Source organism: Magnolia sinica, chromosome 12 (genome assembly GCF_029962835.1).
Source record: "Magnolia sinica isolate HGM2019 chromosome 12, MsV1, whole genome shotgun sequence".
NCBI lineage: Eukaryota > Viridiplantae > Streptophyta > Magnoliopsida > Magnoliales > Magnoliaceae > Magnolia > Magnolia sinica.
This window is the reverse complement of record NC_080584.1, coordinates 53994427-54061382: the sequence shown is the minus strand read 5'-3', so window position 1 is coordinate 54061382 and position 66956 is coordinate 53994427. Positions and strand designations below refer to the sequence as shown.

General features: G+C 40.2%; 3 long non-coding RNA genes across 4 annotated transcripts in view; all 3 read left to right on the top strand.

Moving 5' to 3' along the window:
- Window positions 1-2251, top strand: part of LOC131221388 (uncharacterized) — a 2371-nt gene extending 120 nt beyond the window's left edge. Inside the window, exons 1-3 of one of the 2 annotated variants that reach the window (XR_009159230.1) lie at window positions 1-622; window positions 779-1006; window positions 1099-2251. The exon at window positions 1-622 is cut by the window's left edge and continues 120 nt beyond it. This is a non-coding gene — a long non-coding RNA (uncharacterized LOC131221388). The remainder of the gene's footprint in view (window positions 623-778; window positions 1007-1098) is intronic. The other variant, XR_009159231.1, reaches the window with a different exon arrangement.
- A 3965-nt stretch (window positions 2252-6216) lies between these two features.
- LOC131221389 (uncharacterized) lies at window positions 6217-21698 on the top strand. The gene is made up of 3 exons (XR_009159232.1): window positions 6217-6493; window positions 6724-6925; window positions 21473-21698. It is a non-coding gene; the product is annotated as an uncharacterized LOC131221389 (long non-coding RNA).
- A 6957-nt stretch (window positions 21699-28655) lies between these two features.
- On the top strand, window positions 28656-30200 carry LOC131221390 (uncharacterized). The gene is made up of 3 exons (XR_009159233.1): window positions 28656-28721; window positions 29725-29777; window positions 30049-30200. It is a non-coding gene; the product is annotated as an uncharacterized LOC131221390 (long non-coding RNA).
- Window positions 30201-66956: the final 36756 nt, after the last annotated feature.

The following is a 66956-nucleotide window of genomic DNA, read 5'->3' as shown; positions in this document are numbered from 1 at the left end:
AAGTGGACTATTTGGGAAATAATAGGATGGTTTGGAGGTTGTTTATTACCATTTTCAGTTCACATGGCTTTGTTAATTTTGTTTCATTTCAATCAGTTAAATCGGTTGTGATGGTTAGACAATGATATATTTACTGTAACCATTGGGTGCTTGTTGATATTCTTTAAATCTTCCTAGGATTGCATAAACTCAGTGAATTTGGTTGTCTGAGAGATTGACTATTTACTACCCACTTTCAGTTTGCCATCTTATTGTATATCAACTGTATTTGCAGAATTCTGTCTGCCATCCCTGTAATTGATATACCTCTGAGCACATATTCCAATGGTTTTGTTTTCCATCTTTTTTTCCTGAATGAGATCGACATTCAAGCATGCATAAGTTTTCAGTACAAGAAATAGATATATTCTTTAGTATTATTTGTTGTGTGACTTAGAAGAGTAGAAACCCATCTCAATTCGTGACTATATAGTCTATAAACTTTAATTTTTTGCAGGCTATATAGTCTAAGATGGATCGCAAGAGCTGGCCATGGAAGAAGAAATCATCTGAGAAAACAGTGGCTGCAACAGATTCTGCTGCTGCTTCTTTGGCTATCTCAGCTGGAAATCAAGGGGATCAGGTGCTGTATTTAAAATTATGATCCTGGGTTTTTATTAAACAGCGATTACATTTCAATTATTTGGTCGATCAAATTGATAACTTAGTAATAGGTTGCATCTGTCCTGACCTGCTAGTTTGATTGAAATTCTGAATCTTCTGCTCCTTTGTAATCAAGGCGATCTTATGAAGTGGCTGGCCTATCCACATGGCATGACACCTTTCCCTTTCTCAATAGTAGCATTACTGGGTCCCAGATCTGAATGGTTGGGATTGAACTGTCAGGACAGGTATCTCAAAAGGGAAAGATAGGAATAACATTGATTTCCCAATGGATGGTCTCCTTCTCTGCATCTAAGGTGAATGATGATGCAGCTCAAAGAGCTATTGACTTCATGTTGGGATGGTGAGTCATGGAAACCCTCACATTTATGATACTAGTAGAAAAATGCAACATTATGAGATGAACTAGTTTTCTTGTATGGTTGGTATATTCAGGTTTTTGCATCCCTTAAACGTATGGTGAATATCCAAATAGCATGAGATCTAACGTAGGAAATCGGCTCCCAAAATTCACCAAAAAGCAATCTAAGATGGTGAAAGCATTGTTCGATTTCATTGGAGTGAATTGCTATACAACGAATTACTCACATTATATTCTTCAATCAAATAACGTTCCTGCCAGCTACAATACGGACAGTCATTGTAATCTCACACGTAAATTCCAATAAACACCATTTCATCTCAGTTTCTCTCTCTCTCTCTCTTCTTTTTTTTTTTTTTCCTTTTTTTTAAAAGGCACTTATTCATTTCATTTTTATTTTTGCACGTTCTTAAATATATATTTTATGTAAAGGCCTTCTTGGATCAAGGGCAATTGATTATTCTGACTGATGAACAAATTCTATCTGATGAATGCAGGGCTTGGCTACAATTTCTACCATCCTTGATTTTTCCTTGTTTGACACTTCATGCTTTTGGACCGTCTAATTACCTAATTTGTTAATTGGGTAAAGGGTTGTTGCTCAAATGTCTCAACAACACACTTCATGAATTGGGTGGTATTAAAATTACCAAATTCATGAATTACATGTTGATGCAAAACTTCTTGCAGGCTTCATTTTTTCTTCTTTCTTTACAGTGAGCTTTGAATATTGGTCTTTCATATTCATATGCACTGGGCTTCAATCAATGCAGGGGTATTTCTCAATGGCTAAACAACAGAGTAGGACCCAAGGAAAAAGTGTTCTTTATTCATGTATCAACTGTAGCACTGTTCGAGGAAATTTATTCATGTAAGTGTAGCTCAAGTCCAATACCCTAAGGTATTTCAAATGACGAAATAATTTGTGTGGCACACCGGAGATTTTTGGTAGTAGCAACGTCTACAACTTGTGGGCCTTATACAAGGTGGGCCAAATGGAAACCACTTCATGAGCATCATGACTGTCAGTTAAAAAAGAATGACAAATATTGTTTTTGTTAAATTGGACTCATCTCCTAAGGTGATCTGGTGAAATTGATGAATAGAGCTTCTGCTGTATGCTGGGGCACAGGAAAGTGGCATCAAATGCGAATTACCTGTAATTAGAGGTTAGTGAATCTACTCTTAACCCACACTCTATGAGGAAGTGGATCCAAACAGGCCCTAAATCACCAAAGAAGAATCTATTTTATGCATCCTTGCATCTTAAAAAAAAAAAAGAAAAAAAAAAGGAAGAACAAGAAGAACAAGAAGAAGTGGTTTGTGGTCATAACCATTCTGGTTTGGAACCCAATTGTTTGAATTGAAAATTAGTGTACACTGTTCAAAATGCTGGTCATGTATAATAAAAATTCTCTTCCTAAATATGTTTACCAGTAGGGCTGTACATCGAGCTGAGTCGAGTCGAGGTGGGCCAAGCTCGGCTTGACTCATCCATGCTATACTCGAGTTCGAGCTCGAGCTCGCCCTTGAGCTCAACATTGAAGCTTGGCTTGTTTGCCAAAGCTTTCGAGTCGAGTTCCAGTTCGAGTCGAGCTAGTGGTTTGAGTCGAGTCGAGTTTATCTTGAGTCGAGTCGAGTTTACCTCGGTAGGGTAAGGGAAAGAAAAAGAGGGAATGGGGACGGGTAGGGTCGGGTAGGGTTTTTAGTAAAAACTTTTAAGTTTTAACTTCTTTTAACTTATATGTATATATATATATTATATTTAATATTAATATAATATATATAATATATATTATTAAAATATATTACTCGAGCCGAGTCGAGCTCGAGCTCGAACTTCGAGTCAAGTCGAGTTCGAGTTGAGTTGAGTTGAAATACACCATGGTCAAACTTGGCTTGAACTCAACTCGAGCTTTAGAAAATAAGCTTGACTCGCCTTGAGTCGGCCTTTCAAGCCGAGTCAATCTGAGCTGAGTCGAGCAGAGTCGAGCGAGCTTGACTCGTGTACAGCCCTACTTATCAGTTGTGTATTTCTATTTTAATTTTCAGACCAGGAGACTACTTTGAGTCTGCTGATTGGGAAAATGAAAAGGTTTTAATTAACATTGCACCTAGTTTTCTGAGTAAGATTAATTCATTGAAGAGTTTGTATTGAGTACATAGCAAGTATCTCTATCTAATGCTTGTGAACCATCTAAAATTAGGCCCACGTTATCGACAGTGTTATTGAGAACTTTATTGATCAAGGTAATCATAGCAATAGGATTTGAATATTTGCTTTCTAGATACTTGGTGATACTACATGGAAATCTTTAAGTTAATTAATATTATTAAATTTAGTTTTTTCAAATATTTTTTGTTCAGTTGCAACATTATTCTTTATCATCAGAGAAAAGAAACTCTCCAGTTAGGCGAGTGTGACGCAACTTCTTGCTATATGTTTTAACGGGCCCAATGAGTTGTAAAATCCAAAATGCCCACACTCCCTCGATGCTGTTTCTAATGTCAAGATTTAGGGCTATAACTTCTATTATATGACTATTCATGTGCTTTTTTGTTTTTTTTTTTTTTTTAGTTTTTTGTTTTTTGGGTATGAACACTATGGTGTTTTACTTTTAAAATCCTTATACCTTCCTGGTAATGTTATTCTATTTGACATTGTTAGGGTGCGGTTTTGAATTTTATGTCTTGCTTCTACAGTTGCTGTTGTTGTTCTATTTATCATGCTTTCTTATGGTGCTTTGAGTACAGAGTTTGGAAGAGCAGATACCTAACTTTCGGGGGCACTTAATCACATAGATAAATGTAGATATGTCAAACATGCTAATTTAAGTTCTATTTCAGTGCCCTGCTAGTTTATGTAGCTTCTTCAGAATACATCAATCATATTGAATCATTTAGAGCAAACTACACTCTGTAATTTAGAAAAACTGACTTTGCACAACTTGCCCTGGTATTTTAGTGACTAGGCCTGGTTATTTTGGTGACTTGGCCACATTGCAGCTATCTCTCTCTCTCTCTCTCTCTCTCTCTCTCTCTCTCTCTCTGCCTAGTGCATTCTTATGGGACCTTTGCGAAACATTACACATTTATATCTCTCTCATCTTCCATTTGAGGTATTTTGTGTCAGAATCAGTAAGAGTTTAAGTTGAGTTTACTTTCTAGAAATGATGCTTATCTCCCATGGCTACTTTGTAGGGCTCAGCACCATCCAGTAAGCTGGGAACGGCATCTTCTATACTGCATTCCAGTAAGCTGTTAAACTTTTTGTTAAATAGGAAAAGTTGAAATCCAGAATGTAAACCTTAATAGGCTGCTGCTACTCATTAACTGCACACATGGCAAGGTCATTAACTGCACACATGGCAAGGATATAATTCAAATAGTCACTCTAATCTGTTTAAATCATTTCTGGATTTGTTTCCTATTTTTTTAATGGATTTAGCAAGATGCATGCCAAGTCCTACCCACATAATCAAATACCATATTTGATTTCTATATTCAATGAATTCCCTGCTTTGAATTACTTGCATACTTGTGCATAATTGATCATTCCCTGCTTTGAACAAGTATGATCGATTGTTCCCTGCTTTGAATATGGATAATCGATTGTTCCCTTCTTTGAATATGTACATTTACTCCAATGGATGCATCATTACATATTTAGAGAAAACAACCTCATGCATGGTTCCCTTTTTTTTCATAGTTCATTCTGGAAGCCCCTGTTGCTGTTAGCAAACACAATGGAAGGAGAAATGCACCAAGTTTCATCATTCAAAGGGAAGGAGAAATGGTAATATGAATTTCATTAGTTTGTATAAAAATGTTGTTTTTCTTTTTCTCCATGAATTTCAATTCCTCCTAAATCTAAGGTCCTAGACTAATGTCCCTAGGAATTTCTGGAAAAAAAATAAAATCCCTAGAAACATGGAGAAGATTAGTAGAAGCAAATTCATTGCTTGAAATGCAACTGAAATCCTTGAGTAAATTTGCACACGAGAACTTGGAGACATACAAACTTGTCATTGGGAACTGCAGTAAGCACAGATATGAAAAGGTTAGCTTATGTCATGGGTCCATCTGTCATGGTTAGCTCCATCCTGCCTTAATCAACAGATGCAATCATTATTACGATGGATAGGCTGAGTAGCTTTGTTCTGTTTCGAGATTCCTTGTTTTTACTTACAATTTACATGAATTTTTTCTTAATTTACTTCAATCTTAACTTTGAATCTATTTTTCATATTGTTCTACTTGATGTTTGATCTGTAACATCTGTACAGTAGCTGGAGCAAGCTGCAGACCCACGCTAGGAAGTAGTTATAAAATCATTACTTGTTGCAAGAGATGCTATGCTCAATATCAAATTTCATATGCAACAGAAGGGCCAGGCAGCAGGCTTTTTTCATTTTTGTTCTGGTGTTATTCATAAAATGTGCCTTGTTCCCTTTGATTAGCCAATACAACAAATAGATTTGCTAGCATTTTTTCCCTCTCCACAATGCTATAATTTAAAGTGCTAGCCTTTACCGTAGCTTTTGTAAATTTGATTTTGCAATGAAACATCTTCAAGCACATTATTTTCTTATGCTTTTCTTTGGATTAATCTCTATTTTGATGGAATATAATAAACTTTTGTTAATTTATTTCCCTTGGACCCTAAATTTCGTGTTTATCAGGGTTTAAAATTGTTCCTAAAATTCCATCCTAGAATCTAACCGTTGGCAACATTAAGAACGGTTTAAAACCGTTTCTAAAATTTCGTTGTGACCGTTGGCACTAGAACGGTTTTAAACCGTTCCTAAAATTGTCTCTAAATTTTGAAACGGTACCCAAAACGGCTCTGAACAGTTCCTTTTTTTGCATGCCTCATTTAGGAACGGTTTTAAACCGTTCCTAAATGACGATTTTAGTGTAGTGACAGCAATAATGATATTGTTGTTGTTGCTATAATCTTGGGTACTGGAACAAATGCTGCATATGTAGAGCGTGCACATACAATTCCTAAGTGGCATGGTCTTCTACTTAGATCAGGAGAGATGGTGAGCTTTCTTATTGTGGCTATTATTTTCTTTTTTTTGGATTGTTTATTATTCTTGTTTTGAGGAATACAAGAGAGAACTCAATAATAATAATAATAATGCCCATAAGCCTGAAAATACAGGAAAAAAAAGCCAGGAATTCCAGAGATAAATGCATCACGGCATGTAAGATGAATGTGAACCGCAAGCTATTTTGTTTCCTTGTTTCATAAATTTGTGCCCTGACTAATGTAATCACTTTATAAGTGTAATAAAAATAGATGTTTTGACAGCACCTTTCTTCTCATATGTTCTATCAGGTGAGTTCACTCTCCGTGCTTTTCTCAATGGACGCTTAGATCTTTCTCAAGCTGAAAATGTTGGAAAACTCATTTCAGCTAAATCTGTCGTTGCTACTGCAAATGCTGCATTGGCAGGGATCCAGGTATCTGCTTGATCTTGTAACCTAGTTCTGGTGTGCTCTATTTTGGTTGGAAGAAGTTGAGCTTCGTACTCTGTTCTCACTCATGAAATTTGTTTTTGGGAGTCTTTTTACTAGCCAACTAACCAATATCTTCTCCCTGACAACCATTTTTGTTGTGCTTTTGATCTTTTGCTTATGTAATTCTTAGCAGAGAGTCTGATGAGCAGGCTTTGGATCATATTCTGTGATAGGGTGGGTTTCCTGCTTTAGTCAAATCATTGAGAACACAGTGCATCGAGTTGCTTGCAGAAATTGAAGCTTGTTTGGATTTTGATGATGAAATGTCGCCCCTAGATATAAATTTTTTGATGGATAACATAAATGCTGTGGCAAGATGTGCAGAAGGCATTGGACACTACCAGCTATGATAAGCTTCTACAATCTAGATTGCAGGTAGCTACCACAAAAGATGTCTATCATGCCCATACCTTTATTTTTCCCTCATACAACTCAACACACAATTATGAAAATCACAGATGCCTTCTTTTAAAGTTACAGTGTCGTGTCTTAATAGTTTCACGTTGATAATACTATCTTTTGTAAATATTGGTATCTGTCTTTGCTTAAACTTGAGAATTTTAGTTAAGAGGTCAACCATGAGTGGATAGAAGAATCCCCAAAATCTTTAGGAAATGGAAGACCTCGTTGTCAACCATGAGGTATTGTCCTACATACTCTTTTGGGTTATCAGTTTTGAAAAATGGAGCATACGGTAGAAACTCCTAGGCCAAAGATTATTATTCTTGGGGTTTCCTTCCTACTTACTGTTGGTTTATGTAAAAAGATAAGTTTCGAGCCAGATTCCAACAGGACCACAATAATTGAAGGATGTCTGCTTTGCTGCACGCTTAAAGCATGATTACTTGCAACATCCTATATCCTTGTAATGCTTTTATCAACGAGTTTTGGCTCTTGAACAACATCGCCACATAATTGCATAAAATAGGTTGTTGAATGTATTTCTTTGCCAAAGATGAGTCTGTTACCACACCAATATAGTCTTTTCCTTAATAACACCCATATTCTACTAAAAATTCATCATCTCAGGAGCTAAAAATATAGCATATAAGAGTATTGATTTGTAGAGTCAATTTTTTTTTTTCCAATTTTCATTTGTATGAAGAACCATATGTGTTGTTGTACATATTAGTCATGTTGGCATGGGTAGACATCCTCTATATACTCATAGATTAAAACTAACCTATGTGGCACATGTGGGTTTTTTAAGATGCAGGTGGCATATCTCAGGAAATTGGGCATAGGTAATTCACATCTACCTTATCTATACTAACTAGTTTTTCGGACTGTCTTGCCCTTTGTTTTATTTGAATTAATGTTATTATCTATGGACTCGGATTTGGTAGTTCAGTATTAGTGGCAGGTGATGTGTGTGTTTTATTTATATTGTCTATTTATTTTGCCAGCTTGTTTCTGTAAGACCCGTATCCTAGTTTGTACTGTTCCGTAGGCTTCCTTAGTTCTCCTGGTCGAATTCCGGCAACCCTCGACCCGTATCTGACATTTGCGCGCAATCCTAAGCCGAATCCTGCATACTGAAGTCAGCTTGACCCGAAACTTATACCCTAGCAACCGTGTCGTCGCCGCAACTCGCGCACCGATCTGATACCCAGGCCAGGAGATGTGGGCCCTTGTTCATTCCTAAGAAACGCCGCACGTGCGAATTCCGAGAGAATCTCTACAACATGTCCCATCAATCAATCAATCAATCAATCAAGTCAAGTACACACCATACCCCAAGTACAAGCAACCCATCCCTTTCCCTTTCCTAAAGTCAACTCTCTCTCCACCCATCCCTTTTAAACCCAAATTTCAACCAAGCCCATACCCTAACCATCCTTTCCTTACAACAACCACTCTATCCATATTCCTCTCTCTCTCTCTCTCTCATTTCTATCTTTACTCTCCAATTCCAAGAGCAACACTCAACTTCCAAGCTCCTCTCTCCCAAATCCAAGTGTGGCCCACTTTCCCACTCTCTCATCTCCCATCTCAACCATTCATTCATCATCTACCTCCATCAAAATTAAAGGCAAGGAGTATAGGAGTCCAAGGAGCTAAGGAGAAGGCCGATAGGTGGGTGATCCACCATTGATTTTTTTAATTTAATGGCTCACTTGTGATGGGACCCACTTTAATGTATGTGTTGTAATCTAGAGGGGCCCATAGTGGCGGGGCCCCTCCATCTCGTCTCTCTATCTCTCTCTCTCTCTCTCTCTTTCTTTGTCTCTCTCTCTCTCTCTCTCTTTCTCCTTTTCCTTTGGTGATGATGATGATGAGAGTGGCCCGCTTATGACGTATATATCTATACCATCTGTTTTGGGACTTATGGACCCCACCAGGATGAATGGATTAGATCCACATCATCCATCTGAGGACCATGTATACGTGGGGCCACCTCTCTCTCTCTATATATATATGTAGTTGGTGGGTCACGAGTACATGGACCCCACCTTGATGAAGGTATTGCATCCATACCTTGGACGTCCAGCAGTCTCTACTGCTGGGTTGTGTAAGGGAAAACACTTTAGCAGCTATAATAAAAAAAGAAGAGGAAGAAAGGAGTTAATATTTAAATTTTATATATATATATATATATATATATATATATATATATATATATCATAGTACGTTGAGGTGGGCCACACGTGTGGACCCACCATGATAGATGCGTTAAATCCCACCGTCCAGAACGTCCAGAGGGTCTAGACGGTGGGCATCTTGAATGTTATATGTATATATGATATTATATATATCTTAATATATTATATTATATTATAAAAAAACTAACATCACAGTGGATATATATATATATATATATATATATATATATATATATATATATATATATATATATATATATATTATATATACATAAGAGAGAGAGAGGTGAGTGAAGTGGGGTGGCCCATGTACATGGGACCCCTGTGATGTATGGGTCTTACCCACGCCGTCCATCCAAACTACGTGGGGCCCACCAGTGATGTTGGTCTAGCCGTCCATTTCTGGACAGTGCTGGATGGGCCGCACCAGTTGTGTGGGTCCCATCCACACCGTCTAGAAATCTGGACGGGTGGAGCCCACCATGATATATGTTTGTATCCACACCGTCCATTCATCATCTGGACGGGTGGAGTCCACCCTGATGTATATTTGTGTCCCATGCCGTTCATTCATCTGGCGAGCTCGTCTTTGGCTCAATACAAAAATGAAGCAGATTCACTCCTCTGGTGGGCCATGTACGTGGACCCCACCCCTGATGTTTGTATTACTTCCAAACCGTCCATCTATTTGGGCCACCTCATCTCACGGCTTGAGACTAAAAATAAGACAGATCTCATATCAAGTGGACCACATTGCAGAAAACAGTGGAATGAAAGCCTACCATTGAAACCCCTTTGGGTACAAAGGTTTTAAATCAATATAATATTTGTTTTTCCTTCCCTGTTCAGGTCCTTGTGACATTATGAACAAACTGGAAGGAAAATAAACACCATGGTGGGCCCATTGGAATTTAACTGTGGAAGTCATTATCACCACTGCCATTTGTGGTATGGTCCAAATGATCCTTTGGACATGATTCATTTTTTTATGCTCTACAATGGCATCTAACAATGGACGTATGGTGTATAGGAATCGGCCATTTGACTCGGCCTATTTGACTCGGCCATTTGACTCGGCCTATTCAACTCGGCCTATTCGACTCGTTTATTCAACTCGGCCTATTCGACTCGGCCCATTTGATCGGCCCATATGAATCGGCCCATTTGATTTGCCCCCTTTGATTTGGCCCACTCGATCGACCCATTTGAATCGGCCCGCTCGATCGGCCCATTTGAATTGGCCCCTTTGCTTCGGCCCATTTGAATTAGCCCATTTGATGCATGATTGACCCATTGGAGCAGCCCACATGATGCGGTCCATTTGATGTATATGAGGCTCAATGAGACGTATGTGAGGCCTTTGTGTGGGCCGACTGTGATGTATATGAGGCCCATTGTGATGTGAGATTCCACCACGATGTATGTAATGATGTTTTGGCGGCCATGCCTTGGGAGCAATGATGATTTGACATCCACATAGTAAGAGCAATGATGGTTAAATGTCCGCATGGTAACTCTCCCTAGGGCATATTGATAGGCCCATACTTGTAGTGTGTAGGCCATCTAAGCCCCTCTTCGTTATGAATGGGATCCATCACCACATAACATGCTTAGTATAGTTCCATGATCCATGCTCATACGCATCATATGTATGCTTGATATGAGGAGTGACTGATCATAGCATATGCCTTCGAGTAGATTGTTTATAGGCTCCCTGATAGGCAGAGTTGCCTTTCATGAGCGTACGGTACGCGCAGGATTGTTGCACTTCGCATTTGTATGACAAGATTTCTATACGCCCTAGCGACATCAGGGCTATGACCTCCACAGGCACATCGTGGATGGTAGGATTGGACACCAAAAATATTATTACTAAGCATCGGGGCGCATAAGTGTCCCTGGGTGAAAATCCCTAAACCCGATAGTACCAGAGGATGACTCCAACGTCGAGACCGAGGGGATATATGAGTACATGAGGGCCAAATACTAGGAGGCCGCGTCTCCCACTTTGTCATGGTCGGTTGGAAAGGGGTGTGGCCTTACTCGCCCGAGGGTCGGGGGCATTACTAGGGTGAGTTTGACTAGCTCATGAATGGGTCCATTATCAACATGCCGGATAGATATTGACAGACTATTAGCCAGGCGGATAGTGAGGTTTCTTACGCTCACTTGGACTGCGCGCCTAGGAAAGGGGCAGTGCCATTTGGAGTGTACTAAACCCTGGTGATTATCCAGAGAAAGAACTGTACTGATACTTAATGCTCTAGTGATGAGTTGCATTGATATGTGGATTTGGATGAGGAATGGCATGCTTGAGTTGCATCTCGCATCGCATGGCCTTGGCATGGCCGATAACATTCATATCTTGCACCACATAGCCTTGGTACGACTGATTGCATTCGTGTATTCATCAGCATGATTCCGCATTATTCTGACATTGCATTCTGAGCACGCTTATATTGCACACACACTTAGACCGCCCTCTAAGCTTTCTATAAGCTTATGCATGATTGATGCATGCAAGTGACACCAAGACACAGCCGTAGCATAGTAACAGCAGGAGCGTACAGTCGAGCTTCAGGAGTTTCTATTATCATTATCTTGTATTTCCCTTCATACGCATTGTACTTTAAAGTTTTTTATCATAGTGAATTTTGTGATGGTATTCTTGTGGTTATTGTTCGTGGATTATGTTTATGGTTATGCTCATTATGAATCAAATTGATGTTAAAATCCTCCTTGTAGGATCCCAGGATCGAAACCTAGTGTATGGGTTCCAAGAGCCAAGAATGGGGTACTACGGAGGCTACCGGCGCCGGGTTCGGCAATCAGAAATTTTGTGAGCTCGGTTTCTGAGTTTGGGGCATGATAGAAGTTGGTATCAAAGCATAACTTGAGAATAACTGAGAATAACATTACATGTTTGATATAAGTTCAGGACGATTAAGTTCCGAGTGTGTAACCTTCCGATTTAGTTCCCTAACGTGTATGCCTTCGAAAATTTGCAAGGTTGATTGGTGTCCTTGTTCTTTCCTATAGGACATGCCACCCATGAGAGTGACCCCAGCGAATCCCGTTTCACCACCTAAGGCTCCCACTTTACCACTTACAACTTCCATTCCACCTCCAAAGATCTCTGCTCCCCAGCCTGAGGATGTTGTTCCTCCACCTGAGACCATTGCGGATCTGACTGTACCTGTGAGTGCCTTCCAGTTATAGCAGATGTTGCAGGCTATGACGGCCGCGCTTCAGGAATAGGGGAGACGCCCAGTTATTTCGCCAGCACAGGCAGAGCAGGAGTGCACGAGTGCCCTACTTCGAGAGTTCCGACAGCTCGATCCTCCACGTTTCCAGTGCGAGCCAGATCCTACAGCAGCTGAGAGATGGCACTCTGATGTGGAGAAGATTTTTGACACTATGGCATGTACGACCCAACAATGAGTTCGGTTAGTCGTATTTCTTCTCCAGGGTGAGGCCGAGCACTGGTGGACCTCTGTTACCTGTGCTGCAGGGCCCGACTTCGCCTGGATATGGGATGATTTTGTAGATCGATTCGGCGGTATTACTTCCCTGCCCACCTTCGTCAGCAGCAAGCATTAGAGTTGGAGACCTTGGTGCAGGGAGATATGTTCATGGCCAGTATGCAGTCCGTTTTGTGGCGTTATCAAAGTTTGTGCCGTATTTGGTTAATGACAAGGGGCGAAAGGCCCACTGTTTCGAGAACGACTTACGTTACAATCTTCGAAGCCGTGTTATTGGGCATGAGCTCTCGACTTTTCAGGCGGTAGTGCGGAGGGCTCAGATTTATGAGACTGAGTGGGCCGACACACAGAGCAATCGAGATTAGAGGAGAGGTCGGAAGAGGTATGCCCCCTCTAATAGCTCCCATCAGCATCGATGACCGTAGAGGTACAGGAGCCACCCATCTGTTAAAGCACTAGCAACCCTCCAACGCCACCCCAACAGCTGTATACAGGGACTTGTTTTGGATGTGGTGGGACAGGGCATCGTGTGTATGAGTGCCCCCACCCTTATCTACAGCAGCCGAGAGGGCCACAACAGCCTCTAGCACAGTAGCAACCACAACAGCAGTGACCCCATCAGCAGCGACCGCAGCCATCTTAGCCACCGAGGCCCCAACAACAGTAGATACAGTAGTACAGGCTACCATAGAGGCAGTAGCAACACCAGGGACCTCAGAGAGGACAGACACCTCCCTAGCCAGCTTAGGTTAGGTACTACGTGGCTCAGCAGGACCCGCAGTCCTTCGGAGGAGTCATCGAGGGTATACTCTCAGTCTCTGCATGCATCACCCGATTATTATTTGATTCTGGTGCTTCACACTCATTCATGTCTGAGGATTTTTGCCGATCGACTGGATTTCCGACAGAGTCTAATCACGAGGGGTTGATCGTATCGACGCCCTTGGAGAAGACTACAGTATTAGGCCGCTTCTGTTCATCTTGCCCCGTGTTGGGAGAGATTTTCTTGCCCGCCGACTTGTACGTGTTGCCGATGTCAGATTTTGACGTTATCTTAGGCATAGATTGGCTTGCTAAGTACCATGTCATCTTGGACTGATCTACGAGGACAGTCATGTTCTGCATACCAAGCTTGCCGCAATTTTAGTTCGTTGCCGAGCCTAGAGGAGAGCCGTTGTCTTGTTTGATGTCCTACGCCGTTGAAGAGCCTGTTGCTGCATGTATTGATCAGTTGCCGATTATCTGTGGTTTCCCCGACGTGTTTCAGGAGATTCCGGGGTTGCCGCCTCGTCGGTATATTGATTTTTAGATCGATCTTGTGCCCGATACCACGCTTATCTCGAAGGCCTCATACCGTATGACATTGATGGAGTTGAGGGAGCTGCAGCGACAGTTAGACGAGTTGCGTGAGTTGGGATTCATACGTCCGAGCAGTTCTCCGTGGGGAGCGCTGGTACTCTTCATCAGGAAGAAATTTGGCTCGCTGAGGCTCTACGTGGATTACCGCAAGCTCAACCAGGTCACGATTAAGAACAAGCACCCGCTCCCAAGGATAGATAATTTGTTTAATCAGCTGTAGGGTGCACAGTTCTTTTCGAAGATTGATCTGCATTTCGGTTATCATTAAATTGGGGTTCGAGAGGAGGACATCCCGAAAATGGCTTTCAGGGTGCATTATAGTCATTTTGAGTTTCAGTTCATGTCTTTCGGACTAACCAATGCACCCGCGGTCTTCATGCAGTTGATGAACGAGGTCTTCCGTCCATATCTCGATCAGTTTGTTGTAGTCTTCATCGATGACATTCTGATATATTCAAGGACTCGTGAAGAGCATATGTAACATCTGGAGATCGCTTTGTAAACCCTCCGTGCCCACCAGCTGTATATGAAACTGGAGAAGTGCGAGTTTTGGTAGAAGAAGATTAAGTTCCTCGATCACGTGGTGACGAGGGAGGGTGTCGTAGTGGAGCCCTCGAAGGTTAAGGCAGTGCGTTAGTAGGGCCAGCCCACGACTGCGTCCGAGATCCGCAGTTTCCTTAGTTTAGCAGGATACTATCAGCGTTTTATTGAGGGCTTCTCCTGTATTACAGCCCTGTTGACCAGGTTGACTCAGAAGGGCGCAGATTTTATTTGGACTGACATATGTGAAAAGGCATTTGTGGAGCTGAAGGACCATTTGACGTCCGCTCCTATCCTCACTCTTCCCTCAGGGAGTGATGGATTTGTTGTATTTACCGATGCCTCACATATTGGTTTGGGTGCCGTCTTGATGCAGCACGGCAGACCTGTAGCCTTCGCGTCTCATCAGCTAAACGTCCATGATTTGAACTACCCCACGCACGATTTGGAGCTGGTAGTAGTTGTCTTTCTATTGAAGGTGTGGAGGCACTATCTTTATGGGGTTAGATTCGAGCTTTTCTCCGATCACAAGAGCTTGAAATATCTATTCTCTCAGCCTGAGCTGAACATGAGGCAGAGACGTTGGATAGATCTCCTGAAGGACTATGATTTCGATCTCTAGTACCACCCAGGTAAGGCAAAAGTGGTGGCGGATGCCCTCAGCCGTCAGCTACAAGGCCTGTTGGCACACATGATGATTCAGGAGTGGAGGATGCTCGAGGATCTAACAAAGTATGACTTCAAGTTTGGTCTGCAGTCTTTTATCGTTATGCTATTGAGCCTGTCGATTCAACCCTCTCTTGTCGCAAGGGTGATCGAGGCTCAGCAGACAGACGAGTCGTTACAGGATCACCGAGCAGAGGCAGCATCTGAGAGTCAGACAGATTGACAGATTGGGTTTGATGCTGGACTTCGCTTCAGAGGACGATTGTGTGTCCCGGATATTCCTGAGTTGCACAGAGATCTTATGATAGAGGCACATTGATCGAGATTTTCTATCCACTGTGGCTCGACAAAGATGTATCGTGATATGAGGAGACTGTATTTTTAAGCGGGGATGAAGCGCTAGCTCGCCAATTTTGTGGCCGAGTGTGACACATGCCATCGTGTCAAGGCCTATCATCAGAGACCCCTTGGTCCATTACAGCCGTTGAGCGCCCCGATGTGGAAGTGGGAGCACATATTGACAGATTTCATTATGGGCTTACCGAGGACTCAACGCGGTCATAATGCCATCTGAGTTGTCATGGATCGCTTGACGAAGTCTGCATATTTTCTTGCGATTTGTGAGACTTGGCATTCGGACCAGCTCGCGGGCTATTTGTTGATGAGATCGTGAGACTGCACGGTGTTCCTGCCTTGATCGTTTCAGACTGAGACCCGAAGTTCATTTCTCAGTTTTGGGGGAGCTTTCAGAGAGCGATGAGCACCGATTTGTGACTCAACACCGCGTATCATCTGCATACCGATGGCCAGACCGAGGGGGTTAACCAGATCCTTAAGGATATGCTTCGGGCCTGCGCGATTAATTTCGGGGGTAGCTGGAATGAGCATCTGCAATTGGCTGAGTTCGCATATAACAACAGCTATCAGGTGACCATTGGCATGTCTCCTTTCGAGGCATTATATGGTAGACCGTGCAAATTTTTGAGTTGTTGGACCGAAGTCGGAGAGCAGCGTCTCCTAGGTCCCGAGCTTGTGTAGCGGACGTCAGAGGCTATCGATATCATCAAGCAGAGGATGCGTACAACTCAGAGCCAACAGAAGAGTTTTTTTATTACCGGCATTGTCCCTTGGAGTTCACTGTTGGGGATAGAGTGCATCTCAAGGTCTCTCTCATGAAGGACGTAGTTCAATTTGGAGTGAAGGGCAAGCTTGCCCCGAGATTTATAGGACCTTTCGAGATCACTTGGTACATTGGCGCCATGGCCTATTAGCTTACCTTGCCATCTCAGTTTTCTAGCGTCCACAACGTTTTTCATGTCTCTATGCTGAGGAAGTGTGGGTCAGACATCGTTCCAGTTATTGATTGGCAGCCTCTCGAGGTTATTAAGGACGCCTCTTACATTGAGCAACCAGTTCGTATCCTTGATCGGAAGGAGCAGGTCCTCTGGACCAAGGTTATTCCCTTGGTGAAGGTTCAATGGGGTCACCATTCTATTGATGAGGCATCTTAGGAGCGTAAGGCTGAGATTCGAGAGCGCTATCCCCATCTCTTTGATAATTGATTATATGTTGTATCTTGTTTACTGTCTCCCATTTTATATGATGATGCTATGTTTTCTCTTCCTTTATGAGTTATGTCTAGTTGCAATGATTGTATAAGTTTTGAGGATAAAATTTTTATTTAGAGGGGAGAGCTGTAGACCCGTATCCTAGTATGTACCATTCCATAGGCTTCTGCGGTCCTCCCGGTCGAATTCCGGCAACCCTCGACCTGTGTCCGACGTTTGCACATGATCCTAAGCTAAGTCCTGCATACGGAAGTCGGCTCGACCTAAAACTTGTACCCTAGCAACCACACCATGGCCACGGTTCTAATGCCACGACTTGTGCACCGATCCGATACCCGAGCCAGGAGACGTGGGTCCGCGTTCATTTCAAAGAAACGCCGCGCGTGCGAATTCTGAGAGAATCTTTACAATGTGTCCTATCAATCAATCAATCAATCAACTCAAGTACACACCATACCTTAAGTATAAGCAACCCATTCCTTTTACTTTCCCAAAGTCAACTCTCTCTCTCCACCCATCCCTTTTTCACCCAAATTTCAACCAAGCCCATACCCTAACCATCATTTCCTTACAACAACCACTCCATCCATCATTCCTCTCTCTCTCATTTTTATCTTTAATCTCCAATTCCAAGAGCAACACTCAACGTCCAAGCACCTCTCTCCCAAATCCAAGTGTGGCCCACTTTCCCACTCTCTCATCTCCCATCTCAACCATTTATTCATCATCTACCTCCATCAAAATTGAAGGCAAGGAGCATATGAGTCTAATGAGCTAAGGAGAAAGTCGATAGGTGGGTGATCCACCATTGATTTTTTTTTATTTAATGGCCCACTTGTGATGGGACCCACTTTGATGTATGTGTTGTAATCTAGAGGGGCACATAGTGGTAGGGCCCCTCCATCCCGTCTCTCTCTCTCTCTCTCTCTCTCTCTCTCTCTCTCTCTTTCCCTTGGTGATGATGATGATGAGAGTGGCCCGCTTATGACGTATATATTATATCCATACTGTCTGTTTTGGGACGTATGGACCCCACCGTGATGAATGGATTAGATCCACACCGTCCATCTGAGGACCATGTATACGTGGGGCCACCTCTCTCTCTCTCTCTCTATATATATATATATATGTAGTTGGTGGGTCACGAGTACGTGGACCCCACCTTGATGAAGGTATTGCATCCATACCTTGGACGTCCAGTAGTCTTTGCTGTTGGGTTGTGTAAGGGAAAACACTCTAGTAGCTATAGTAAAAGAAAAAAAAGGAAAGGAGTTAATATTTAAATTATATATATATATATATATATATATATATCATAACACGTTGAGGTGGGCCACACGTGTGGACTCACCATGATAGATGCGTTAAATCCCACCATCCAGAACGTTTAGAGGGTCTGTACGGTGGGCATCTTGAATGTTATATGTATATATGATATTATATACATCTTAATATATATATATATATATATATATATATATATATATATATATATATATAAAAAAGGAAAAAAGGAAAAGGTTAGGAACATGCACGATTAGCTCCCGTGAGGTCGAGCTGTGTGGGCCCCACCGTGATGCGTTTCGAACATCTACCCCATCAGTCAGATGCCCCATTCCATCGTGGGCCTAGGTCTCAAAAATCAAGTCAACCCGTGACTTGTGTGGGCCACACCACATACAGAAGTGGGGAGGGGCTGTGCACCATTAAAACATTCATAATCATTTTTTGGGCCCCCCAAGATGTGGTTTGCAAATCCAGTCCATCAATTATGTGTGTCCCACTTGGATGAGGGTCCATGCAAAGTTTCAACAGCATTAAAAACTCAGGTGGACCCCACCAAGTGCTTGTATATGTTTTAACGGTGTCTTCACAAGATTTTAGATGGTATGGCCCACCTGAGTTCCGTATACGGTTGATTTTTGGGATATCCCATAATTTAGAGGGGAACCATCAAATGCACGGGGTTGATGGTTGACACGCATCACGGTGGGGCCCACACAGCTCGACCTCACGGTAGCTTATCGTGAGGTCGAGCGCATAATACCTTTTCCCATATATATATATATTGTATATTATATATATATATATATATATATATATATATATATATTTTTATATATACATAAGAGAGAGAGGTGAGTGAAGTGGGGTGGCCCATGTACGTTGGACCCCTGTGATGTATGGGTCTTACCCACGCCGTCCATCCAAACTACGTGGGGCCCACCAGTGATGTTGGTCCAGCCGTCCATTTCTGGACGGTGCTGGATGGGCCGCACCAGATGTGTGGGTCCCATCCACATGGTCTAGCAACCTGCACGAGTGGAGTCCACCGTGATACATGTTTGTATCCACGCCATCCATTCATCATTTGGACGGGTGGAGTCCACCGTAATATATGTTTGTATCCACGCTGTCCATTCATTTGGCGAGCTCGTCTTTGGCTTAAGACAAAAATGAAGCAGATTCACTCCTCTGGTGGGCCACGTACGTGGACCCCACCCCTGATGTTTGTATTACATCCAAACCGTCCATCTATTTGGGCCACCTCGTCTCACGACTTGAGTCTAAAAATAAGACAGATCTCATATCAAGTGGACCACACTGCAGAAAACAGTGGAATGAAAGCCCACTATTGAAACCCCTTTGGGTACAAAGGTTTTAAATAAAAATCATATTTGTTTTTCCTTCCATGTTCAGGTCTTTGTGACATTATGAACATACTGGATGGAAAATAAACACCATGGTGGGCCCATTGGAATTTAACTATGGAAGTCATGGTCACCACTGCCATTAGTGGTGTGGTCCAAATGATCCTTTGGACATGATTCATTTTTTTATGCTCTACAATGGTATCTAACAATGGACGTATGGTGTATGGGAATCGGCCATTTGACTCGGCCATTGAACTCGGCCCATTTGATCGGCCCATTTGATCGACCCATTTGAATTGGACCCTTTGCTTTGGCCCATCTGAATCGGCCCATTTGATGCATGATTGACCCATCGGAGCGGCCCACATGATGCAGTCCATTTGATGTATATGAGGCCCAAGGAGACGTATGTGAGGCCTTTGTGTGGGCCGACTGTGATGTATATGAGGCCCATTGCGATTTGAGATTCCATCATGATGTATGTAATGATGTTTTGGCGGTCATGCCTTGGGAGCAATAATGGTTTGCCGTCCACATTGTAAGAGCAATGTTGGTTAAATGTCCGCATTATAACTCTCCCTAGGGCCCATTGATAGGCCCATACTTGTAGTGTGTAGGCCATCTAAGCCCCTCTTCATTATGAACATGATCCATCACCACATAACATGCTTAGTATAGTTCCATGATTCATGATCATACACATCATATGTATGCTTGATATGAGGAGTGACTGATCATAGCATATGCCTTCGGGTAGATTGTTTATGGGCTCCTTGCTAGGCGGAGTTGCCCTTTATGAGCGCGCGGTACGCGCAGGATTATTGCATGATGGTAGTGTGATTCATGTACTTCGCATTTGTATGACATAATTTCTATATGCTCTAGCAACATCAGGGCTATGACCACCACAGGCACATCGTGGATGGCAGGATTGGACACTAGAAATATTGTTACTAAGCATCAGGGAGGCATGAATATCCCTGGGTGAAAATCCCTAAACCCGATGGTACTAGAGGATGACTCCAATGTCGAGACCGAGTGGATATATGAGTGCACGAGAGTCGAATACCAGGAGGCCGCGTATCTCACTGTGTCATGGATGGTTGGAAAGGAGTGTGGCCTTACTCGCCCGAGAGTATGGGGCATTAATAGGCTTAGTTTGACCAGCCATGAATGGTTCCGCCATTGACGTGCCGAATAGATATTGGTAGACTATTGGTCTGGCGGATAGTGAGGTTTCTTACATTCATTTGGACTGTGCGCCTAGGAATGGGGCAGTGCCATTTGGAGTGTACTAAACCTCGGTGATTATCTAGAGTGAGAACTGTATTGATACTTGATGCTCTAGTGATAAGCTGCATTGATATGTGGATTTGGATGAGGAATAGCATGCTTGAGTTGCGTCTCGCATCGCATGGCCTTGGTATGCCGATAGCATTCTTATCTTACACCACATAGCCTTGGTACTGCTGATTGCATTCATGTACTCATCAGCATGATTCCGCATTATTCTGACATTGCATTCTGAGCACGCTCATATTACGCACACACCTACACCGCCCTCTAAGCTTTCTATAAGCTTATGCATGATTGATGCGTGCAGGTGATGTCAGGACATAGCCATAGCAAAGTAGCAGCAGGAGCGTACAGTCGAACTTCAGGAGTTTCCATTATCATTATATTGTATTTCCCTTCATACGCATTGTACTTTAAAGTTTTTGATCATAGTAGATTTTGTGATGGCGTTCTTGTAGTTATTGTTTGTGGGTTATGCTTATGGTTATGCTCATTACGAATCAAATTGATGTTAAAAATCCTCCTTGTAGGATCCCAGTATCGAAACCTGGTGTATGGGAGCCGAGAATGGGGTACTACGGAGGCTGTCGGTGCCGGGTTCGGCAATCGGAAATTTTGTGAGCCTGGTTTCCGAGTTTGGGGCGTAACAGTTTCAGTACATGACTTTTTTTTATCAAAAATATTCATGCAAATTACAACTTGTTTTATTTGAATTAATGCTACTTTGTTACTTCTTTTTTTTCCTCATGTCGAGGATTTTAATCAATTGTGCCTAAATTTATGCCTACAAGCACTTCAGCCTTTTGATGCCACTCGTGCTAGGAGTAGACCACATAGAGGATTTGTTTATTTATTTATTTATTCAAGACCATTTTCAATTTATTGTTGTAAACATTATATTTTTTTATTGTGAAGTAATATAAATTTTGTTTAATATTTAGTTTAAATAGTATTGCAACATTTTTTATGTTTCAATTATTAAAAAATACAAGTTTCAATTGAATTATAGAATAAAAAAAATTATTGGCTTGCGCTGGGGCCTCTTAAATCTATACAAAGACTTTTACCGGCGCTTATATAGGCTTTTCTCGGTGCTTTTTCATGATTAAAAGTGTCCAAAAATCATGATTTTACCGGCGCTTGGGTAGACTTTTGCTAGCGCTTTTTTCACTTTTAGCGACGCTTCTTTCAGAAATTCCAACGGCCATCAAAAGCATCAGTGAAGTCAGACCAGGCACCGAAGAAAAGTCCATAATTACCGGTGCTCAAACAAGCGTTGATAAAAGTGGCTTAGCGCCGGCAGAGGTTTTGCTGACATACCCCTTTACTGGTGCTTGTCTAACGTCGGTAAAGGTAATGCCAGCGGTTTTTAGGGCCTTTACCGACAGTTTTGACCTCTGGTAAAAGTCTGTTTTCTTGTAGTGAAGCTATTGTGAGAATGGTAGGATCCGATGGATAATTATAGACGGATAGTTTGATGCATTCGCAAATGCCCAAATTCCTCCATGTCACTTCGTATTGAGATGAGATACACGCGAACTAAACATCTCATATATTCTGGCAGTGGTCTTGGCTAGGATCGAGGATTCTTTAGGGCATTGGTAGGTTCAGGGAAGGATTCAGACTGAATCAGAAAAGTCTCGCCCAAACAGATGGGAAACAACCCATCATGCTAACTTCGTCATCATTTGTTGCAAGATAGAATGCTGGTCCCATATAATAGTGATCTCCAATAGGTGATTTAAAAACTATTTTTTTGGAATATTTTTCAGAAAGGGCATCCATTACTATAACGAGATCATCCTAATGAAATGACGGAGAACAAGATGATGAGGCAGCCATTGCTTGAGCATGAGAATGAAGAGAAAATCAGAAAATTCGGATGAAAAAAGAAACCGTTGGATGAAAGAATATCAAAATGTGCTTATATCAGCCGAGGTGGTGGAGCATTTATTAGGGCATCATTATGATTTTGTTGGAAATGAAGCAGGAACACACGTGTCGTGGCGAGGTTTAGCTCTTATATTGAAAAATGGTGATTATGGTTAGTGTATTAGGGTGAATCAGCCAAAGACAGTTATCGAGATGCTGACACATGTAGTTAAGTATTATCGCATTAATGAGGGGTCATATTTCGCTTTCACCTTTTTCCAAAGGCAAGGTAACATGGGGGGAAATGTTCATCCCTATTGTCGCCAATTCTTGCGGGAACCAATTAGAACGAGTTAAGTGTAATCTGAATGGATTCACATGGTGTATTTGAAGATCTGTGGAGATATACAAAGAATATCGTATGATAGTACAACTGGAGTACATCAAGTGATGCCACGACATTGCTTAAGCAGCCAATGAAAGAGCAATCATGTATAAGTGATTATAGGATAGATGGCAGGGGTAGGAGTAAAGAAAGTCATATAGTGTGGAACGGTTATATCAACCGTCAAAACATAGGAATGATCTAGATGACCAAGGTAAGGCTACAAATAGCAGAGGAGTTCATCAATAACTTTTTGTCTCATACCAACCCAATCAAACCCAAGTATTATCTTTTAAATTATCCTCTCAATTACCCATCATTTTACATTCCTTATTGTAATCGCTTTACTTTTGCTCCCAAATCAATTACATTTTATAGTGTAATCTTTTACTTTCGTATATTGTTTACATTCCATAATGTAATTCGTAGCGTCAATCAAGTAGTTGGTAACTTTAGCTATAATTTAGGTATGCACTCACACTATGTGAAAACTGAAAAAAAAGGATGGATTTAGAGACGGTTCTGGACCATCTCTAAAATTACTTGGTTTAAAGACGCTTTAGAGACGGTCGTAAACCGTCTCTAAAATATTAGACGGCCTCTGACCGTCCTTAATAGTCTTAAAATTTTGAACGTCCACAAATCATTTAAGACAGTCGTTGACCGTCTTATATGGGTCATCTGAGACGGTCATTGGTCGTCCGCATTAGAGACGGTCCTTGACCGTCTTATATGCGGTCATTTGAGACGGTCATTGGCCGTCTTTTACTTGTAATCTGAGACTGTCAAAGACCGTCTCTATTAGAGACTGTCCTTAGCCGTCTTATAGCCCTAGCAAAGACCGTCTCTATTAGAGACTGTCAAAGGCCGTCTCTATTAGAGACAGTCCAAAACCGTCTCTATTAGAGACGGTCCTAAACCATCTTATAGCCCTGTCAAAGGCCGTCTCTAATGCTCAGGTCAAAATTTAAGAAGCTCAAAAAAATTATGAATTTCAAAAAAAAAAAAAATTCGTTGAGAAGCTTAGAAAAATAATTAACAATGTTTAAGAAAAATTTAAATTTTGAAAAAAAAACTGTAATTTTATAAAAATCTAGATTTTGAAAAAAAAATTAAAAACTTTGAATAATGTTGATAATTTTGAAGAAAAAAATTCGATAAAAAAATGGTATTTTGAAAAAGAAAATTTAAAAAATTAAACAAAATTGTGAAAAATTTGATAAATTGTAAAAAAAAAATAAAATTATATTTTAAAAAAGAAAACTAGATTTTGTATTTTGACAAGAAAAATTAAAAAGTTATATAACAAAAGTGAGATTTAAAAAACGATATTTTGAAAAAAAATTTAAAAAAATTAAATAAAATTGTGAAAAATTGACAAATTGTAAAAAAATATATATTTCAAAAAAGAAAACTATATTTTGTATTTTTACAAGAAAAATTAAAAAGTTATATAACAAAAGTGAGATTTAAAAAATGATATTTTGAAAAAGAAAATTTTAAAAATTAAACAAATTTGTGAAAAAATTGACAAATTGTAAAAAATATATATTTTAAAAAAGAAAACTAGATTTTGTATTTTTACAAGAAAAATTAAAAAGTTATATAACAAAAGTGAGATTTAAAAAATGATATTTTGAAAAAGAAAATTTTAAAAATTAAACAAAATTGTGAAAAAATTGCCAAATTATAAAAAAATATATATTTTAAAAAAGAAAACTAAATTTTGTAAAAAAAATGTTAAATTTATATATAATAAAAATGATATTTAGTTAAAAGAGTAAAAAAAAATATACATTTTGAAAAAAAAAATGTTAAATTTATTTTTGAAAAATAAAATTACTAAATTATTAGGCACATCCACTAATTGAACCTTTAATCGTTTTTGGACAATCTAATCAGTTCAAATTGAAGAGTAAATAACTTCAGATGTTTAAATCAAATTTCACTGAAATTGTTGATCAATCTTGTATGCCCAATCTCTTTCTCATATGTTGCCTGATTGATGTGAGTAACTAGTCAAATTGAGAGTATTGATAGAAAATAGAGTGAATGGACTAGACATGTAAAATGGGCCAAATATTCTGGTTAAAATTGTGACCCAACTTACTGACCTCGTGAGAACCTAAGAATTGATGTTAGTAAGTTTTGTGGGTCCCATCATGATGTGTGTCGAAGATCAACACTGTGGATTTGATGTGTCCCCTTTACGTTATGAGATATCTCAAAAATCATCGGTAAACGAAACTCAAGTGGGCCATACCATTTAAAACTATGTGAAGACATCCTAAAAAATATAAAAACACTTGGTGGGGCCCACATGAGTTTTGGATGCGGTTGAAACTTGGTCTGACCCCTCATCCAAGTGGGACACACATAATGAGTGGGTTGGATATGTGAATCACATTTAGGCAGGCCCAATATATGATTATGAATGTTTTAAGGAAACCTTTCTCCACTACATTTAAGTGAGTTACTCGTTACCTTTACCAGAATAAACTCTGTGGGGTTCATCGTTATTTATTTATTTTATCCACTCCTTTCATCCATGTTAACAGATAATTTGAGGTCTAAAGAACAAAAAGGAAGCATATCCAAAGCTCAAGTGGACCACACCACAGGAAATAGTGTGATTGAACCTCTACCATTTAAAATTTCTTGGAGGCCATAGAAGTTTTGGATCAAGCTGATGTTTGTGTTTTCTATTCATTTATATATTTTTGATATTATGAACAACCTTTAACTGTTTTTGGACAATCTGATTAGTCCGGACATGAAGAGTAAATAACTTCAGATGTTTAAATCAAAATTCACTCAAATTGTTGATCAATCTTGTTTGCCCAATATCTTTCTCATATGTAGTATGATCGAGGTGAGTAACTAGTCAAATTGAGGGTAATGATCAGTAAAATAGAGTGAATGGACGGTGTCAATATACATAAAATATATCAAGGTGGGCCCTACACGGTTAGAGTAACACCCATGAAGGAGTTACCTAAATAGTGAAATGGTACTATAAGGTCACCTCATGGGAACTTCCCATGAGGTCAATCTGTGTACGGCCCACATATAAAAGCATTTGGTGGGGGCCCACATGAGTTTTGGATGTGTATGAAACTTGGTTTGACTCCTCATCCAAGTGGGACACACATAATGAATGGGCTGGATCCATGAACCACATTTAGGTGGGCCCAATAAATAATTATGAATGTTTTAATGGGAGGGTAACCCTCTCAACTATAGCATGTGGTGTGGCCCACCCAAGTCATGTATTGACTTTATTTTTAAGCTCGTGGCCCACTATGGAATGATGTATCTGACTGACGGGGTAGATCCAAAGTTCAAGTGGACCCACCATATAAAAGAGTGGGATAGTGATATGCACTATTAAAACCTTCTTAGGGCCCGCCGTGATGTTTATTTAAGATCCAACCTGTTTATAAGTTAATACAGACATGGATGCAGTTGAAAATTGGTCCGACCCCTCATCCAAGTGGGACACATAATGAGTAGGTTGGATATGTGAATCACATTTAGGCAGGCCTAATATATGATTATGAATGTTCTAAGGAAACCCCTCCATTAAATTATGTGGTGTGGCCCACATTTAGGCTGATGTTTGTGTTTTCCCTTCATTCATATTTTTTTGATATTATGAACATGTTGGATGACAAATAAACATTACTATGGGCCCAAGGAAGGTATCAACGGTGGAAATCATTATTCGACACTGTTTTATGTGGCATGGTCCACTTGGGTTTTGGATTTACCAAAAATTTGGGATCAACCCACACCGTTCATCCATTTTTCGAGATCATTTTATAGAATTATCCAAAAAATGAATCATACCCAAAGATTAAATGGACCACACCACAAATAAGGGGAATGAATTGGCTCCTCCCCTACACCATTCAATGGCTTGTGGTTGGTGCTGTGTGGGCCCAACCATGATGTATTTTTTAATCCATGCCGTCCATCTATTTTTAAAGATCATCTTATGGCATGAGACCAAAAATGAGGCATATCCCAATTTGAAATGGATCACATTACAAGAAATAGTGTTGAATGACCATCATCCATTTAAAACATTCTGTGGGCCATAAAGTTTTGAATTGAGATGATTTTTGTTTTTCCCCTTCATCTAAGCATGTATGACCTAATAAACAGATTGGATGCCACATAAAGAGTACAGTGGGCCTTACATAGGATTTTAATGATGGATATCCAATCACTATTGTTTTCATGTGGTGTGGTCCACCTGATATTTATATACCTCTCAAGTTTGGGCCCCACCATGATGTATGTTTTATATCCATACCTTCCATCCATTTGGAGAGATGTTTTAGGGCAATATCCAAAGATAAATCCAAAGCTCCAGTGGACCCTAGCACAGAAAACAGTGGGGATAGTAACACCCACCATTAAAAACTGTTCAAGGACCATGAAAGTTTTAGATCAAGCTGATATTTGTATTTTATCTTATTTCATGTTTTTTTTTAAAAACTTTTGAACAGGTTATATTTCAAATAAAAATTATGGTGGGCCTTAGGATAGTTTCAATGGTGGGAATCACTCTCCCCACTATTTTCTGTGGTGAGGTCCACGGTACCGAATTAGACTTATTAATCCTGAAATATCATGATATTTCATGATATTTGGCTGCCCAACTGTTTCCCCTTAGTGTGGACCACCTAAGATTTATATCGAGCTCATTTTCAGGGATCAACTTGAAAATGACGCTGAGAAATGGATGGACGGCGGGGATAGAACATATACATCATGGTGGGGCCCATAGAGCCAACCGGATCCAAATCTCAATGGGATGTTTTTTATTGTACAGTGACAATGTGCGAGTTTTGTAGTTGAGGTAAAATAGTGGTGACTCATTCATAACAATAATGGCAGTGAGATGGTGTTATCCAGACTATCTAAATAATGGGTCTAATTGTAAATGGCTAATATTTGTACTTTTTTCATATATAAGACTATCATAATCATCTAGTAAATGGTCCCTTATATGTATGGTTGTTAACATAGTTTATGTTATAAATGATGGAAAACTCACAATTGTCGGATTTGAAAGTAACGTTTCATTTCAGAAGAGGATTTCCATATCCATCTTTCATGCAGTGGACGCCTCATCTTCATTCAAACAAAAGCCACTGGAGTTCCTCTTTCAGCATTCATTTACACTGCCAAGAATTTGCGATCGGGAGATTTTCAGGTACCTCGTTTCAAATTCCTCCTCTTTTTCTGTCTATGATTTATCATAATAGAAGAAAATCTCTGCGTTTTGGTGTAAATTTCCCGGAGATCAGTGACTTTTAGGGTTTCATATACGCCATTTGATTTTTCCACGGTTTTGCATTTTCTTTCTTCCAATTTTTTTGGTTATCTCGAGTTCTTTTTTCGTTTGAAGGTCTCAAGGCCTCAAGGCCATCAATGTCGACCAGCTCCTCACCGATCAGCCCCATGTTTCCGCCCTCGTCCGTGAATCCCTCAACAGCGGTGTGTTTGAGGGGACAAAATGAGGGGATAAAATGAGGGGACAAAGTGGATTTATCACAAACATCACAATGTGCCCCACCTATCTTCTGTGGTGTGTTTTCTGATGCAGGACTCTGTCACAGGCCTGCCTTCAGAAGTGGGTGGGCCCACTATAATGTCCAATTTTACTTTTAGAAGCATGCACATCTTTTGGTAGCATCTGGTTCAAAGGAACCAATCAACACAACCAATCGAAGAGGTAAGGTGCTAAAAGATACAATCTAGAATGCCTTTAAAGAGTATTAGAAATTTAGAAGGGCAAATAGTTAACCTCTGGAGTGTTATTTATAAAACCAAAAAATGTTGTGTTTATGTGTTTATGGATACCCAATGGGCTGCCAATGGGCACTGTGATTATGGATACCCAAAGTACCTGACCCATATTCAGACCTAAGGGAATCAGATTGGGGTCCAGTTGCATTTGGATACGAATCTAAACCCAAAATGATTTTTTTAAAAACAAAAAATTGAAAAGAGGATGTGAATATTATTAGGGTCAGAGGCCAGAAAATTAGATCACCTAAATGCCATTCTAAATTAGAAACTGATCCACTACAGCCTGTTGTATGCTTGCTTAGAGAATGCAGACCATCTTTCCCTAAGTGTCTCTTGTGAAGGGCATACAAGCCATATAAACAAACGGGCCCACCATGAAGATCTCTACACTGAGACAGAACATTGGCATCCATGGATTTCAATGGTGCAGTCTGCCTGATGAGTGGATGAGCCTGGTTTTTACACCAGGTGATCTTTCATTGTGGGCCCTGCCTTTTACATGGATGGCATGTTCTGTGTAAGTGGGAATGGTGAGACTGCAAGCTAAGTTAACATACATTTGCTGTAGGCGATCAATTCTGTTCTTAACTTTCCCTACTTTCCTTACATTTTGTTCTGGATAGAAAGAAATATTACTCAAAATCAAGAAATCAAGGTTTTTACCTTGGGCTTTGGATTCAGTTATCATGCAAAGCCTTCATTAAATATAATCTGCTGAAACTTTGGCCTGTCACCCTACAAAATCGAATCCAAAAATAATAATGGTAGTGTTAAGGACGATAGAGTTATAGCATAAGAAAATAACTTTGGAGTTGACTGGTATAGTTTAAAATTCATACTGAAAGTTTTTATTTCCTTACATTTTCTTCCCTTCATTTCTCTAATTTACGATCTATGTTTCTAGCTGTTTTGTGTTATTTGAAAAGGAAATACAAAAGCAGGAAGGACACTGAAGTAGCATATGCAGAAGGACAAAGAAGTTTATATTTTCTTCATTCTTCTTTTCACTTCTCTGATATTCCATTGTATTAAAGAAGTCTTGTACTAATATTTGATTCACAACTTAGAAAATTAAACAATATTTTTATGAATTCAAATTCCTCATGTTTGAAGTAACCTTGGATTCAAGCATGGCTTAAACTGAAATTCCTTCAATGCAAAAGAAAAGAAGAAGAAGAAGAAGAAACTTTCTCTACATTCTTCATTTCATTTTTCTGATATTCAGTTGTAGAAAATTGAAATTCCTGCAGATTTGTAGACTTGATGCAAGGATTAGGCAGAACCTTGCTGCCATGCAGTAGTTGGAACATGAGCTTGGGGCCATGTTTTCCTTTGATTATAGGCAAGTTTTTATCAACTCAATCTGGTCAAACTTTAGAACTGAAAGGCTAAATCTTGCCTTGAGTCTTACTATCCAACATTAAAATTGTTGCATTAATTGTATGTCTTTGAATCAAATGGGTTTGGGCTGAATCATTTCATGCGTTCAAAATGCAGCATCTTCCCTCCTCAGTTACTTATATCCTTTTTTAAAAAAAAAAAAGCTTTAAATGAAGGTTCATGCATTCAAAAATGCAACATCTTTCCTTGCTTAGGTAACTCATCTCCTTTTGTTTTTTCTTTAAATGAAGGTTGGGGAGAACGGCTATGGATCTATTCCTTCATATTCTTCAAAGCCATATGGAGGGTTTGTATTTCATATCTTAGAGTTTTGCCTCTGCTTTAGGGTGGTTATTTGAGTATTTTAATTTTTATCTGAGCCTGCTCTTTGTATATTTTCATTTGTATAGACTTCCTTCAACCCTGGAGATTGTCATCGTGGCCCATGCAGTGGGTAAAGTGATGGGTAAAGGTGGAGCAAACATAGGAAATATTCGTAAGGTGTGTTTTGTACCTGGTTATTATTGTTTTATATCAGGTAACAGGCTTGTGTTTTTAACAGTCCCATTCAGTGAACTGTCCTAAAAAAAGTTAATTCAGTGCAAACATTATACCATTCATAAAAGGTGCAAAAATGATAGTTCAAAAGCATAAAAGGTCCCATTCAGTGAACTGTCCCAAAAAATTCTTAAAAAAAAAAAAAAAAGTTTCATGGAAAACCTTTGTTATTGTAATATTATGACAAGTAACGAAAAACGACGGAACATTCATACAACTTTTAAAAGATTAATCTACCCTATTTTTGTATGTTCTCTTGAGAAGACTTTTCTGCATTTTTCTCTCTTCCGATTTTGGTGATGCATGTCTCTTTCTGTGGGGTAAATTATGGTGCCTCTGCATTAGAAATTTTTGCTACAGCCTGTTTGCTCTTTTTCTTTTCCTGTGAGAATCTAGTTATGATTTGCCGGTATCTGAACAGTTAATTGGCATGTTTTTGCTTCACTGGAACTAGTACTTCGTCTTTATTAAATATTAATTCTTTCATTTTTTTTAGTTCTATTTATAGGTAGATGCATTAAAATGATAGTGAGATAAGAACAGGTATTACCTACTGTCTTACTATGGATTTGGGGTTAAAAAAGCATGAAAATGGGAACCTGCTTAATGCGGTTTCCATTTTTTGTGTCACCTCAAGGATAAAGTGGATGGGTTTCACTAATGATGCTGATCCAATACCGATTTGGAGGTTCATCCAAACGTGCCCTTCAAGTGGATGGGCATTCTCCATCTGCTGCCTTGCCTCCCTTTTTATTTTCTTTGTTGGTAGTAGTAGCAACTTGCCTATTGATATTCCATCTCTTTGAGGGTCCTACAAGGGGTATAGACAAGATTGACAAAATTCTACATGCCCATTATTTAATTTGCATCCTTCTTCCAGTACTAAAACAAATCAATCAGCAACAGAGAATTGAGCAGGAAATAGAGGCAAAGCTACAGGGTAGGTGCATGATGTTCCTACCTTTTATTATTATTAATTATTATTTTTAATAAATTGCCTTTAAACCATGTCTCTCCTCTGATGGATTTTTGTTGTAGGAGGGGAAAAACCATCTTCTAATCAGCCTTGTCAGGTGGAATGTGGCTATGATGAGAAACTGTACTGGTAAGTTAAATATGCCCATAAAGGTTTTCCTTCAATAACAAAGAGTTCCATTGGCTTTTAGGTGTTACACTGATGTATTGTGTATATTTGAGCAGTAACAACTGCAAAGTTTCCATCGTGGATTTCCATAGAAGCTGCTTAAATTGTTCCTTTGACCTTTGCCTAAGTTGTTGTCATGAGATACATGGAGGAAGCCTACCTAGAGGCATTGGAGCAGTTACATTCAACTACATAAATAACAGGAAAGCTTATGTTCATGGTGGCAAACCTGTTTTGGGAACAACGCTCTCTCCATTAAGAAATGGTAATTCTTTGTTACCTTCTTCAGTTGCATTGCCTGAATGGAAAGCTAATGATGGCAATGGCAGCGTTCCTTATCCTCCCAAGGAGCTCGGAGGTTGTGGTGCTTACAATCTCGATTGGATACAACAGCTGGAAATAAGTGCAGAAGAAATAGCTTGTAGTTATGACTTTCCTAAAATGTTAGATGCTTCTTCCTACCATCCCTTTTGTGTCAGCATGCATGATCAAGAAATGGGATTTGATGGGAAGTTGCGAGAAGCCGCTGCTAGAGAGGAGTCTTATGATAGCTATTTATATTGTCCTAGTGCAAAGGATCTTCAGGGTGAAGATCTTAAACATTTTCAGCAGCATTGGATTAAGGGCCAGCTGTTGTAGTACACGATGTGCTTCATGATAAATCTGATTTAAGCTGGGATCCTTTGGTATTTTTTTCTTCCTTTGCTTAAAAGGAACAATACCAATCATGGGAATGATATGAAGTCAGTTAAAGCTATTGACTACTTGGATTGGTGTGAGGTACGTTTTCTTGATATTTCTTGCATTAATTCTCCAAAAAAAAAAGTTTTATCATAAGTAATATTAAATTGAGTTGAATGCAATCCTAGAACTCCATCATCAAGATTAGTTTCATTCCATGAAGCTGTAGCAGTTCATGTGGTAGTCTTAGAGCTTTTGTTTACTATTGTTTATTTTTAATGTTATATTTTATGGAATCTCATGCGGGGTGCTTTTGCATTTGTTAGTTCTTGAAGTCTGTGTGGTTATTTGTGGTAATTTAGATTTGAATCGGTTTGGATTCTATTGCAGATTATTTTTCTCTTATACTTTCATATGGGCGTGCCTCTTTTTAAAATTTATTTATTATTTGGTGAAAATCAATGAGGATTTAGTACGGTTTGGCTGGATTTTTTTTTTTTATATAAATTTTTTTACACCCATGTGAATCTGTTTGGATTCTGTTGCAATTAATTTTCTATTTACAGAAGGTTATCTCACATGGGTATCTCTGTTTTTGAAGTTTCTTTGATTTTTTTGGTGAAAATCAATTTGATTTTAGTAGATGTGTAGTTGTTTTTTTTTTCTTTTTGGAAAATTAGTGAAATTTGGGATGTTTTGAAGCAATTTTATGCACAATTTTCAATTTTGATGTTCATCAAATTTGGATTAGTTTAAAAAAGGAGTATTATGTGGGTTTTTTCTATTATATGTAACAGAATCTCATTTGAGTGCTTTTGCATTTATCAGTTCTTCAAGTCTGTGTAATCATTTGATGTGAATCCATTTGGATTCTACCGTAATAATTTTTCTATTGTCAAGAAGGAAATCTCATATGGGTATCTCTCCTTTTGAACTTTCTTTGATTTGGTGAAAATCAATGTGACTTTAGGATGATGTGTGGGTTATTTTCAATTGTTTTGGGATGAAAAACCAATGAAATTTGGGATGTTCTTAAGCAGTTTGATGCATATTGGTTGAAAAATGAAGTGTTATGCAGATTTATTATAATTTTTTGTGGTTTAGATGATGGAATCTCGTGTGGGTGCTTTTGCATTTATCAATTCTTAAAATTTGTGGGATTACTTGATGTGAATCAATGGGAGTTTTTGATGATTAGTAGTTGCTTTTGGGTGTTCTTGGACTGAAACCAATGGAATTTGGGGCACTTTCAAGTTATTTGATGCTAGTTGATTGATTTTAGTGTTATTTGGACTCAACATAATTAATGGCGAGTTGTACACATCATTTATGTTACATGTAAGCGAAGCTCATGTGGGTACTTTTGCATTTGGTAGTTTTTGAAGTTCATGTGATCATGTTCTATTGATTGATGGGAATTTAGGATGATGGGTACTTGTTTCCGGGGTTTTTTTTTTTCGGGACCAAAATAAAGGGAACTTGGGATGTTCTCAAGCAATTTGATGCATATATATTGACCTAAATGTTCTTCATACTTGGATTATCTGAAAAATGGAGTGGTCATGTAGATACTTTTCTGTTTATTATTTTTTAAAGTTTCTGTTTATTTGATGAAAATCAATGGGAGTTCAGGATGCTGGGTACTTGTTTTCAGGTGTTTTGATTGGAACTAAGGTAATTAGGGACTTTTTCTAGTTAACTGATGCACGGTGATTGATTTTAATGTTTTTCAGATTTTAATGATCATATTTATATGCATGTGGTGTCCTCAGGTCTTACAAGAATTAATTTATATGCATGTGGTGTCCGCAGGTCTTACGTGAACTAATACGCGCCCCAACTAGATTATGTGGAGCAAGAAAGAAGTTAGTTTTCTTCCGTTTACCATTGTTGTTTGATTGTTAATCCATGCAACGATTATTTTTTTATGCCATAAGTCTTGGCACTTGCTATTTTTCTTAGAATTTAAAAGTTTAAAAACCTAGCTATGTAAACTATTACACTTCGTTTCATAAGCATAAATATGAATCACCTTCTTTCTTCTTTTTGGTAGGTGGCATCAAATCTAGATGTCGTAACATATGTCTATGATTTCGTCCATTTGGTAAGCACTATTTCTAGTGAAAAAGAAGTAAGCAATGAATGTCTAGGTGCAGATGTTGATGAAAAAGAAGTAAGCAATGAAGCAGCCCGTTCAATCTGATCAATCTACTTCCTGGGGAGGTTGGAAATCAAATGATGTGTACAACAATTCAGGTATGGTTTGCACTAATTCAAGAGACTGTACATTAGGCATTCAATATATAAGACTGGAGTGAGACTGATTATGCATTTAAATGTGTTGCAGGATGTTGTTTAAATTACTTGTCCTAACAGGTGCACAAGTTGGGATGGATTGGACTCCTATCTTGAGAAAACGTCATTATTTTAGGTAGTTATTATTGTAATGGAAAGTTAAAAAATTAACAGAGAGAGATAATGAATTCATGGAAAGAAATGTTCTTTATCATTAGGGCTGCTTTCACCGGGTTTGATGTAGAAATGGTCGCCAACTTCACAGAAAGACAAATAGCATCAATGGCCACAGATTGCAACCTGGATTTAAACAAGGTTCGAGGTGCCGTCAACAATACTAATAGAATCCTCCAGGTCAGATTGTTGATTGGACCTGATTTTATTTAAATGATCTTGATAATCCATTTTATTTAAATGAGCAGACCCGGATGTGCGTCGGAGCTATCCGGATGTTGAGCGGGGGTCCCTGGAAGGTGGGAACCGCTGTTATGACCATGATAAAGCTGTTTATTTCCTATGGACAACATTGGAGTGGCCTGACCGTTTCGACAGGCCGTGTTTATATATTTACTCGAAATTGATGGAGCAGACCCGGATGTGCGTCGGAGCTATCCGGATGTTGAGCGGGGGTCCCTGGAAGGTGGGAACCGCTGCTATGATCATGATGAAGCTGTCCATTTCCTATAGACAGTATTGGAAGGGCCTGGCCAATTGGAGCAGGCTGTGCTTATATCTGTATTTGCAGGGACCACACCCTTAACCTATAACCTAAACCTATTCTCAAATCCCAAAACCTATAATTACAACCTAAACCTATAACCTAAACCTATAAACTATAACCTAAACCTATAACCTAAACTCAATTCCCTAAACTTTAACCTACAACCTAACCTAAACCTATACTTATTCCCTAAACCTATACTTATAACCTAAACCTATTCTCAAATCCCAAAACCTATAACCTATAACCTATAACCTAAACTCAATTCCCTAAACTTTAACCTATAACCTAACCTAAACCTATACTTATAACCTAAACCTATTTTCAAATCCCAAAACTTATAACTATAACCCAAACCTTAACCAAAAACCTACAACATAACCTAAACCTAAACATATAACCCTAACCTAAACCTAAACCTATAACTTTAACCTTAACATATAACCTTAACCTAAACGTAAACCTAAACCTAAAGCTATATCCTAAACCTATTCTCAAATCCCTAAACCTAAACCTAAAACCTAAACCTATTCTCAAATCCCTAAACCTAAACCTAAACTTTAATGTATTCTCAAATCCTTAAACCTAAACCTACACCTAATTCTAATCTAAACTCCCTAACCTAAACCTAAACCTAAACTTTAAAACCCAAACCTAAACCCGATCCCGAACCCGAACCCGATTTCCTAAACCTAAACCTTAATGTATTCTCAAATCCTTAAACCTAAACCTACACCTAATCCTAATCTCAACTCCCTAACCTAAACCTAAACCTAAACTTGAAAACCAAAACCTAAACCCGATCCCGAACCCGAACCCGATTTCCTAAACCTAAACCTTAACCTATTCTCAATTCCCTAAACCTAAAGCTTATAACCTAAACCGAAACCTATACCTATACCTTAACCTAAACCTAAATCTAAACCTATAACCTATAACCTAAACCTAAACCTAAAACTTAAATGTATTCTCGAATCCCTAAACCTAAACCTACACTTAATCCTAATCTCAACTCCCTAACCTAAACCTGAACCTAAACTTGAAAACCCAAACCTAAACCCGATCCCGAACCCTAACCCAATTTCCTAAACCTAAACCTATACCTATTCTCAATTCCCAAACCTATATCTTATAACTTAAACCTAAACGTAAACCTAAACCTTAACCTAAACCTAAACCTAAACCAATAACCTATAACCTAAACCCAAACCTAAAACCTAAATGTATTCTCAAATCCCTAAACCTAAACCTACACCTAATCCTAATCTCAACGCCCTAACCTAAACCTAAACCTAAACTTGAAAACCCAAACCTAAACTCGAACCCGACCCCGAACCCGAACTCGATTTCCTAAACCTAAACTTTAATGTATTCTCAAATCCCTAAACCTAAACCTACACCTAATCCTAATCTCAACTCTCTAACCTAAACCTAAACCTAAACTTGAAAACCAAAACCTAAACCCGATCCTGAACCCAAACCCGATTTCCTAAACCTAAATCTTAACCTATTCTCAATTCCCTAAACCTATAGCTTATAACCTAAACCGAAACCTATACCTTAACCTAAACCTAAACCTAAACCTATAACCTATAACCTAAACCTAAACCTAAAATCTACATGTACTCTCGAACCCTAAACCTAAACCTACACCTAATCCTAATCTCAAATCCCTAACCTAAACCTAAACTTGAAAACCCAAACCTAAACCCGATCCCGAACCCAAACCCGATTTCCTAAACCTAAACCTATACCTATTCTCAATTCCTTAAAGCTATATCTTATAACCTGAACCTAAACCTAAACCTAAACCAATAACCTATAACCTAAACCTAAAACCTAAATGTATTCTCAAATCCCTAAACCTAAACCTACACCTAATCCTAATCTCAACTCCCTAACCTAAACCTAAACCGAAACTTGAAAACCTAAACCTAAACCCGATCCCGGACCCGATTTCCTAAACCTAAACCTTAATGTATTCTCAAATCCCTAAACCTAAACCTACACCTAATCCTAATCTCAACTCCCTAACCTAAACCTAAAACCGATCCCGAACCCGAACCCGATTTCCTAAACCTAAACATTAACCTATTCTCAATTCCCTAAACCTATATCTTATAACCTAAACATAAACCTAAACCTTAACCTAAACCTATAACCTATAACCTTAACCTAAACCTAAACCTAAACCTGTAACCTAAACCTAAACCTAAAACCTAAATGTATTCTCAAATCCTTAAACCTAAACCTACACCTAATCCTAATCTCAACTCCCTAACCTAAACCTAAACTTAAACTTGAAAACCCAAACCTAAACCCGATCCCGAACCCGAACCCGATTTCCTAAACCTAAACATTAATCTATTCTCAATTCCCTAAACTTGTATCTTATAACCTAAACCTAAACCAAAACCTATAGCCTATAACCTTAACCTAACCTAAACCTAAACCTGTAACCTATAACCTAAACCTAAACCTAAAACCTTAATGTATTCTCAAAACCTTAAACCTAAACTTACACCTAATTCTAATCTCAACTCCCTAACCTAAACCGAAACTTAAACTTGAAAACCCAAACCTAAACCCGATCCTGAACCGAACCCAATTTCCTAAACCTAAACCTTAACCTATTCTCAATTCCCTAAACATATATCTTATAACCTAAACCTAAGCCTAAACCTAAACCTAAACCTAAACCTAAACCTGTAACCTATAACCTAAACCTAAAACCTAAAACCTAAATGTATTCTCAAATCCCTAACCCTAAACCTACACTTAATCCTAATCTCAACTCCTTAACCTAAACCTAAACCTAAACTTGAAACCCAAAACCTAAACCCGATCCCGAACCCAAACCCGATTTCCTAAACCTAAACCTTAACCTATTCTCAATTCCCTAAACCTATAGCTTATAACCTAAACCTAAACCTAAACCTAAACCTATAACATATAACCTAAACCTAAACCTAAAACCTAATGTATTCTCAAATCCTTAAACCTAAACCAACACTTAATCCTAATCTCAACTCCTTAACCTAAACCTAAACTTAAACTTGAAAACCCAAACCTAAACCTGATCCCGAACCCGAACCCAATTTCCTAAACCTAAACCTTAACCTATTCTCAATTCCCTAAACCTATATCTTATAGCCTAAACCTAAACCTTAACCTTAACCTAAACTTAAACCTAAACCTAAACCTGTAACCTATAACCTAAACCTAAACCTACACCTAATCCTAATCTCACTCCTCCCTAACCTATACCTAAACCTAAACTTGAAAACCAAAACCTAAACCCGATCCCGAACCTGAACCCGATTTCCTAAACCTAAACCTTAACCTATTCTCAATTCCCTAAACCTATAGCTTATAACCTAATCATAAACCTAAATGTAGACCTAAACCTAAACCTATAACATATAACCTAAACCTAAACCTAAACCTATAACATATAACCTAAACTTAAACCTAAAACCTAATGTATTCTCAAATCCCTAAACCTAAACGTACACCTAATCCCAATCTCAACTCCCTAACCTAAACTTAAACCTAAACTTGAAAACCAAAACCTAAACCCGATCCCGAACCCGAACCCGATTTCCTAAACCTAAACCTTAACCTATTTTCAATTGCTTAAACCTATAGCTTATAACCTAACCCTAAGCCTAAACCTAAACCTTAACCTAAACCTAAACCTAAACCTGTAACCTATAACTTAAACCTAAACTTAAAACCTAAATGTATTCTCAAATCCCTAAACCTAAACCTACACCTAATCCTAATCTCAACTCCCTAACCTAAACTTAAACCTAAACTTGAAAACTCAAACCTAAACCCGATCCTGAACCCGAACCCGATTTCCTAAACCTAAACCTTAATGTATTCTCAAATCCCTAAACCTAAACCTACACCTAATCCTAATCTCAACTCCGTAACCTAAATCTAAACCTAAACTTGAAAACCCAAACCTAAACCCGATCCCGAACCCGAACTCGATTTCCTAAACCTAAACCTTAACCTATTCTCAATTCTCTAAACCTATTGCTTATAACCTAAACCGAAACCTAAACCTATACCTTAACCTAAACCTAAACTTAAACCTATAACCTAAACCTAAACCTAAAACCTAAATGTATTCTCAAATCCCTAAACCTAAACCTACACCTAATCCTAATCTCAACTCCCTAACCTAAACCTAAACCTAAACTTGAAAACCAAAACCTAAACCCGATCCCAAACCCGAACCCAATTTCCTAAACCTAAACCTTAACCTATTTTCAATTCCCTAAACCTATAGCTTATAACCTAAACCTAAGCCTAAACCTAAACCTAAACCTAAACCTAAAACCTAAATGTATTCTCAAATCCCTAAACCTAAACCTACACCTAATCCTAATCTCAACTCCCTAACCTAAACCTAAACCTAAACCCGATCCCGAACCCGAACCCGAACCCGATTTCCTAAACCTAAACCTTAACCTATTATCAATTCCCTAAACCTATTGCTTATAATCTAAACCGAAACCTAAACCTATACCTTAACCTAAACCTAAACCTAAACCTATAACCTAAACATAAACCTAAAACCTAAATGTATTCTCAAATCCCTAAACCTATAACTTGAATTGAAACACTTTTTTGCATTATTTGCTTGCATTAGTTTTATTTTAAAAAGTGCCCACTTTTTTGGAAGAAGTTTATGCAATTTTTCATGATTCTGAATTATAATGTTTTGTTGGTTTAATATTTTTTTTTTCAGATGAAAGACATAAAAAGAAAATTGTTGCTGATTTTTTTCTTTTTTTATTTATGATGTTAAACTTATATGTATTTATGCGTGGATGAATGTAATGTGGATAAGATTGTTTGTGTTTGGATGGATGTAGTTTATGTTTGGATGAATGTAGTTTATGTTGGATTTATGTAGTTTGGGTTTAGATGGATATGAATGTGAATTTGATAAAATATATTATATAACAGGTGTATATCAGGAATAATACGATGAAATATATTGTAACAGGTGTATATTGATCCTCTCAAATTTGAAAATGTGCTTTGAAGGCTCAAAAGGGACGGTCCATGACATTCCTTTTTAAGGACGGTCTGTGGCCGTCCTTTGAAGGCTCATAAGAGACGGTCCATGACAGTCCTTTTTAAGGACAGTCCGTGATCGTCCTTTCAAAGGACGGTCCATAGCCATCCTTTGAAGGGCCATAAGATACGGTCCATGACAGTCCTTTTTAAAGACGGTCCATGACCGTCCTTTTAAAGGACGGTCCATGGCCATCCTTTAAAGGCTCATCAGAAACGGTTTATGACAGTCCTTTTTAAGGACGGTCGATGGCCGTCCTTTGAAGGCTCATAAGAGACAGTCCATGGCTGTCCTTTTTTCGTCAATAAGAATGACAGTTTTCGACCGTCCTTTAAGTAATACAACACGTCAAAATTTGACAGCCCATGCGACGGTCCATGACCGTCCTTTTTAGTCATTTGAGACGGTTTTGGACCGTCCTTTTTTGCAGTTTTGGGTAGTGTCATACGTTAGATTCAGTTTCTCATCCAAGAAGGTGCTTTCCAGTAGTTCCCCGCAACCTACTGTAATAACTCATTTCTTGTTTTTCTTTTATATATACCGAAAAGTTCTTCCGTAAGAAAGGCAAAGTTGTAACCCATCATTAGAAGATTAACTTTACCATCTGAATATCGCCTAATACAATTTACATATTGAGCGAGTAGCTGAATAGGCTATCAATCTCATCATATCTCGGTCATATACTTCGTATCCGCCTATCCTACTTGATGTCATAATTTTTCGATTTGAATTAAGCAGAAAATTCAATTACAGAATGTCCGCACTTAAGAGGTGACCAAATTGTCGAAAACAACGAGCACCAACCCCGGAGAGGTGTATCTACATGGACAGTTTAGTTGGTACTCACAACGCAGCTACCACAAATTATGAAATACGTTCAATCCTTGTGTGTGGAAATTCATTTCTTCTCTCCATATATCTGAAATGCGCCTGACAAACACGCCAATGTAGTCCCTAACAACTAGCACCACTAATGTAACGGGTTGAAAAGCACGTGAATATATGGTGAGAAATTTGCCCAATGGTATATCTCGAGATTTTCAAAATCCGGGCAGAATTTTAAGCATTGCGTTTCTCGAAAAAAAAAAAAAAAAACAAACCAGAAAAAATAAAGAATTTGTTATATAAATATATATTTAAAATATATTTAATAATTTGCATTTAATAGTTTTCGGCATTTTATTTTGAGCGAGAATTTAGTAATAATATTCTGGAGAAACCCTCAAAAGAATCTCCCCTAAAAATTGCTAAGAACGAGATTTATACTATGCTCACAAGAGGCCGACTGCGTGAAGTAATTAAACGCGAGAGCAGCTTATGTGAGACCCCGGCCTCAGCCAAGATGTGGCGGCCTTTACCGTTGGGTTACCGTGGGTTCCACCTTGATGTTTGTATTATATATCCATGCCGTTCATCACTTTTTTCAGATCATTTTAGATCATTATTCCAAAAATGAAGCAGATCTAATTATCAAGTGGACCATACCATAAGAAACAGGAGTGATTGACCATTAATGAATCACAAAAGTTTTAGATAAAGCTGATATTTGTTTTTTCCCTTCATCAAGGCTTATGTGACCTTATCAACATATTAAATGATAAATAAACACTATGGAAACATTAAGCTGTCTTAAAAAGTTTTTAATGGTAGGACTATCAATTACCACTATTTCTATGGTCCACCTGATAATTGGATATGCTTCATTTTTTATATAATGCCTCAAAAATTATCTAGAAAAATGGATGGATGGCATAATACATACATCAAGGTGGGCCCCATGGTAACCCCATGATAAGGGCCGCACAGTCTTGGTGAGGTCCGATCTCACCTAATCCACTCTCCACAAACGGCTGTTCCTTCCAATAAAGAGGGATCTGCCATAGCACTTGGTATTTTTTATTTATTTTATTTTATTTTATACTATAAACGCAAAGTAAGGGTCCAAAACTTTTGTGACTAATGTAGTGGCTATCTGTTGCACTTTCATTATTGCATGTTGTTCTCACAGGTTATTAGCGTGGTGGTGGATGGCGTACCGAGTAAACTCCATGAAGCTTGTGATATATGTATTGTATCCACATGGTCCAACCATTTCACCGGTTCGCTTTAGGTCATAGGCCAAAAAATTGTAGCATGTCCAAAGATCAAATGCATCACACCACAAGTAATAATGTGAATTGAATGGCCATTATTGAAAATTTCTTGGGGATAACAGAAGCTTTGGATCAATCTGATATTTATGCTTCCCTTAATCCATGTCACCTTATGAACAGGTAAGATGACAAATAAACATCAATGTGGGCCCTTTGAAGGTTTCAACGGTGGACATCCTTATTCCCACTTTTTAACGTAGTGTACTCCTCTTGAGATTTGGACATGCTTCAATTTTGAGCCATGCACTAAAATGAACCGGAAAATTGGATGGACAATGTGTATAAGACATATACATCCGTAGGGAGCCTCACAGATTTACTCAGTACCATTAAGTGTACTGAGTTATTCAGTCCGCAATCTGCTTTCACGCTAAAAAAGAGGTGAGAACAGACATGCAACTATGCAATGAGTGCGCAACAGATGGCCATTGCATTACTCATAACAATAAGAGCTTTCGACCTTCACTTTGCTTTTAAGTTTAAAATATAAAATAAGAAACGACAAAGTGCTTTGGCAGCTTACTCTTTATTTCGGCGTGGTTTGATATTCTCATATCCACCTAGGTCAGTGGATCTCTGCTATGGCCCACCTGTGATATATGAATTACATCCTAATAATCTATTCTAACAGCTCATTTAGGCATGTATCAAAAATGAAGCGGATCCAAATCTTATATGAACCAAACCATAAGAAATAGTCATTATTAAATCCTCACCATTAAAATTTTCATGGGGGCTTCTGTAATGTTTATTTGCCATTCAACCTGTTGATAAGGTCACAAAGATCTGGATGGAGGGACCACATAAATATCAGCTTGATCCAAAACTTTTGTTGCCTGCAAGAAGTTTTTAATGATCGACTACCACTGCTCTTGTACCATGGTCCTCATTAGATATGAATTTGCTTCTTTTTTTTTTTACATCAGGTCATAAAATGACTTTTGAAAATGATTAAATGGCATCGAGGCAGGCATCATATATGATGGTGCCCCACGGTAAGGATCTCACCCCCTTAGCTGGATCCCCCAATTCATCAAGCTACCAAACTTTGTATTGAAAAGGACAAAAGGACAATATTTTATGGTGCATTTCAATAAGAGAATATATCTCAAGAAAGCGGGATGAAGGTGAGTAGCTATCTCTTTTCTTTAAACCCCACTCGGGCCATTACTATTATAGGTCACAGTGCTAAATCCTCTAGTTTTCATATGGAGCTCATACTTAAAGTTAGAATCCTTTGATTTAACTATTGAACACAAAAATGATGTCGAAATCCTCATATCTTATCATAAGTTCTCAACAATTAGGGTTCTCAATTCATTTGATTTGCCAATTCAGCCTAAATGGATTTTATAAGGTCACTTATTTAAGGTGTTATGGCCTCCCAATTTTTTAAAAAGGAAAACGGTAATAGAGGCCCTTAAGACATGTAAGTGGATAAGGTCTTTATCACTAGAGGAGTCTCCTGAATCAAATTCGGATCCATCCGTTTTATAATATGTCCCCTCCATATCCTTACCTTTGGATATTACTTTGTTAGCATAATCGTTGATAATATATCGTAGTATTGAACTTGCTTAGGTTGTTTAACAGTTTAACTTTTATGCTTCTCAATCAATCAATCCTTCTTGTCACAGCTCTTTCCTCTGTTAAGCTTGAGAAATTTTTTAAATTTTCTTTCAAATCCTTCATCCACATCATCACAATAACTTTTTGATTCAACATTCTTATATTTATGTGAATGCTTGTGAAATGATTTAAGGACCACTAGTTTTTTCATATTAGAGAGAGTCTAAAAGTGTAGTTCACAAGTTTGTAAAAGTTATTCTACTTTCATGTCACCTATGCTCCTACACTTTTCAATAGAGGTGACTTTGGAGCTAAAAATATTCAGGAGGGACCTAAGTATTTTTATACATATACGATTATTCAGAATTTTATTTTCTAAACCCCACATAGAGTTACAAATATCTTCTTTTTTTTTTTCCAAAAGAAAGGCCATCCGACGACCCAGGATATATTAGTTACAAATATAATTTAACTTAGAGTAGAACTCAGTGAAAGTTTCAAACTCTACCATTCTTATGTTTCGAATTAGGTCATTAAGAGTTGAGGCGTCGATTTCTTTACTGTGTTAGTTCTCTCGTGGGTGATTTCCAATATATCTCACCTTTCTTACCCATTTCACATGTGCAAATATATTTAAATTTATTGAGAGAAACCACACAATAAATAACATTGAGAACTTTGAAATCATAGGCATATCGTACTCTCTCATCCGTACTCCATTTGGATTTATCTTTAGGAGTGCTTGTCACGCCACAAACTCAGAAATCGTCAAATCCGGTGCTAACAACCTCCATAGTACCCCATTCTCAGTTCTCGGCACTCATACACCAGGTTCCGATCCTGGGATCCTACAAGGAGATTTCAAAAATGATTTAATTCGTAATGAGCATAACCATAAGTATAACCCATGAACAATAACCACAAGAACACCATCACAAAATCCACCATGATAAAAAAAAACTTTAAAGTATAATGCGTTATGAAGGGAAATACAAGATAATGATAACAGAAACTCCTGAAGCTCAACTGCACGCTCCTACTGCAACTATGCTACGGCTGCGTCCTGACGTCACCTGCACACATCAATCGTGCATAAGTTTATAGAAAGCTTAGAGGGTGGTGTAAGTGTGTGTACAATATGAGCGTGCTCAGAATGCAATATCAGAGTAATGCGGAATCAGGTTGATGAGTACATGAATGCAATCAGCCGTACCAAGGCTATGTGATGCAAGATATGAATGCTATCGGCCATATCAAGACCATGCAATGCAAGATGTAACTCAAGCGTGCCAATCCTCATCCAAACTCACATATCAATGCAGCTCATCACTAGAGCATCAAGTATCAGTACAGTTCTCATTCTGGATAATCACCAGGGTTTAGTACACTCCAAATGGCACTGCCCCTTTCCCAGGCACGCAGTCCAAGTGAGTGTAAGAAACCTCACTATCCGCCTGGCTAATAGTCTGCCAATATCTATCTGACACGTCGATAGCGGACCCATCACGAGCTGGTCAAATTCAGCCAGCATTGTCCCCTACCCTTGGGCGAGTAAGGCTACATATCTTTCCAACCGACCACGACACAGTGAGAGACGCGACCTCCTGGTATTCGGCCCCTCGTGGGCTCATGTATCCACTCGGTCTCGACGTTAGAGTCATCCTCTAGTACCATCAGGTTTAGAAATTTTTACCCAGGGACATCTATGACGCCCTGATGCTAGAAACAGTATCTTCGGTATCCAATTTGGCCACCCATGATGTGTCTGTGGAGGCTATAACCCTGATGTCTCTAAGGCATACAGTAATCACAATCACACAAATTCAAGGTGCAGAATCATACGGCCCAATCATGCATCAATCCTGCGTATACTGTGCACTCATGTGAGATAACTTTGCCTATCAGGGAGTCCCATAAATCACCTGCGTTATGGCATATGCAATGGCCAATCACACCACATAACAAACATACAGATGATGCGTATGGACATGTATCATGATGCTATACTGTCACAAATCCATAATCGGCAACAGTAGTCGGTATTTGCAATTGGCACTGATAATCGACATCGATAATCAACTTCGACGTAAGGCGAGGTCCGTAGATGGACGACCGATGATGGATCAATTAAAATCAATGGGGGCCCAAGCGTTTGGGTTAACCCACGAGAGAATGATGAGGAAGGGCCTAACAAGGCCTAAGGGAAGGTCACAATGTGAACGTCCAACCATCGTTGCCCATCAATGTTGACCTTTAACCAACATTACTCCCAAAGAGTGGCCCTCATAGGGCCAAACATACAGTAGGCCCACGGCCTCGCACCAGGGCCAAATATGCATCATCACGAGCCTCAATTGCATCAAATGGGCCGATTCAAAAGGGCCAATCAAATGGGCCGATCAAATGGGCCGAATTAAAAGGGCCGATCAAATGGGCCGAATCAAAAGGGCCAATTCAAATGGGCCAAATCAAATGGGCCGATCAAATGGGCTGAATCAAAAGGGTTGATCAAATGGGCCGAATTAAAAGCGTCGATTTAAATGGGCCAAATCAAATGGGCCGAATCAATTAGGCCGATCAAAGGGGCCTATTCCAATACACCATTCTCCATTGTTAGAGATCATTATGGAGCATTATATAAAAGTGAATCATATCCAAAGATCATCTGGACCATACCACAAACCACAATGGTGATAAGAATTTCCACTGTTAAAATTTAGAGGGGTTTCCACCATATCGTTTATTTTGCATCCAGTCTGTGCATAAGTTCATAAAGACCTGTACGGGGAGGAAAAATAAATATTATATTGTAACGTCTCAAAAAATTCGTACAAAGACCGGAGTACTACCTCAGGCAGAAATCACTAAGGACCAAATCCTTTAGAAATTAAACCAGAATTAGCTAAGTGCTAAACTAGATTACTTATGAAATTAGCACTGATCGTGTTAAATATGATCTGTAAGACCCAAAACTTATAGAATCATGAAAGCTATTTTACCCTGAAATTTGGAATCAATCTCTAAACCCGTTTGCTCTCGAGAGCACCTTGAAACTCCGTATCGAACCTGGACCACGCGTCAATAGTCCAATTACTGTGAAACCATACAGTCAGGACCACATTCCTAGACTTGACAACTACCTCAGAAATCAAGTCTTAATAGTATCTAGAAACGCACAACTTGAGCCCGGACCGAAGTGTGTGAGAAACGTGAATATCTTTAGAAAATGAACTAGGACTTAAGTGAATTGAGTCATTTCACTTGCAGGTCAAATCTAAGGATTCAGACCGTCAGAATCTGACCCATTTACACCCTCGGATCAGGAAAAAATTTTAACACATGTCAGTGGACTTGTGGCCCTAATCGAGTATCGGTGACCGTTAAACTGAAACTGGTCCGCCACAGTCGATCTGTAAACCCAATCGGACTGAAAACTTAACTCGACCTAGATCCAATATCAGGGAGCTTAAGTCCGACCGCATATAGAAAAGCGGCCTCCAGATGTGCTCTGTTAGACTGAAACGGTTAACCTTTGGCTATAACCTAAGTATACCATAGCCCTGGGGCAATTCTCATCACTTCTGGGCCTATATAAGGGTCTTAAACCCTCTCTCTCTCATTCCATACGAATTTGGAAAACCCTAAGAGAGAAAAGAGAAGGAAAGAGAGAGAAAGTGAGAGAGAGAGAGTCGGCGTTTCTTCCTGGGATTCAATCCCGCCGCTCCACGTACCTAACCACCATTCCTATATCGCTATTCCAGCGATTCCGACACCATTCTTAGGTAAGAAAACCTAACCCTAATTTGTTTTAGGGTTTCAAATAGTGTACGTGATAAAATAGCTAACCTAATTCATGCTATAGGTTATCATTATGCTGTTGACAAAGACTTAGTGTCTAAACTGAATTTGTTACACATTTACCGGTGTAAGGTGTGGACTATAAATGTTTAGGTTATAGTTTTCAAGGCTTTCAATGTCAGTTAATGATTTATGACTGACTTGATTGCTATCACATGCTTAGAAACGATGTTTTCCGCACTTTACACATATATATGAACTATGTTGAATATAGTGAAATCTATGTGTTTATTGATATGTTGGAATGAATATGGAATTATGATTTATGCTTGTCATGATTATTGATTGTAAAGGCATGATCGTTGTATACGTGACATCTCCTTTGTGAGAGGATTTGCTATAATATGTGTTTTAACTAAGTTATTACATGTATGTTATATGTGTAGTCTAAGTGTTTGATGAAATGCCTAAATGTGAAAATACTTATTTAAATGCATGTAATGAGGGTGTTGGGATAGGATTCTCAATCCCTTTAACTATGGTTATAGTATCCTTTATATAAACCTATCTTACCACTATGTCCGATATGGATAAAATGTCTATGTATGATATTATGTGTAGTATGTGTTTGTTAAATTGCTCAAGTACGATTTATATCTGATTTCTATTGTCACATGCTGTTTTGGATTTCTATATGTGAATGCTATCTTTGGAATGTGATTGGGGCTACGAGTTAATCCAGGCAATCGGTAATTGTCTATGAACGGTGGTTGAACTACTTAACCACGACAGGCATGCCCGATGAATCCGAGTCATACGTTGCTTATCGGTAGTGGTTAGGCCACGTGGAGTGCTTGCGCTCTCCATGTCAATCGGCTCTACGTGTGCTCGTACCAGTCGAGCTTGTTAAGCAACCCGGTTGACCCGATGTATGTTCACCATGTATGGATGCCACTGTTCGAATCTAAGGTACCAACTTACCACTGCCAAAACCCGTTTAACCTTGGTACCTCGATCTGCTAAGACTCATGAGCCGGGCATGGTGATATGGGACACCGTGGTCGTGCTGTCAGCCTACGATGGGGTGACGAGCCTCCCCGTAATGACCAGTGAGCAACCCAAACTCGTGAGCCGAATACGGTGTTATGGGACACTATATTCGAGCTGTCAGCCTACGATCAGGTAACGAGCCTGTAGTGACCTCGAGCATACATTAGAAACTACGTTGAGGTGACGAGCCTTTCCGTAGTAAACTAGAGTATAAACTAGGCCTATGCTGATGGCGACGAGCCTCTCCGTAGCGACCTGGAAATCATCTATCGTATGTGACTACTAGGATTGATGATCCTAGATGGATCAATGTTTGGGTTATGATATAAAGGGAGGTGCCTTAACTTCCCAATCCTGCTGTATGAAAAGGACTAATAAGAACTTGGTAATCACGCTCATAACATCGCACTGCATGTGCCTTCGGGGTTGGTGTTGAGCACAGAGGAAGGGGTGCATGGTGCGACCGTAAGAAGAAGATCATAGAGGGAGTACAGGCGAGGGCATGCATCATTAATACATATCATAATTGCATTAACCAAAGTACTTAGGGATGTTTGGTTGTATTGCATTATCATTACTGCTTGATTGAATTGATAACATGTTAACCTTTGCCTTATAGCTCCACTGAGTTGATCACTCACTCCCACGTTCTGGGATGGTGTTCTACACACCAACCAAACTTTATCTTAGCTGTAGGTGATGAAGATGCTTATGAAGCAAAGCCGAACTATTTCGATGATGAGGAGTTCTCCTATATGCAACTCTCTGGTGGGTCTATGTAGACCTGGAGTTGTGCTGTCGGGGCTACGGGATTTTGGACTAGATGACATTACACATTACCATCTTGTATATTTTGAGAATTTACATGTAATTACTGACCTGGTAAAATGATCATACTCTGGAGACCTACGATTACTTATACGTTTTATATATCTATTACAGTCTTCCTCTTGCCTAAATTAATCGTCTCTGGAGTATGATATGCTGTTTTGGCTTAATCTCATTTATGTTTAATGTGCTAATACAGACAACATTTAACCATCATTATTTATGTTGCATAAGTGATGCATTGGAACTCGAGAGTTGAGCTCCTGCTCGACCCCCGATTTTCAAGGCATTACATATATTGATTCAAAATTTCTGTAACCCAAAGGGGTCTCAATGGTAGACACACAACGCCACTATTTTATGTAATGTGGTCCACATGATATTAGATCTGTCTTATTTTTAATCTCAAGCCTTGAGACAAATTGCTAAATGGATGGACGGTTTAGATGGAGCACATCCATCATGGTGTAGGTCCCACCGAAATTGCTGACTACAAACACAGCAACACGTTGCTGCAAGGGCTGATCTGTCCATCAGATGAATGGTGTGAACAAAAATACTTACATCATGCTGTGGGTCCCAGCATCCAACCATTTGGACGGTGTGAATAACACCCATGCATCACCGTGGTCCCCACGTCCAGACTGTTGGACGGTCTGGATCGATGGTAAGATGGGATGGATACATAATACATATGTCAGGGTGGGTCCCACGTAGATGGGCCACCCCACCAAAATAGTATACTATAATATATAATATATAATATTATATAGTTAAATATAATATATATATATATATATATATATATATATATATATATATATATAGTGAGGAAGTGGCTGCCCACTGTCCAGATCCATCTGAATGGTGTAGTTCACCTATGTTAAAGGTGGGTCCCACGTGGGAGGGTGGCCCACCATGTCATTTATTAATATAAAATATTATATTATAACAATATATCATAATATGTATCTATATACGTGTGTGTGTGGAAGAGTGGGATCGTCAACACTATCAGCCAGGTGGTAGGCCCCACATGTATGGACGGTTGGATGAAAAATATCCATCATGGTGGGGCCGCTGATGACACCGTACATATGGACGGTGCAGATGAAGCACGTCCAGCAATGGAGGGTCCCACCAGATAGATGGACGGCGTGGATCCATCCACATATACAGCAACCAGCACTGCTGGCCATCCAGTAGCGGACGACCCCCTTTTCATGGATACAAAGGTGGGTTCCCATGTGGGGCCCACCACCATATATAATATATGTATATACATTCACATATTATATATATATATATATATATATATATATATATATATATATTTCTCTTCTCTTTTTTTTTTGAAAGACTGTTGTGCTTTACAATCTAGCACATCCCATGTATAGTTGCACTACATTCATCATAGTGGAGTCCACATACATGTGGCCCATCAGCCACATACACCAAGGTGGCCCCAAATACACGTGGCCCACTAATGGATGATGTTGATTTAATCCATTTATCCCGGTGGGGTCCATACATCCTAAAGTGGACGATATGGATATAATACATATACGCCATATGTGGGCCACTCACATTATCATCACCACCTAAAAGAAAAGAGAGAGAAGGAAAGAGAGAGAGAGAGAGAGAGAGAGAGAGAGAGAGAGAGAGAGAGAGAGAGATAGAGATATGCTGAGATAGAGGGACCCCACCACTATGGGCCCCTCTCTACATCGCATACAATAATGTGGATCCCACAACAAGTGGGCCCTAAAAGTGAAATCGACGGTGGATCATCCACCTATTGCACTCCTCCTTGATCCCTTGGAGTCCTATGCTCTTTACCTTCACTTTTGATGATAGTTGATGGAGTTTTGACGGTGGGGATGAGAGATGAGAGGGTGGAAAAGTGGGCCACACTTAGCTTTGGGAGAAAGAGAGCTTGGTTGTTGGAAATTTTTATTGCTTGGGAGATTGTTTGAGAAATGAGGGAGAGAGAGAAGTGATGGGATGATAAGAGATGGAGTGATGGGTGATGGGTTGAGTGATGGAGTTGTAAGAAAGGGATAGGTGGAGAGAGAGAGAGAGTTGACTTTGGGAATGGGAAAGGGATAGGTTGCTTGTACTTGTGATATGGTGTGTACTTGACTTGTATTTGACATTGATTGATTGATTGATTGACTGATTGATGGGATAGGTTGTAGAGATTCTCTCAAAATTTGCATGTGCAGTGTTTCCCTCGAAATGAATGCAGGTCCACATCTTCTGGCCCCGGTATCGGATCGGTGCACGAGTCGCGGCGTTAGAACCGCGGCAACGGCACGGTCGCTAGGGTACAAGTTTCGAGTCGAGCCGACTTCGGTATGCAGGGTCGACTTAAGATCGGGTACAAATGTCGGATATAGGTCGAGGGTTATGGAATTCGACGAGGAGGACCGCGGAAGCCTACGCAATGGTACGGTTTAGGATACGGGTCTTACAACTCTCCCCTCTAAATAAAAATTTCGTCCTCGAAATTTACACAATCATCGCAAGTAAATATAACTCATAATAGAAGAGGAAATAAGGCATCGTCATATAAAACTCGGAGAAAGCATACAAGGTACAACATATAATCAATCATCGAAGAGATGGGGATAGCGCTCTCGAATCTCGGCCTCATGCTCCCAAGACGCCTCATTAATAGAATGGTGACCTCACTGAACCTTCACCAAGGGAATGACCTTGGTCTGGAGAACCAGCTCCTTGTGATCAAGGATACGAACTAGCTGCTCAATGTAAGAAGTGTCCTCACGAACCTCTAATGGCTGCCAATCAATAATAGGAACGATGTCTGACCTACACTTCCTCAGCATAGAGACATGGAAAATGTTGTGGACGCTAGACAACTGAGATGGCAAGGCAAGCTGATAGGCCACAGCGCCAACGCGCCCAGTGATCTTGAAAGGTCTTATAAATCTCAGGGCAAGCTTGCCCTTCGCTCCAAATCGAACTACGCCCTTCATGGGTGAGACCTTGAGATACACTGTCCCCAACAGCGAACTCCAAAGGACAATGCCAGAGACCAGCAAAACTCTTCTGCCGGCTCTGAGCTATCTTCATCCTCTGCCTAATGATATCAATAGACTCTAACGTCTACTACACAAGTTCGGGACTTAAGAGACACCGCTCTCCGACCTCGGTCCAAAAACTCATAGATCTGCAGAGTTTGTCATGTAATGCCTCAAAATGAGCCATGCTAATGGTCGCCTGATTGCTGTTGTTATATGCGAACTCAGCCAATTGCAAATGTCCATCCCATCTATCCTCGAAATCAATCGCACAGGCCCGAAGCATATCCTCAAGGATCTAGTTGACCCTCTTGGTCTGACCATCGGTCTGCGGGTGATACGCGGTGCTGAGCTGCAAATTAATGCCCATTGCTCTCTTAAAGCTCCCTTAAAACTGAGACGTGAACCTCAGGTCCCGGTCAGAAATGATCGAGACTGGAACGCCGTGCAGCCTCACAATCTCCTCGATGAATAATCTCATAAGTCGGTCCAAAGGCAAGTCGCATGAATCAAAAGAAAATATGCCAACTTCATCAGACGATCCACAACAACCCAGATGGCATCATGACCGCGCTGAGTCCTCTGTAAGCCCATAATGAAATTTGTAGATACATGCTCCCACTTCTACGTCGGGACGCTCAACGGCTATAACAGACCAGGGGGGCTCTGATGATCGGCCTTGATATGCTGGCATGTGTCACACTTGGCCACAAAACTGGTGATCTGGCGCTTCATCCTCACCCAAAAACACTGTCTCCTCAATCACGATACATCTTAGTCGAGCCAGGGTGGATAGAAAACCGTGAGATGTGCCTCGGTCATAAGATCTTTACGCAACTCAGGAATATTCGGGACACACAATCGGCCTCTGAAGCAAAGTCCACCATCAGAACCAATCTGTCAATCTGTCTAACTCTCAGATGCTGCCTCTGCTCAGTAATCCTATAACGACTCGTCTATCTACTGAGCCTCGATCACCCTTACGACAAGAGAGGGTTGAATCGACAGGCTCGATAGCTGAACGATAGAAGACTGCAGACCAAAATCGAAGTCATACTCTGCTATATCCTCGAGCATCCTCCACTCCTAAATCATCATGTGCCACCAGGCCTCGTGGCTGACTGCTGAGGGCATTCTCCACCACATTTACCTTACCTGGATGGTACTGGAGATCAAAATTATATTCCTTCAAGAACTCCATCCAACGTCTCTGCCTCATGTTCAGCTCGGACTGAGAGAATATGTACTTCAAGCTCTTGTGGTCAAAAAAGAGCTCGAACCTAACCCCATAGAGGTAGTGCTTCCACACCTTAAGTGTGAAGACGACTGCTGCCAGTTCTAAATCATGCGTGGGGTAGTTCAGCTCATGGACCTTGAGCTGATGAGACGCGAAGGCTACAGGCCTGCCGTGCTGTATCAGGACAGTACCTAAACTAATATGTGAGGCATCGATAAATATAACAAATCCATCACTCCTATAAGGGAGAGTGAGGACATGAGTGGACGTCAGACGGTCCTTCAGCTCTACAAATGCCTGTTCACATGCGTCAGTCCAAACAAAATCTGCATCCTTTCGAGTCAACCGGATCAACAAGGCTGCAATACGGGAGAAACCCTCAATGAAACATCGATAGTATCCCACTAAACCAAGGAAACTACGGATCTCGGACGTAGTCGTGGGCTGACCCCACTGACGTACTGCCTCAACCTTCGAGGGGTCCACTACGACACCCTCTCTCGTCACCACGTGACCGAGGAACCTCTACTCCTCATACCAAAACTCGCACTTCTCCAGCTTCACGTATAGCTGGTGGGCACAGAGGGTCTTCAACGCGATCTCCAGATGCTGCATATGGTCCTCACGGGTCCTCGAATATATCGGAATGTCGTCAATGAAGACCACAACAAACTGATCGAGATATGAACGGAAGACCTAATTCATAAACTGCATGAAGACCGCGGGTGCATTGGTCAGTCTAGAGGACATGACCTGAAACTCAAAATGACTATAAAGCGTTCTGAAAGCCGTTTTCGGGATGTCCTCCTCTCGGACTCGAATATGATGATAACCGGAACACATTTCAATCTTTGAAAAGAACTATGCACCCTGCAGCTGATTAAATAAATCATCTATCCTCAAGAGTGGGTACTTGTTCTTGATAGTGATCCAGTTGAGCTCGCGATAATCTACGCAGAGCCTCAATGAGTCATCCTTCTTCCTGACGAAGAGTACCTGTGCTCCCCAAGGCGAACTGCTCGGATGAATAAATCCCAACTCACGCAACTCGTCCAACTATCATTGTAGCTCACGCAACTCTATCAGTGCCATACGGTACGGGGCCTTTGAGATAGGCACAGTAACGGGCATAAGATCGATCTAGAACTCAATATGACGGTGCGGTGGCAATCCCGGAATCTCCTGGAACACGTCAGGGAAGTCACAAACAATCTGCAACCGATCAATACAATAGGCAATAGGCTCCTCAACGGCACAGGACATCAACCAAGACAATGGCTCTCCTCGGGGCTCGACAACGAACTAAAACTGCGGCAAGCCTGGTTTACAAAACGTGACTGTCCTTGTGGAACAATTCAAGATGGCGTGTTACTCGGCAAGTCAATCCATGCCCAAGATAACGTCAAAGTCTGACATCGGCGGCACGTACAAGTCGGCGGGCAAGAAAATCTCTCCCACTGACATGGGGTAAGACGAAAAGAAACGGCTTAATATTGTAGTCTTCCCCAAGGGCGTCGATACAGTCAATCCCTCATTAGCAAACTCTGTCGGCAATCCAGTCGATCGGTAAAAATCCTTAGATATGAATAAGTGCGAAGCACCGAAATCAAATAGTACTCGGGCGATGCATGCAGAGACTGGAAGTATACCCTCGACGACTCCTCAGGATGACTGCAAGTCCTGCTGAGCCGCGCAGAACCTGGCCTGAGTTGGCTGGGGAGGTGTCTGTCCTCTCTAAGGTTCCTGGTGCTACTGCTACCTCTGCGGCGGCCTGTACTACTGTCTCTACTTCTACTGGGGCCTCGGCGGCTGAGGTAGCTGCTATCGCTGCTGCGCTGGACGCTGCTGCTGCGGTCGATGCTGCACTGGAGACAGTTGTGGTCCTCTCGGCTGCTGCAGATGAGGGCGGGGGCACTCATGCACGTGGTGCCCTGTCCCACCACATCCAAAATAAGTCCCTGAAAATGGCTATTAGGGTGGCGCTAGAGGTGTCGATGGTGCTACTGGTACTGCTGGTGCTTTGGCGGATGGGTGACTCATGTATCTCTATGGTCATCGATGCTGCTGGGAACTACTAGAGGGGGCTTGCCTCTTCCGACCTCTCCTCTGATCTCGATCGCTCTATGTGCTGGCTCACTCTATCTCATAAATCTGAGCCCTCCGAACTACAACCTAAAAGGTCGGGAGCTCATGCCCAATAACACGGCTCAAAGACCATAACGTAAGCCGTTCTTAAAACGGTGGGCCTTCCGGCCCTTGTCATCAACCAAATACGGCGCGAACTTCTATAGCACCACAAAACGAGCCGCGTACTGTGCCACGGACATGTCCCCCTACACTAGAGTCTCGAACTCTAATGCTCATTAACGACGAATGTGGTCGGAAAAATACTGCTGCTCAAATCGATCAATAAAATCCTCCTATGTCCAGACATAATCAGGTCCTACAACATGGGTAATGAAGGTCCACCAGTGCTCGGCCTCACCCTAGAGAAGAAATATTGCCAACCGAACTCATTGCTGGGTCGTACATGCTATCGTATCAAAAATCTTCTCCACATCGGAGCGCCACCTCTCAACTGCAGTCGGATCTGGCTCACCCTGGAAACGCGAAGGGTCAAGCTGTCTGAACTCTCTAAGAAGGGTGCTTGCATGCTCCTGATCTGCATGGGCTGGTGAAACAACTGTGCGCCTGCCTTGTCCTTGAAGCACAACCGTCACAGCCTGCAACATCTGCTGTAACTGAGAGGCACTCAAGGCACGGTCGGATCTGCATCGGTATCAGGTGGAGGAACGACATCCTCAAGCTGAGGAGCAGGAATCTCTGGGGGTGGAGCGAGAGTCATAGGTGGTAAAGCGGGAGTCTCAGGTGGTGGAGTGGGAGTCGCTCGGGTAGCTCTCCTAGGCAGCATGTCCTATATGAAGAATAAGGACACTAATCAACCTTGAGAATCACACGTTAAGGAACTCAATCAGAAGGTTACGCACTTGGAACCTAATCGTCCTAAACTCATAGCAAACATGTGATTTTTTCCTCGATTATTTCTAAGTTATGCTCTGATACCAATTTCTATCACACCCCAAACTCGGAAACTGGGTTCACAAAATTCTCGATCACCGAATCCGGCGCTGACAGCCTCCATAGTACCTTATTTTCGGTTCCCGGCACCCATACACCAGGTTCCGATCCTAGGATCCTATAAAGAGGATTTCAAACATGATTTGATTCGTAATGAGCATAACCATAAGCATAACCCACGAACAATAACCATAAGAATACCACCATAAAATCCACTATGATTAAAAAAACTTTAAAGTACAATGCATTATGAAGGGAAATACAAGATAATGATAAAGAAACTCCTGAAGCTCGACTGCACGCTCCTGCTGCAACTATACTACGGCTGCGTCTTGGCATCACCTGCACGCATCAATCACGCATAAGCTTATAGAAAGCTTAGAGGGTGGTGTAAGTGTGTGCGCAATATGAGCGTGTTTAGAATGTAATATTAGAGTAATGCAGAATCAGGCTGATGAGTACATGAATGCAATCAACCGTACTAAGGTTATACAGTGCAAGATATGAATGCTATCGACCATATCAAGACCATGTGATGCGAGATGCAACTCAAACATGTCAATCCTCATCCAAACTCACATATCAATGCAGCTCATCACTAGAGCATCAGGTATCAGTACAGTTCTCATTCTGGATAATCATCGAGGTTTAGTACACTCTAAATGGCACTGCCCCTTTCCTATACGCACAGTCCAAGTGAGTATAAGAAACCTCACTATCTGCCTAACCAATAGTCTGCCAATATCTATCTAACACATCGATAACGGACCCCTTCATGAGCTAGTCAAACTCAGCCTAGTATTGCCCCCTACTCTCAGGCGAGTAAAGCCACACCCCTTTCCAACCGACCACGACACAGTGAGAGACGCGGCTTCTTGGTATTCGGCCCTCGTGCGCTCATGTATCCACTCGGTCTCGACGTTGGAGTTATCCTCTAGTACTATCGGGTTTAGAAATTTTCACCAAGGGACATCTATGGCCCCCTGATGCTAGAAACAGTATTTTCGGTATCCAATTTGGCCACCCACGATGGGTCTGTAGAGGCTACTACCCTGATGTCCCTAGGGCATACAATAATCACAATCACACAAATGCAAGGTGCATGAATCACATAGTTTAATCATGCATCAATCCTGCGCATACTGTGCGCTCATGTGGGATAACTCTGCCTATCAGGGAGTCCCATAAATCACCTGTGTTATGGCATATGCATTGGCCAATCACACCACGTAACAAACATACAAATGATGTGTATGGACATGTATCATGATGCTATGCTGTCACAAAACCATAATCGGCAACAGTAGTCGGTATCTGCAATCGGCACCAATAAATTGCATCGATAATCAACCTCGACGCAAGGCGAGGTCCATAGATGGACGGCCGATGATGGATCAATTAAAATCAATAGGGGCCCAAGCATTTCGGTTAACCCACAAGAGAATGATGAGGAAAGGGCTAACAAGGCCTAAGGGAAGGTCACAATGTGGACGTCCAACCATCATTGCCCATCAATGTAGACCTTTAACCAACATTACTCCCAAAGAGTGGCCCTCATAGGGCCAAACATACAGTGGGCCCACAACCTCACACCAGGGCCTAATATACATCATTACGAGCCTTAATTGCATCAAATGGGCCAATTCAAATGGGCCGATCAAATGGGCCGAATCAAATAGGCCGATCAAATGGGCCGATCAAATGGGCCGAATCAAAAGGGCCGATTCAAATGGGCCGAATCAATTGGGCCGATCAAAGGGGCCGATTCCAATACACCATTCATCCATTGTTAGAGATCATTATAGAGCATTATATAAAAATGAATCATATCCAAAGATCATTTGGACCATACCACAAACCACAATGGTGATAAGAATTTACACTGTTAAAATTTAGAGGGGGGTCCACCATAGCGTTTATTTTCCATCCAGTCTGTGCATAAGGTCACAAAGACCTGTACGGGGAGGAAAAACAAATATTATATTGATTCAAAATTTATGTAACCCAAAGGGGTCTCAATGGTAGATGCACAATGCCAATGTTTTCTGTAGTGTGGTCCACATGATATTAGATCTGTCTTATTTTTAATCTCAAGCCTTGAGACAAATTGCTAAATGGATGGCGGTTTAGATAAAGCACATCCATCATGGTGTAGGTCCTACCGAAATTGGTGACTATAAACACAGCAGGACATTGCTGCAGGGGCTGATCTGTCCATCAGATGAATGGCGTGAACAAAAATACTTACATCATACCGTGGGTCCCACTGTCCAGCCATCTGGACAGTGTGAATAAGACCCATGCATCACCGTGGTCCCCACGTCCAGACCGCTGGACGGTCTGGATCGATGGTAGGACGAGATGGATGCATAATACATATGTCAGGGTGGGTCCCACGTAGATCGGCCACCCCACCAAAATAGTATACTATAATATATAATATTATATATATATATATATATATATATATATATATATATATATTGAGGAAGTGGCTGCCCACCGCCCAGATCCATCTGGACGGTGCAGTTCACCATGTTAAAGGTGGGTCCCACGTGGGAGGGTGGCCCACCATGTCATTTATTAATATAAAATATTATATCATAATATATATCTATATACGTGTGTGTGGAAGAGTGGGATCGTCAGCGCTGTCAGCCAGGTGGTAGGCCCCACATGTATGGACAGTTCGATGAAAAATATCCATCATGGTGGGGCCGCTGATGGCACCGTACACATGGACGGTGCATATGAAGCACGCCCAGCGATGGTGGGTCCCACCAGATAGATGGACAGAGTGGATCCATCCACATATACAGCAGCCAGCGCTGCTGGCCATCTAGTAGCGGACGACCCCCTTTTCAAGGATACAAAGGTGGGTTCCCACGTGGGGCCCACCACCATATATAATATATGTATATATATATATATATATATATATATATATATATATAGATATATATATATATATATATTTCTCTTCTCTTTTTTTTTTTGAAAGAGTTGTGCTTTACAATCCAGCACGTCCCATGTATAGTTGCACTACATTCATCACTGTGGGGTCCACATACATGTGGCCCATCAGCCACATACACCAAGGTGGCCCCAAATACACGTGGCCCGCTGATGGACGGTGTGGATTTAATCCATTCATCCCGGTGGGGTCCATAAATCCTAAAGTGGACAGTATGGATATAATACATATGCCATATGTGGGCCACTCACATTATCATCCCCACCTAAAAGAAAAGAGAGAGAGAAGGAGAGAGAGAGAGAGTGAGAGATAGAGAGAGAGATACGGTGAGATAGAGGGACCCCGCCACTATGGGCCCCTCTCTACATTGCATACATCAATGTGGATCCCACAATAAGTGGGCCCTAAATTTGTAATCGATGATGGATCACCCACCTATTGCACTCCTCCTTGATCCCTTGGACTCCTATGCTCATTGCCTTCACTTTTAATGGTGGTTGATGGAGTTTTGATGGTGGGGATGATAGATGAGAGGGTGGGAAAGTGGGCCACACTTGGCTTTGGGAGAAAGAGAGCTTCGTCGTTGGAAAGTTTTGTTGCTTGGGAGATTGTTTGAGAAATGAGGGAGAGAGAGAAGTGATGGGATGATAAGAGATGAAGTGATGGGTTGAGTGATGGAGTTGTAAGAAAGGGATGGGTGGAGAGAGAGAGAGAGAGAGAGAGAGAGAGAGAGAGAGAGAGAGAGAGTTGACTTTGGGAATGAGAAGGGGATGGGTTGCTTATACTTGTGATATGGTGTGTACTTGACTTGTACTTGACATTGATTGATTGATTGATTGATTGATGGGATAGGTTGTAGAGATTCTCTTGGAATTTGCACGCGCGACGTTTTCTTCGAAATGAACGCGGGCCCACATCTTCTGGCTTGGGTATCGGATCGGTGCGCGAGTCATGACATTATAACTGCGCGACGGCGCGGTCGCTAGGGTACAAGTTTCGAGTCGAGCCAACTACGGTATCCAGGGTCTGCTTAAGATCACGTGCAAACGTCGATACAGGTCGAGGGTTACCGGAATTCGACCGGGAGGACCGTGGAAGCCTACAAAATGGTACGGTCTAAGATACGGGTCTTACAGTGCTAATGGTTCTACCATCAACCACGACTTGTTCCATGGGCATAATCCAATCTTGTTCGATAATTGTCCAAACTATAGGGTTAAAGGAATCTTAGAAAAGCCTTCATCCTAGCCTTCTAATATACGTAGTTAGACCAGTCAAAATAAGGTGGTCGTGTAACAACACATCCCTCTTGGGTAGACATCATTCTTATACTTTACGGATATCACTGCAAGCGGTTAAGCCTTTTAGGAGGAGCCTACTCTGATGCCAATTGAAATTGTACAAGGTGCTGGGTCACACGAACTATATGTGAGGAAACTTGACGGATCTAAAGAATGAATGGCTATATCCTAGAGGGCGGTGAATAGGACTAATAAAAAGTTATGCTAATTAACACACAAATACTTAAACTATTATGGCAATTTAAATTAAGGAAGATAATTTAACATTAAGGCTTCCAAGCCAAAGTGGGTCTAATCATATAAAGTATAAGGCATGAATCAATAAGCAATTAATCTATAATCGATAGTGTACATGTGTGTGGAATGTGCTAACTATTCCAATCCTATCAATCATTTAATCGTACATACATATAATTTAATTAAACAATCACATAAACATAATTAGAAATGTATTCAATTAAAAATCACAAACACATGCATGTATAATGATTCAGTTTCACAAATCCACTCCTAATGGACACACTCTCCTTGAGTTTACTGATATTCACTATCGGAGATTTTCAACAGGTTCACCTCTAACCTTTACAACTCTACATAAGAAGTTACGTCATGCACAAGAACCTAACATACACTCCCGCTGAAAGCTCCCGCAAGAAACTTTAGTTGATATTCTATCGTCTAACCAACAACATCAGTCCTAGTCCAAAGACCTATGTTTACTCCCATCGGAGACTCCCATGGATACTAACGCATATGCACCTATGTCCGGTGTATTCGACCCTACACACGAGCCTAGGTTCTATATAAGAACTTATTGAGTTTGGGTTACAAACTCTTACCCTCAATCATATACAAGGAAAGAGAGTATATGGACTCACTAATTAACACTTATCAAATTGAGCTCCTTTAACGCGCCGTGCTTGATCCGATTCTTTAAAGTTTTTCCGTGCTTGAATTCGCTCTGTAATTACCCCCCTCCCCCACATAATCGTTAATGTCGATGCTTGCCAGTGATTCAGTTACAATATCAAATACCTTGCATGCGATGCTCTCTCGAGGTACTAGAGTAATGGGAGGGAGGTAAAATTGCATACAACTAATGGAATGGTTGAAATCTCAGGGGATTCACTTAATTGGGTGTTTTATAGGATTTAGATAAATATTTTATTAATTAGCATATGTATAATCTCTAGAACAATATGAGCATTGAGTTCATCTTCAACACCAATGTCAGAATCCTCGTTACATTGTTTAAGCTTAAGAATATGAATCAAATTTCATGGATTTGGAAGTTATGAATGTGAGATATATATATATATATATATATATATATATATATATATATATATATATATATATATATATATATATATATAAAAGTGGAGAATAAATGGCTCCAATCGAATTTAGCCAGATATGTCGCTAGACACTCTTGTCCATGTTTGATCGCTCGAGCTTAATTGATCGATTAACCGATGATTAATCAATCGATCAACTGATCGATCGAAAATCGTTCGATGGTTGCTGTTTAAGCAGCGTGTTTCATAGCAGCCTGCACCTCTCTTAGCCTTGCTTATTATGTTTCAATTTTGGCTCCTAAATCCATGGATATGATCTAACGAAGTTTACTTATAAAGTTTGTGATCATTTACAGGTTAAGGGTTTTTTTTGGTCAAGGGTTAGGGTTATCATGACATCTCATATACATGTTCTTTGCTCTTCGATACTCTATTATTCATGTCTCTTCAATCTTCAGCTTCCAAGTATACAACCAATTCCTTAACATATCGACACACATGATTGACAAATAAAGTGCACAAATAAGAGCATTGATGATAGACTTAGAAAAATTTCAACATGATATCGTAGGTTCGAGCACCCACTGTAGTGTGAATGGGTGGGCATGTGTGGAGTGTGTAAGTCTATGTGATTAAAACAAAACAAAACAAAACAAAACAAAAAAATAAAAATGACGCAGCACTGGCTAACATGTCAAGCATGTGGAGTCTAGGATAGTCCACAACAGTAAATGAAGGTAAACCCAAAAGGCCCAAACTGATTGCGCTCCGCCCAGCTTGGATGATAATCCATCCAGGCAAGGTCGTGTGGGGCTATTCACCGTGATGTAGGGCTTTTATCCATGCCTTTAATCTATTTTAACATATCATTTTAGTGCATGAACCTAAAAATAAGGTGGATCCAAAGGCTCATGTGTGGGGATATCCACCATGATGTATGGATTTTATCCATGCTGTCCGTCTATTTTGTCAAATCATTTTACTGTCTCAAGTAGGCCACCTCACAAGATACAGCGATGGTGACCATGAAACCCACCGTTGAAACCACCGAGGACCCCACCGTGATGTTTATTTCTCATCCAACTTATTCATAATGTCATATTAGTACACCGATGAAGGGGAAACAAAAATATTAGCTTGATCCAAAACTTTTAAAGCTCTAAGGAAGTTTCCAACGGTGGGCGTTCAATCACCACTGTGTGCTATACTTGGGCCTCGGATCTGCCTAATTTTTAGGTTAATATCCTAGAATGATCACATCAGAAAAAAAATGGATGGATGGTGTGGATAAAACCCATACATCAGGGTCGACCCCACAGAGCTCTGCCTGGACCGACTGTGGTCAAGAGTTACTAATCAGGACGGCAAATGTCCACAATGAATGGGGCGTTGGTTATTTTATGGCTCACGTGTTACGCACCTGATGAGTCACTGACGCACGTATTAAAGGTGGCATTCATCTTTACATAAAGCACAAAGATAAAGAGAAAATAAAAAAGAAGGAAAAGAGGTTCCAGACAGGTCGATTAGCCAGACTGGCAACTGAAGTGAGTTCTACGGGACCCACCATGATGTATGTGTTGTATCCACATCGTCCATTCATTTGGAGATATCAATTTAGAGAATTAGCAAAAGAATCAGTCAGATCCAAAGATCGAGTGGACCCCACCACAGAAAACAGTGGGAAGAGTGACGACCACCGTTGAAACCTTCCTAAGGTCCACTACGATGCTTATCTGTGATCCAACGTGTTCATAAGTTACGACAGTCATGAAAGAAGGGAAAACATGAATTTCAGCTTGATCGAAAACTTTAGTGGCCCTTAAAAAGTTTTAATGGTGGCATCACTTTCTCCACTGTTTTCTGTGGTGGGGTCGACTCGGGCTTTGGATCTGACTCATTCTTTGGCTAATGCCCTAAATTGATATCTCCAAATGGATGGACAGTGTGGATACAAAATATATATATATATATATATATATATATATCATGGTGGGTCCCACTGAACTTGGTGACGTCACTTCGTAGCGACTCACGCTATTCAACCTGTCGGTAGCTAATCCGCGTCCACAACATCGTTAATTTACTTCCTTTGGAAGACTGAGATTGACTCATCATTGAAGGGTTATAACAGGGAGTGTGTTTAACATGCATTAAATGATCATTCATTTGCAATACCAAGGGACTAAGGAGTGCATTTGCTACCAATGCAATCATGATTTTAAATAAATCAATACGGATTATGTGTCAAAGAAAAAATCATCAGAAAGAAATAAACGATAAATTTATATTTACTTAATCCTTAAACAAAATATTGATATTTTGCAACAAAACATGAAAGGTTTTTTAATTAAAAACAAATATATACCTGAATGAAATATGTATAGAGGAAAGGGCCTGATCAGGTTGATTACCATCTTCCTCAGGGATAATTACACTGGATTTATTGAGCTTCTTTGGACTCCTCACAGATATTTCTAGAATTCAGGAGGGATGAAAATAGAAATAATTTATAATAAATCAAAATAAATTGATCGCTGATATAAATAAATAAATGAATAAATAAAATTACAATCCTTTAAATAGTGAACTCAAATTCCCTAAAAACGTGACTTAATTACTATAAATAATAAACTTATGGTCATGATTCCGCCTAGACTTCATGGTTTTTGGCCAAAAATAGTAAGTGCCTAGTTTGGCCTAAGTATGTTATTCTCCTAATTTTTTTAAACCCTTTTCACGTTGGGCACAACTCTTAAAACTCAAAGGATCAAGAGTTATGATGGAATTAAAACTTACTATTTACCATAAAAATGGAAATAAAATGGACATTCGATTGTTGATTTGATGGAATATCGCAAGTCCAACATGGGAAACCCAACGTAGTAGGGTTGGTTAGGCTAAAGTAGGTTCTCCTACCCCAAAATCATATCAAAAAACTCATTCATGTTTGCGAGATATGACTATTTTATGGTTCTGATGGTCCTGATCACCTTCGCCTTTGATCGAGACTTTTTTGGTCAATCTCGGCCATGAAAGAGTGTCCCCAACCCACTCTACATCAGTTCCCTCCACTTCAAAAGAACTCATCCTGCTTCGGTTCATGATACTCGGTCAAGCCCACGACGTTGAAAGTACGTGAGATATCTATGTTATCTGTAAGATCAATAACGTAAGTGTTGATCTTTCAGAGGATCGGTACTTGTCCAATCTTCTTATTGTTCAACTTGTTGCAGGTCCTGGTCGAAAATATCTCCTTGTGTAGATGGACCATAACATGGTAGCCCACTTCGGACACCTTTTGTCGCTGATATTTGTCAGCTTGCTCCATGTACTTGTAGTTCAAGACATGTAACTTCGCTTGCACATTTGTATGAATGCCCATGATTCAGTACGCCATATGTTTTCGTGCAATGCTCATGCCCGAGTGCTTGGGCAAATAGATCAAGTCAAGTGTGTGACGGGGCACTTGACTATAAACAATCTAGAACAGATCAAGTCAAGTGTGTGACGGGGCACTTGACTATAAACAATCTAGAACAGGGACTTCCCTGTCGAGTAGTTCACCATTTTGTTGAATGCAAACTCTGCATAAGACAAGGCCAAATTCCATTGTTTCAATTTGTCACCTGAAATAAACTGAAGGAGGTTTCCCAACATGCAATTCACAACTTTAGTCTGCCCATTGATAAGGGGTAATACGTATTATTGAATTGAAGTTGTGTACCAAACCGATTCCACAAAGTCCACCAGAAGTGGCTAATGAACTTCATGTCATGGTGAGAAGTAATGGGCTTAGGAACCCCATATAGCCGCATGACATCACTAAAGAATAGATTCGTCATGTGTGTTGCATTGAGAGTCTTCTTACATAGGATAAAGTGCATCATCCTTGAAATACGATCTAGCATTGTGTTTGTGGGAGACTAAGCACAAAGTGTAAAGATAAGTCCT